We start from the raw sequence: 60948 nt of genomic DNA on the forward strand, positions 1-60948 counted from the left end.
CCCCCAAAGGGACGACAGGGCTACGGAGGTGGCTCAGTGGGTAAACCGTTTGGAATGCAAGCATGGGAACCTAAATTCAGACCATAAACCTGGGTGTGTAAACCTGGGTGTGGCAGTCACGACTGTAATCCCAGTTACAGACCACACAGCCGGTAGTGAACCCTGTCTCATAGGAGATGGAAAGTGAGAACTGACAGTAGCGGTTGCCCCCTGACCTTTACACACGTGTGCCATGGTGAGCATGGGTATGCACGTGTATGCACATGCTTTTTTGGAAGGGACGTTGGGGATTCCGTCAGGCTGAGCACCCTCTAGATAACAGGAATAAAATGGGGCTTCCAGATAGTGTCAGAACCAGCACCCTAGCTCCCAGACCTCTTGTCATTTTGTCTGGGGGATTTAGTCCTCTGTCACACTCATCCTCTTGAGCATTTCTTTTGGATGTGGTCAAGTGCTTCCCAGAGCTCTCAGTGCTTCCTCGGGAGAGCCTATTTCTGTTTCTCGTTCCCCACACTAATGTACTCGACTAGAAATAAAATATTAAAAGTTTAATTCTTTTTTAAAATTTGTTCTTCTCTCATACAGTTCATAATGACTAGAAGTCTCCCTCTCCCACCCTTCCCAGCCACCACCCCCCAACCTCCCCTCTCCCCCAGATCTTCATCAGAACCTTTGAGAGCTGAGACTACATGCGAAGGGTGGTGGGGTGGGTACAGGAAATAGGTGTTGAGGGCTTCCATTGGAGGTGGAGCGGGGGTCAGACTGGGCTTCCTGGATCCCCCATTGCATGAGGTCATGGCCGGGTCATTATCTACAGTGTTGGCCTGACTCTGTGCTTGTTTGCTATATGGGAAAGCTTGTTATATAAAAGGTCTTACTGGATGACTAACTTCATTTGATGCATGCCAGGTAGTTGTATAAGGCTATGATTCTCTGCCAGCACTTGCGTTGTGGCTTATGCTAGCAACGTTAAAACACTACCTTTATGGTTTTTCAAATGTGTGATTGCAAAGTCAGGTAAGTTAAGCTCTGAGCCCTCTGGCGCCGCACTGAGATTTTTTTCTTCTGTGTTGTGAGATATATAGTGTTGTTAGGCAGTTTTAGTTTGCACGTGTCCTTGTGTGTTTTTGCTACCAGAGGAACATGGGATTCCTCGGATGGGTTCGGAAGAATTCTCTCCCAGAAAGGAGCATGGTTTCCCTTTGGGTTCAAGTCACTCTTTATTGGGAAATATTCATTATGGATTTGACTCATAACTACCTAGATTTGGCTCATATATTCCAAACTATACTATGTTCTTATATGAAAATTCCAAATTTCTGCTGTTTCTGCTCAACTTCTTTTTCTTACACATCATTTTGTTTCCAGATACTTCAATACTCTACAATGATTAAAATCTCAACCATTAAATAAAACTGCACCTCGCAAACAAACGTCACCACAAACCATTTTGTGGATACCTCCTCTTTCTTCCTAGCCCACCCAGCTCCCATCCAGAACCCTCCCCACCTCGGCCCCACTGTCCTCTTTCTGCAAATAACATCACCCAGCCCAGCCAGTCTGGGCACTGGGTCCGAATCATCGGGGCACCCAAGCGGGCGGGAGTCTCTTTGTTTCTATGGCCTGCCTGCACCAAGCAGGGTAGGCGCTTTGTTTGCGACCTGCCCACCAGCATGGAGGCCTGATCTCTAGGCGCCAGGAGACCCAGCGTTGGGGTGAGTTTCTGACCCTGCGGCGCCAGCCCGGGAAAGGGAGTTCAGAGCTTTCTTGGCCCCCTATCCTTCTTGAGCTCTCGGCAGGGCCCCCACTCCCTGCATACCTCCTTTTTCTTCCTAGCCCACCCAGCTTCCATCCAGAACCCTCCCCAATTTGCCCCACCGCCCTCTTTCTGCACATAACATCACCCAGCCCAGCCTGTCTGGGCACTGGGTCCGAATCCTCGGGGCACCCAAGCAGGCGGGAGTTCCTTTGTTTCTTTGGCCTGCCTGCACCAAGCAGGGTAGGCGCTTTGTTTGCCACCTGCCCACCAGCACGGAGGCCTGATCTCTCGGCGCCAGGAGACCCAGCCTTGGGGAGACCCAGCATTGGGGAGAGACAACGTTGGGGAGATCCAGCATTGGGTAGGCAAGGAGACCTGATCCGGTAAAGAAGATCCATAAGGTAGCATTTGGAAGAAGAGATGGGTAGACGCCAAGGCAAGAATTCGCCCAACAAGCTGAAAAGCAACATGAAGCCACCAGAAACCAGCGACCTCACAACGGGAGGACATGAACACCTTAATCAAGAAGAAGTAGAAAAGGTTGACTTCATGAAAGTGATTGACGCCCTTAAACAGCATGTAAAAAATGCCCTTATAGAAATGGATGAGAAATATAACAGAAAGTTTGAAGAACTGAATAAATCAGTGAATGATACCCTAGAAAACCAAGGAAAAACAATCAAACAGATAATGGAAACGGTGCAAAACGTGAAAACTGAAATGGAGGCAAAGAAGAAAACACAAACAGAGGGCCGGCTGGACATGGAAAATTTAAGTAAACAAACAGAGTCTACAGAAACAAGCATAACCAACAGAATACAAGAGATAGAAGAAAGAATCTCAGATTCTGAAGATACCATAGAGAAAATAAACACTCTGATCAAAGAAAACAGCAAGTCCAACAAACTCTCATCACAAAATATTCAGGAAATATGGGACACAATAAAAAGACCAAACCTAAGAATAATAGGAGTAGAAGAAGGAGAAGAAGTGCAGCTCAATGGTCCAGAAAATATATTTAATAAAATTATAGAAGAAAACTTTCCCAACCTAAAGAAAGATATACCTATGAAGGTTCAAGAAGCATACAGAACACCGAATAGGCTGGATCAAAAAAGAACATCCCCTCGCCATATAATTATCAAAACACAAAGCTTACAGAATAAGGAAAGAATATTAAGAGCTGCAAAGGAAAAAGGCCAAATTACTTATAAAGGTAAACCTATCAGACTTACACCTGACTTCTCCATGGAAACCATGAAAGCCAGAAGGTCCTGGATAGATGTACTTCAGAAACTAAGAGACCATGGATGCAAGCCCAGATTACTATACCCAGCCAAGCTTTCGTTCACTATAAATGGAGAAAATAAAATTTTCCAGGATAAAAACAAATTCAAACAATACGCAGCCACAAATCCAGCCTTACAGAAAGTAATAGAAGGAAAATTACTAACCAAGAAGTCCAACAATGACCACAATAAATCAGACATCTAGAGACCCTTCACCAACACAAATCAAAGAAGGGAAACACACAAACTCTACGACTAAAAAAATGACCGGAGTTAACATCCACTGGTTATTAATATCACTTAATGTCAATGGACTCAACTCACCTATTAAAAGGCACAGGCTAAGAGATTGGATACGAAAACAGGATCCAACATTCTGCTGTTTACAAGAAACCCACCTCAACCACAAAGACAGGCACCTACTCAGAGTAAAGGGCTGGGAAAAGGCTTATCAAGCAAATGGACCTAAGAAACAAGCAGGTGTGGCCATACTAATCTCTAACAAAGTTGACTTCAAACTTAAATCAATCAGAAGAGATGGAGAGGGGCATTTTATACTCATAACAGGAACAGTTTAGCAGGATGAAGTCTCAATTCTGAACATCTATGCCCCTAATTTAAAAGCACCCACGTACATAAAAGAAACATTGCTAAAACTCAAGGCAGCCATCAAACCACACACACTAATAGTAGGAGACTTCAACACTCCTCTCTCACCAATGGACAGGTCAAACAGACAGAAACCTAACAGAGAAATAAGAGAATTAATGGAGGTAATGAATCAAATGGACTTAACAGACATCTATAGAACATTCCACCCAAATAGGAAAGAATATACCTTCTTCTCTGCAGCTCATGGAACCTTCTCAAAAATCGACCACATAGTCGGTAACAAAGCAAACATCCACAGTTACAAAAAAATATTAGTAACCACCTGTGTCTTATCAGATCACCATGGATTAAAGTTAGAATTCAACAACAATGCTACCCCCAAAAAGCCTACAAACTCATGGAAACTGAACAGTCAACTACTGAACCATACCTGGATTAAGGAAGAAATTAAGAAAGAAATTAAAGTCTTCCTGGAATTCAATGAAAATAAAGAAACAACATACTTAAACTTATGGGACACTAAGAAAGCAGTCCTAAGAGGAAAGTTCATAGCACTAAGTGCCCACTTAAAGAAAACAGAGAAAGCTCACATTGGAGACTTAACAGCCCAACTGAAAGCTCTAGAAAAAAAAGAAGCAGACTCACCTAGGAGGAGTAGAAGACTGGAAATAATCAAACTGAGGGCTGAAATCAACAAAATAGAAACACAGAAAACAATCCAAAGAATCAATGAAACAAAAAGCTGGTTTCTGGAGAAAATCAACAAGATTGACAAACCCCTATCCAAACTAATCAAACGGCAGAGAGAGAATTTGCAAATTAATAAGATCAGAAATGAAAAGGGGGACATAACCACAGACACAGAGGAAATTCAGAGAATCATTAGATCTTACTACAAAAGCCTATATGCCACAAAACTGGAAAATGTAAAGGAAATGGACACTTTTTTAGATAAATACCATATACCAAAGTTAAACCAGGACCAGGTGAACAATCTAAATAGACCTGTTAGTCGCGAAGAATTAGAAGAGGTTATCAAAAACCTCCCTACCAAAAAAAGCCCAGGCCCAGATGGTTTCAATGCGGAATTCTACCAGAACTTCCAAGAAGACCTAATACCTATACTCCTTAATGTATTTCACAATATAGAAACAGAAGAGTCATTGCCAAATTCCTTTTATGAAGCTACAGTTACTCTGATACCAAAACCGCACAAAGACTCAACCAAGAAAGAAAATTATAGACCAATCTCACTCATGAACATCGATGCAAAAATCCTCAACAAAATACTGGCAAACCGAATCCAAGAACACATTAGGAAAATTATCCATTATGACAAGTAGGCTTCATCCCAGGGATGCAGGGCTGGTTCAACATACGAAAATCTATCAATGTAATCCAGCATATAAATAAACTGAAAGAAAAAAACCATATGATCATTTCATTAGATGCTGAAAAAGCATTTGACAAAATTCAACACCCCTTTATGATAAAAGTATCGGAGAGATTAGGGATACAAGGGTCATACCTAAATATAATAAAAGCTATATACAGCAAGCCGACAGCTAACATTAAATTAAATGGAGAGAAACTTAAAGCCATCCCACTAAACTCAGGAACACGACAAGGCTGTCCACTCTCGCCATACCTCTTCAATATAGTACTTGAAGTTCTAGCAATAGCAATAAGACAACATAAGGGGATCAAAGGGATTCGAATTGAAAAGGAAGAAGTTAAACTTTCGTTATTTGCAGATGATATGATAGTGTACATAAGCGACCCCAAAAACTCCACCAAAGAACTTTTACAGCTGATAAACACCTTTAGTAATGTGGCAGGATACTAGATAAACTCCAAAAAATCAGTCGCCCTCTTATACACAAAGGATATGGAAGCAGAGAGGGAAATCAGAGAAGCTTCACCTTTCACAATAGCCACAAACAGCATAAAATATCTTGGGGTAACTCTAACCAAGGAAGTGAAAGATCTATTTGACAAGAACTTTAAGGCATTGAAGAAAGAAATTGAGGAGTATACCAGAAAATGGAAGGACCTTCCTTGCTCTTGGATTGGGAGGATCAACATAGTAAAAATGGCAATTCTACCAAAGGCAATTTATAGATTCAATGCAATCCCCATCAGGGTCCCATCAAAATTCTTCACAGATCTTGAGAGGACAATAATCAACTTTATATGGAAAAACAAAAAACCCAGGATAGCCAAAACAATCCTATACAATAAAGGATTGTCTGGAGGCATTACCATCCCTGACTTCAAACTCTATTACAGAGCTACAGTGATGAAAACAGTGTGGTACTGGCATAAAAACAGAGAAGTTGACCAATGGAATCGTATAGAAGACCCGAATTTTAACCCACAAACCTATGAACACCTCATTTTTGATAAAGGAGCCAAAAGTATACAATGGAAGAAAGAAAGCATTTTTAACAAATGGTGCTGGCATAACTGGATGTCAACCTGTAGACGAATGAAAATAGACCCATATCTATCACCATGCACAAAACTCAAGTCCAAATGGATTAAAGACCTCATTATCAGTCAGAACACAGTGAACCTGATAGAAGAGAAAGTGGGAAGTACCCTACAGGAGATGGGCACAGGAGATCGCTTCCTATGTGTAACCCCAACAGCACAGACTTTAAGGGCAACATTGAATAAATGGGACCTACTAAAACTGAGAAGCTTCTGTAAAGCAAAGGACACTGTCACCAAGACAAATAGGCAACCTACTGACTGGGAGAAGATCTTCACCAACCCCGCAACAGACAAAGGTCTGATCTCCAAAATATATAGAGAACTCAGGAAACTAGACTTTAAAATGCTAATTAACCCAATTAAAAAATGGGGCACTGAACTGAACAGAGAATTCTCAGCAGAGGAAGTTCAAATGGCCAAAAGACACTTAAGGTCATGCTCAACCTCCTTAGCAATCAGGGAAATGCAAATCAAAACAACTTTGAGATATCATCTTACACCTGTCAGAATGGCTAAAATAAAAAACTCCAATGATAGCCTTTGCTGGAGAGGCTGTGGAGGAAGGGGAACACTCATCCATTGCTGGTGGGAATGCAATCTTGTGCAACCACTTTGGAAATCGGTGTTTCGGTTTCTCAGGAAATTCGGGATCAACTTACCCCTGGACCCAGCAATACCACTCCTGGGAATATACCCAAGAGATGCCCTATCACATGACAAGAGCATTTGTTCAACTATGTTCATAGCAGTATAATTTGTAATAGCCAGAACCTGGAAACAACCTAGATGCCCTTCAATGGAAGAATGGATGAAGAAAGTATGGAATATCTACACATTAGAGTACTATGCTGCGGTAAAAAACAATGACTTCTCGAATTTTGCATGCAAATGGATGGAAATAGAAAACACTATCCTGAGTGAGGTATCCCAGAGCCAAAAAGATGAACATGGGATGTACTCACTCATAATTGGTTTCTAGCCATAAACAAGGGTCACGGAGTCTACACTTGGTGATCCCAAAGAAGCTAAGTAAGAAGGTGAACCAAAGGAAAAGCACATAGTTGTCCTCTTGGCTATGGGAAGTAGACAAAATTGCCAGGGAGAAGATTGAGATCTTGGGGGTGGGGTGGGATGGGGGTAAGGGGAGATGGGGAGAGAGGGGGGAGAGGGGGAGAATGGGGGGGGGCTTGGGAAAGGGGGAGGATTGGGATGAAGGAAGGTTGGATGGGGGAGCACGGAAGCACGGTTCTTAGTTAAGGGAGCCACCTTAGGGTTGGCAAGAGACTTGAACCTAGAGTGGCTCCCAGATACCCAAGCCAAGGTCCCCAGAGAAAAAATAAAATTAATTATAAGTAATAAAAAAAACGAGAAAAATAAAAAAAAAGAAACCATTTTGTGTAACTTTTGATTTTATTGAGAACTTTCAGTCAGGCGTACATGCTGGTAATCCTAGCTTGAAGCTGTCTCAGACCACATGCTAGGCCAGTCTGATACATACCACAATGAAGTTTCAACACATATTACATGTATGTACATTCCACAGACAGATGCAGATAAATACATGCTAGTGTCGTTACAGCAAAATAGAAACATCTTCATGTAGTTATTATCATGTAACTAGGGTCTTAAGGACTTGTAATTCTACTTTATTAAACTGAATATTGTGCTAAACACCACAAAGTGCTTATAGCCATATTTCATATTTAATTGCTATTCTAAATTTTTTGTCTTTTTTTTAATTTTTTGTCTTATAGGCTATTAATGTATACCAACAAATAGTCCCAGACACTGTTGAGCCTTTTGAATGTCACAAAGTTTTATAATGATAACTCTTAAGGTTAATTATTGAAAAATGTGCCCGTCCCTTAAGTTTCCCAATTTCTTTATCTAATCAAGTAGTGTGTGCAATTTCACAATCTAATTCAAGTTAATTTATAACACATTTTAAAAGCATTTCTGTCAAAAAAAAATCAGAATGAGGAGTTGTGTGTCTTTGATGGTTTTCTCCATGCTGCGTCTACCTTAAGTCCCAACAACCAGGCAAAATTCTGCAAACAATCCCTTTTCTAGCAAATAGAAATCCAAGTATATGTTTATAAAAATATAGAATTATAGCCTTAGAAAACACAAAACACTTAATGTTACTATTGAGTTCCCTGCTAATCCTTGGCACTTGGTAAACTAAAATGATAAAGGTTTGTCAAACTCTACAGAGCCTGTATATCTTCATTGAATCTACTTCTGCATGTGTTTCTGAGACAGACTCATGATCTCAGGGGGCACTGTTGGGAAGAAGGTTTCCGGTCACAGTCACTAGCACAGAGCACCCACCTCTCAGATCTTAGAAGGTCAGGACCGTGCGAATGCTGAAATGGATAATGAACAGCCTTTAGTCATTTGTGCATAAGATGTATGCATATGTGTGCATGTAGGAGTATGTGTATATGTATGTATGTATGCATGAGTGTACGTGTATGAGTATGTGTATATGTATATATATGCATGCATATATGTGCTCGTATGTATATGTGTGTATGTATATATGTATGCAAATATATGTATGAGTATGTGTGTATGTGTATATGTATATAGTTTTTAAAAAAGAAAAATGTTCCTTTCTATTATAAAAGTTATATAATTAATTCCGTTAAGGAAAAGTCATCTGGGTTTGAGGTCCACGCCTTCTGTGCCTTCTGCTGAGGGAAGCCCAGTGGATAAAGAATTGACTCTGGGAGTACCTACTTAAATTGCAATTGTCAACAAGAAAGAGTTTGTCCTGCAATAACAGGACTAAGGCCATGACGGGGAGAATGGGAAAGACAATCCAAGAGGGTGTAGACTCCTCAATGCCTACGAGATGGTAAAAGCAGGCAAGACCTACCTTCCCTGTACCCCAGATACAGGAACTGGGGGAGAGTGGGTGTTGTGTTCTTAGTTACTGAATATTAGATTACTTAATAAATGAAAGGGGGCTTTAGTTCAGTAATAAAGCCACTCTGGCACATTGACACTGGAGAAGGCTGACTGGGATTGGAAAACAGAAAGCAGAAGGCCCATTAAGTTAGTGTCAGCATGCCCAGAGGAGCCAGGATCAGACTGGGCCGAAACGATGATTATGGGCAGGGAAGAGGAGAGACACTGGAGGAGAGGGGATGGGCAGGGGTGAGTGTGTGAGGTCCTGTCTGCAGGTCTCAGCATCACTTTGGACACACTGGGCAGGAGTCAGAATGAAGATGCAGAGCTGTGGTTTCGGCTCTGTAAAAGCAGAACAAGTGTCATCGTCTGCTTAGATGTACAAAAGCAAGAGTTGTTTGGTGAACTAGACAGAAGTGAAACACTCCGGGGGTCCTGTGCAGGAGGTCATGGACATTGAAGGGCTCAGGTTTGCAAATGTCATTTGGGAAGTTTCTGCATAGGGAGATAGGAGAAGTAAGATTTCCAAAAGCAGTTTTGTTTATTTGGAAAACAACTAGCAACTATTTTTTTTTGAACCATACTAAAATATTAGTTCTGTGTATGTAAATAAATTTCGACTTTTCTCCAGGTAGAAGCCCATTCATTGTGGACTTGTTTAAAAATTAAAATTTGAACAGTGTACATAATATTATGACTCTGTCAACTGCATCAGGCAGGGAAAGAACACGGAAGAGAAACGTTAGTTCCTGTTATAGCAGAATCCAAACCCACTGCATGCTGTGGGCGCTCGATATTTACACAACCCATGAACATCGTCTATTCTGATCTCACAGGCGGGTCCCAGACTCCATAAGGAAAGGGGAGCTCAACTTTGACTCCTTCCCACTCCACCTTGCTCTTGCCTGGTGCTCAGGAGGGAGAAGAGGGCGAGAGGAACAGCCGCTGTTTGCCCGGCTTACAGCGCTTCGGGTGAGAAGTCTCGCCTGTGTGAACAGAGTGTACCCTGGCAATGCTCCCGTGAGACCAGATATTATTTATTTGCCTTTTGTAACCTTAGTTTCATCAGCTGGATATGGCAAGAATAATATCCGAGAAACAAAATCCAGAAAGCAAACAAGTTGCAAAAGAGTTTTGGGAACTATAAATATGTTCATTGCGGCACTGCTGGAGAATTCTAGCAGCTTTATGTTTAAAAAAAAATGGCCAATGAAATCCATCTTCTGTGAAAAACTAAAGCCTAGAGTATTTAAAAGAGCTCATATAGGGCTGACCTTCTAAGAGAGTAGTTATGTTTCCCTGGCTAGCTTAAATGATCCAAAAGAAGGGAAGAAGATGGGTATATTTATAAATACTAATTTTTAAAAGTGGGAAAGCATCAAAAGACACCATAAGAAACATACCTTTGCCCTGAATAAAGCAATTCAAATCCTTCATTGATGTTTTTGAAAGGCAAGGTGTGGGTTACCAACTGGTCCAGGTCAAACTTCTTCTCCAGGAGCTCAGTCACCAGTTTGGGGACATCATCTCTGCTCTTCCAACCTGTGCGTAAACTCGGGCTAGTTCTGCATGCGTCGCTATACAATCCTCACATTTTATGGCATTATATTTGTGTCATTTCTCTTATGCATTCTCGACATCCCCCAGTTGAGTCATTCCCAACATACAAGTGAGCTGTATTTCTCCCATTTAAGAAACTACGGCTCACAAACCCCTTCCTGATTCCTGTGTCTCCTTCCTGTTGTCCCACACCTCTGTGTCGCACAGAACCACAGAGAGAACCGTCTCCCCTGCACTCTTTCTGGTTCCAGTCCCTTTGATTCTCTCGCGAGTTCACCCTAGATGGATTTATACTGTAGCACACTGTCCTTCCAGCTCTAGCCTAGCTTTCTCCCATGGTCATTTTGGCACAGTGGTCGACTAGGATTCCTATGTTAATTTGTACTCTGGGGAGTCTTGGTGGTTGAAGTCCCCCTGCCCCTCACTCTGCTCACTTGCTTCCTGTCACGTTATCATCTTCATTCCTCATTCTCCTACCTCAGCTAGGAAAAGATCATTCTGTAAGATAGAAACCTCCACATCTCCCAGACTTCTACTGTGTCCCAGGGCTTAGTTCTCTACCTTTTCTCCTCTTTGTGTCTCTCAGGTGATCTCTTCTATTCTAAAGACTTCAAATAAGCTATATTTACAACATTTCTGTGTCTGTCTCTAGTGAGACCTTTCCTTGAGCGAGAGGCTCATAGCTAGCAGCCTATCTATAGCATGTGTTCCTCAAAGTATCTGAAAATCAGAAGGCTTAACAATATATCCAACATTGAATTTTGTACTATAAACATGCGACTAAGAGTGTTGTTGTCACCGTGGGATCAACACTAAATGATCCTAGAAAGGAGTAGAGTAACAGTGGTAAACGCTAGCCATATAAATGTCACGTGACCACTCTTGATCTCCATCCCCTTCCCACTAGTCCCCAACTTGCTCCTTCTGCAGTCTGGAAATCTGAACATGGATCATCATCAACTTAATTGCAACATTAATTTTTTTATTATTCCATTCATATTTTGTTTGTATTTTCCAACAAATTATATACTTCTCTAATTCAAGAACAATCATCTTTCTCCTTCTTACGTTCTCAACGGACACTCAAATGGTTATTATTCTCTCTGTATAAGACAGAATCTAATATGAGGAGTACCACCTATGTTCCTAGTGCTGCATGAAGGTACCAGAGAATGAGACATCATGGGCAGGGATCGAAAATGTCATTATACTGCCTACTGCAGGAGAGTGATTCTGGCCTCATCCTTACAGCTTCTTTGTTATTTGGGGTGGAAGTTGAACTGTCCCTATGGAATGTGGCATTCCAGCTGTTTATTTATTTGGGCTCCGGGCACAGAACTTTTGCCAAGGTCTTCATGAGTAGGGCAAGCTCTCTGTCATAAGTGAGTGTCGTGTGTGTGTGTGTGTGTGTGTGTATGGAAAACAATAGATGTCATCAGAATTTTCTGCCATGGAAGTCATCCCGGTGGAGACAATGTCTGATGCCTTTTATTCAGGCTTTTGGGTCACAGGAGTTGCAGATACTAAAGTGTGCCCCCTGGTGCTAGCCCTGAGTCACTAACGGAACAGATAGCTGTCTTTTGTGTGATTGCTATGGCAGCTCCACTTGGGGTCATTTAACCACTCATCCTTGGAAGAATGTACTTGGAAGGTGAGGAGATGAGAAGACAAACCTCTCTCGCTTGATAGGCAGGAGAAGGAAAGTTACTACTTGCTGTCCAGGGGCCCAGCTGCTCTCACCTCCAAAGACGCAACCCTTCCACGTCCGCCCAGTGAAGAGCAGCATTGGGTCATAACTGAGCATCTTGGCTGATGGAGGAGCGCCAACCACCACACTGGTTCCATAGTTCATATGGCAAGATGAGAGGGCATCAACCTGAGTTCAAAATGAAGGAGATTGTTTGCTTATGGAGGTCATGGGCTCAGGAATGACATCAGGTGGTCAGAGTTCCAGTAGTTAACATGGTTTCCAACTACCAAATCTTATGTTTCTATTTGATTTAAAACGTCTCAGTGCAACTTTAGTCCTTAATAATCCCTACCAGCATATACCTCTTAGGATATCAAGTAGACTTTACTGTGGTCATTGTAATTGTCATTGTTTTTTAGTATGTTTAATCAACCTTCAGTGACTAACATTCATACCAACATGAAGACTTCAGATAAGCCTTAGTTGTTATTTGAGCTAAATCAATTAGATAAATTAAATCAATTAGAATGAAATTTTCATTTGAAAATTAAGCACAAACCCTAAAATATGAGGCAACGGAGTTTCTTGGCAACATCTCTGGCTCTAGGTCCACGTTTTTGTTCATTCGTCCTTCCGGTTATTCATTAATAACACTTGAATACCCAGTAGATAGCAACACCTGACAGTGTGCTTCAGACGGCATGTCTCAAGCTTCCACCTCAGAATGAGCGGACCTCACAGTGGATCTGTCTGGCTCCCTGCTCTGTAATGGGCGCCCTAGAATGCTACAGTCACTCCAGAACACATTCCAGGTGACACCAAAGAGGGGCTGTGGCGGGGATGATGAGCTGGAGGTTTCTTCTCCATTTCCAAATAAATGCCTTAGAGCAAATTTCACCAGTTAAGAGAGCAAGACTGGCTTTGTCCAGTTTCCAGGACTCCTAATTCTACACAAGGCCATGGCTTTGTAATTCCAAGAACTCTGTGCTGTCAGCCGTGGGGTGCCTCAGAGGAGGTGTTGTTCAGAGTGCTGAAGTTCGTGTGTACTGGGGACTGAGGCAGGACAGCTGAGCTGGGTGAAGCCAGGGGAGGTTTGGAGGAAGGTAGCCATGTGTAGACAACCCCTTCCCTCCGCATCGTCTCCTTAGCTCTCCTCAGTTCTCATCACAAAACAAATTCAAGACAGGGAATCACTTTTGCCAAGACCCCCGGGCACACAAGGAAAATAATGGGCCACAGGATGGTTCTAATGACATGATACCTACATGATCAGGTAAAACCGATCTTAAGATTGCGACTTTTAGGCACAATCGTTATGGGGTTATCATTATATTTTTCATCGCATTTTTATGCATTTATTTGTTCATGGGTGTGGGCAAGGGCTTGCCATGGAGTGTGCGTGGAGATCAGAGGACACACTTGTAGGAGCTGGTTCTCTTTTCTACATGTAAGTACTGAAAATCAAATGCAGGTCGTCAGGCTTGGAGACAAGCACCTTCGCCCACTTCGCCGTCTCATCAGTCCTCTTTCCTGGCCTGAGTCACAGATATTCCATAGTTGATTATTAATAAGGCGATGTAAAATGAATTTTAGCCTGAATACATCTTGTAGCTTGGGTACTTTATGGCCCCCTGACTCTTGAGTCTTACCATGGTTTCAAGACGCCCAATAACTTCAAAAGTGTACTGCACGGTGTTCCCGGTCATGTCTGACAGCACCTCGCTGATAGGCTTGGTGGAGTCCTTGGGACTGATACACTCGGTGGCGCCTACAGCCAGGGCCTTTGGGAATTTGTCTTTGTTGATGTCAATTCCAATGATCCTGGAGGCACCAGCTGCCTTACAGCCCATGATGACGGACAGGCCAACTCCTCCCAGGCCGAACACAGCACAGGTGGAGCCAGGGCTGACCTGTGGAGAGGAAAGTTCCTCCAGGAGTTAACAGTGAAACCTGGCAAGGAGTCTCCGTGTCAGGAACACAAAATTCAGAGCATGGCCGTGACTTGGGCCAGGACTCCAGGTGACTTACTCAGATGGCATTGACACCAAAAGAATTAGGAGAAGAAGAATGTCTGAGAAAAGGATTTGCCAAAGTGAAGGCAACATCTGTAGCCCTTACTAAAGGTTTACCCAGAGGCCAGCAGCCTTTGTAGCCGGCGGAGCCCTACCCACAACCCCCTCGGCCCTCACAGGAGGATTAGACAAGCCCTGAGTTCTCTCTGTTGTCTTTCCACAAAGCCATGTGGATTTGTTTTAGGTTCGGTCTGACTGGCAGTGTCTGAATAGCCATGACTCTGAGTCATTTAGAGCTCTAGTGTCTTATTTTGCCCCAGCTAAGTCTAACCTCCATGTGATATGTAATTCAATGGTTGATGGGTAACTCAAGGAAGAAATTCTTCTTAAATCACCTTTGGGATTTTTACCTAGTACTCTGCTAGATTAGAGAAGGGTTCAGCCCCTAGCCATTTTCCTGCTAGAAGAAGAACGAAGATTGGATCCAAATGATCGCTTAGAAACTCACTAGGATTTGGGGTTACACGGAAGCTGTTCTGGTCTTCCCTGTGCCCTCCAACCCGTGTGTGGAAATGTTAGCTTTCTGTACCTCAGCAGCTGGTCCTATTTAGGGGTCATCAAGTTACAATGAGGTCATTAGGAATCGCCTTGCTGTGGCTTAGATGTAGTTAGAGCTATGGCTCATGGGCTGTGTGCTGGGGACTTGGTGTCCAGTGCCACCAAGCAAGTGGCTGTGAAACCCGTGTGGCCTCATGATGAATGAGTGGGTCCTTGAAGGGGTTGTCCTCCACAGGGATTAATTCGTGGGGGACCTTGGTTAGTTCCTTGGAGAGTGGGCTGTGTGGGGTCACATGGTACACTTGGTCTCTGCTCTACCCTGCTGTCTCCAGTTGTTTTTTAAGCTGGTAGAGGTCCCTAGCCAGAGGCTGAAGAGATGGAGCCATGTGAGCTAGAACTTTTGATCCTCAAATACCTGTTTTCTTTTTAACATACCTATATTCAGGCATATCGTTACAGCAACATAAAACCAACTAGCACATCCCCAATCCAATGTGACTAGTGGTCTTATTTTTCAAAAATTGAAATTTAGCTATAGGGGGCTGGAGAGATGGCTCAGTGGTTAAGAGCATTGCCTGCTCTTCCAAAGGTCCTGAGTTCAATTCCCGGCAACCACATGGTGGCTCACAACCATCTGTAATGAGATCAGGTGCCCTCTTCTGGCCTGCAGGCATACACACAGACAGAATATTGTGTACATAATAAATAATTAATTTAAAAAAAAAGAAATTTAGCTATAATGATGCAGTCGGGAAGATGATATGGAAAAACTGGGAGATTGACAGCCATGGCTATAGCAAGAAGAGCAGCCTGAAGCAGGTCCTCCCGCAGCAGGTCCTCCTGCAGCGGTCTGCAGGAGGAAGCAACCCTGCCAGCACTTTGACCGTGGACTTCAGATCTCCAGGACTCAGAAAATAAACCTTTGTTGTTTAAGCCATTGAGTCTGCAGCCCTTGTTACCTTCTCCCCGGTAAACTAACATACCAACATCAGTCAGCCTTCGGTGGGAAAAGAGGTTCGTTTCAGGACTGAATATTAACTTTAGTGATTTAACTTGCTGGAGATGTTGCAGAAACAGAAAGCAGATCCAGAAATTGTAGCTCCATAGATTTAGAAATAAAATTTCTATTTTGACACCCTCCCTTCGCCCCCACGTTTTCTTCCAGTATTTCTACATACAAACAACATGTATGTTTTCCCAGTGTTTCACTCAAATTGTTTAGAGTTGGAAGAAAACCACCCTCTGGAAGGCTGACAGGCAGGAAGGCAGAAGCTACGCTAGTCAGTTCCGATTCTTACCTTGGCGGTTTTAACGGCAGCCCCATAGCCTGTTGAAAACCCACAGCCAATGAGACAGGCTCTCTCGGGAGGAGCCCCGCCGTCAATCTTAGCTACCGAAGATTCATCCAGCACCGTGTACTCCGAGAAGGTGCTAGTGTTCATGAAGTGCTGAACTGGTTTGCCCTTGCATGTGAACCTGGTGGTGCCATCAGCCAGTACTCCACGGCCTGTCAGACTGTTCGATACAGCAAATGCACATATTATTTAAGTCAGTTCAGAAGCTAGCACAGGGAACTCGAGTAACAGTGAAAAATGGCACCTACTCGCTCCGAATGCAGAGATTGCCCTCGGGGTTACGGCAGGCATTACATTCTCTACACTGTGGTAGGAAGAGGGGGATGACTTGGTCACCTAGAAAGAAAGTAGCGCGATGGGAGATGTCATTCATTTGCATTAAGCTATGAAGTAAGGCAGTGTGGGGGCTCATGCCTGCAATCTTAGGACAGTGGCGGGTGGCCCGGGAAGATTGCCAGGCCAGCCTGAGCTCTGTGGTGAGTTTCAGGCTAGCCTTGGAAACATTAAGACTGCTCTCCTGTGTCTCTGTAAGCTGGGTTGCGTCTCTACTGACCCCCAGTGATGATGTACTGCTCCCTTCCATAGCATAACCCAGGCCTCCGTACCTGGTCTCACTGTAGTGACCCCTTCTCCAACACTCTCGACAACCCCAACTGCTTCATGGCCCACGATCACTGGAAACTTGGACACCATTGCTCCTTTTATCACATGGTCATCTGTGCGACAGATTCCTGTGGCCAAAATCTGTTCAAACAAAACAATAATAATAAGCATTGCCCAACCAGCAAGCGGATCATTTTACAATGGGATATTTAACTTGCGCTCTTTAACTCTGTATCATTTTCCCGCATTAGAGTGTTGATGCTAAGACAGTCTGAGCCTAAACCAAGCATCAGGCTAATTTCCCTTGCATCGGGGACATACAGCATTGCTGCTTTCCTTCCTGCTTGGATCTTGGTTCTTTCCTACAGGGAAGAGGTCAGATTAGCACCAAAGCCTACTCAACAAGGGCATCTGAACCAAAGGGTTGTCCAAAAGTGGGGGTTACTGAAGGAAGTCATTGCTTCTCAGGCATAAATGAGTCCCTAGTGAAAGTCCTCTGGGTAGCCCTGATGACACAAGCCTGCAGTTCCATCTACTTGGGAGACAGAGGCAAGAGGATCACAAAGTTCACATCCTGCCCAGGCTGCTACAAAGTGAGTTCAAGGTCAGCCCACTTGACTTAGACTTGGAGACTTGCTGTCTCCAAGCAAGAGGTAAAAACATGGCTAGAGATATAATTCCTTGTCAGAGTGCTTGTCTGGCATGCATGATGCCCAAGGTTCTGTTTCTTGTACCACGTTTACTAATATATACATACATGCATAAGTACACGTCCCAGCACACTGTGAATCCCAGAAGATTGTAAAACAATTCTTGGTCATGCTGTTGATTTTCTATCAAACACCACATTAGTAAAAATTCAACAAATTTTCTCTTTAATGAGCTAGATTAGCATTGTTGTTCTTAATGGACAATATTGGTGAATTTCACAGCCAGCTTAGCTGCTTCCCTAACTATATGCATGAATTGGTTGGAGGATTAGTTGGGAAACCTATTTTTAAGAAGCCAGACTCTGGGCTAGAGATATGGCCTCGGCAGTTAGTTAAGAGCACTGGCTGCTCTTCCAGAGGACCTGGGTTTGTTTCCCAGTACTTACATGGCATCTCACAATGGCATCTCTGTAACTTCAGTTCCAGGGAATCCAATGCCCTATTCTGGCCTTCTCCACGCTAAGAACACATGTGGTGTACAGCGATGCATGCAGATAAACACCCTCTGCTGTGGCCACAAGCATTATACAGTGAAGTGTAGCTGGCAGATCAGTAGAGTAACTCGCAGGAGTATAATCTAATGAGAAACCAAATTTGCAGGGCTTCAGGAACATCTGTCTTTTGAGAAGCCTCTGTCACGTCTGTAAACCCTTATGAAGCCATAGTGCCCCTCTGTTTCTGTGGTGGAATTCATGCCAAAATATCCCTGCAGTGTATAAATTATTCATTGAGCATAACATCTTTCTGTACCGGCAACCGGATGACTTTTCATTTGCCCTTATAATCTTGATATATAAAATAGATACTGGGTTCCTTGGATTCTGGGAAAGGCCTCGGAGAAAGCAAATACGTCTCATTCGGACATCAACAGAAACAAAGCCATGGCTTGGCCTGGAGGTTGAAAATGGCAGGCCCTGGATCTTACACCACCGCAGTTTCCCCTTCAATCTAGCCACCTTGGCTGTTTTCTCTGGGGCTAAGAGATTCTATTCCCCTTAATCAGCTAGCATTTGACCATCCATTTTCCTTCTGAAGCTTATACTGGTTGCCATGGCTACCGGAAATGCTGTGTTCCCAGCCATCACTGGAACGGAAGTACTTAGAGAGTGCACGACACTGTAGTATTTTTCTCCCCTTCTTCTCTGCATTTCTAATGACAAACTCATTGCATAATTATTCACACTTAAGAAATGTGGTTAGTGCATAAGCCCCTCTTTTTCCTCTTCTTAGAACTCTGTACTGATTTAAAGCCCCACCCTTAATTAGGAATTGTTGATTACGTCTGTGTGGATATATAAACTGGAAACCCTGTGGGGATTGGGGAAAAATCAAGAGAGACCACCAGGAGAAAGGAGAACATTGAAAAGGCATCGGGAAGAACATAGGTAGAAAAAACGGAACATGATGAAAAGACGTATGTGAGTTGATTTGTTTACCCTCAGACCCTCTTCTAGTCCGTTTTCGCTTGTTATAGCTTTCCTTCTGAATCCTGAGAGGTTTAAGGGGGGTGGCACCCCAATGTAACCCTCGATAGCCCTCCACATATAAAATAGTAAATACATAACCGTCTAACAGGCAGCTTTCTATATGTAAATGAGATCGTGTTTCAGGTTTATGTGTTCCACACTCCGCTCTTACCTTCACACGAACTTCCTTAGCCTTTGGTGGGGCCACTTCTACTTCCTCGATGGAGAAGGGCTGGTTCATTCCCCATAGTACAGCTGCTTTGCACTTAATAACCTAAGAAGTCAAGAGTCATAACAAGTGTTAAGCATACACACAGACTCCCTGAGTCAAACGTATCACGGAAGATCACATCTAACACTCTGATTTTCAAAGACAGAAACTGAAGTCTTCCAGATCATCTTGTGTCTGATGTAATGGCCTGAAAAATGCAGGCCGGAGACATGGAATGACAGACCCTTGACACACAGCACATAAGGTCAGGGCTGAGATTCACACACTATTCTAATAAAGTAGTCTATCAGTATGATTTCAGACGCGATAAATGAGTGCACCTGTCATCTGTGTATTGCTTATTAATGAAGGCAAGTCTGTAAAATTCTGTGAGGATTTAACCAGTCTTTAATTACAGCTAACTCACTCAGCAATGGTGAAGCAATGAGACAACTCACTTTGTAAGACACTGTGTAAGAAAATGGGCCTCCAAAAGGAGTGGCACTATTAGGAGGTGTGGCCTTGTTGGAGGAAGTGTGTCCCTGTGGGAGTGGGTTTGAGTTATCCTGTGCTCAAGCTACTCTCAGTGGGGTACATAAAGAATTCAAGAAGAATTCTCAGCTCCTTCTCCAGCAACATGTCTTCCCACACATTGTCACGTCCTGCCATGAAGATAATGGACTAAACCTTTGAAGTTATAAGCCTTCCTACTCCCAATTAAATGGTTTTTTTTTATAAAAATTGTTGTGGTCATGGTGTTTCTTCACAGCAATAGAAACCCTAATTAAGACAAAAATTGGTACCAAGGACTGGGGTATTGCTGTGAAAGGTCTGCCTGACCATGCTTTTGTTTGGAGGCATGTGGACTTTTGGGATTTGGGTTAAGCACTGACTAATGGGTCATGAAAGGAGGAGCATGGAAGACAGTGATGCCGAGGGTGATTTGAACTGTAGGGGCCTGGCTCAAGAGGATTCAAAGAATTTTAGTATCTCGCCTATTGGTCATTCTTCGGAGGTTTTGGTAAAGAATGTGGCTGCTTTTTGCTTTGTCTGAAAAGTCTACCTGAGGCTAAAGTGAAAAGTTTTGTATTAGTTGTATTGACCAAGAAAATCTCAAAACAGCTTAGTGTAGACCCTGTTGTATGGTTACTAGTGCTAACTCTAGTAAAAATTTAAAATGAAAAGGAGCAAGTTGAGCAAGGAAAAATACAAAATGTACAATTTGAGGACAAAAAGAGCCCCAGGAATTAGAATGGAGCAAAGACCTGTGTTCAAGGATATAAGCAGATTAAGAAATAGAATAAAGGGTGTGGCAACTTCATGGTAAGATCCCACACAACACAGCTAAGTGTCCAATTTGTGGAAAGGCATTAAAGGAAAGCTTCGAGCTGGTGTGATGGTACATGCCTTCAATCCCAGTGCTCTGGGAATTTAAGCAAGCAGGTCTCTTAAATTCAAGATCAGCGTAGTTGACAAATTGAGTCCCAGGACAGTCAAGATTAGGCAGCAAAGGAAACCATGGAAAGCAGAAGGCTGGTAAATACATAACTGAACAAGGAGGCCATGACCTAGCTCTACCAAACAGCAGAACTTGACAACTTCAGCCACATCTTTCTGGCTTTAGAGTCAGTGATAGGAGAAAGGGGTTATAGAATCTTCCTCCAAGACTAAGAAAAGCTGTTGAGAACAGGCGTAGCTACAAATATTCTCTATTACACTGGTCCTCCTAGATAGGTTTCTCTCCATCAACCTGATCTCACTCACTAGCTCGTGTAGCCACTTATAAAATAACCACTCTAAGGCTTAATATTAATTGCATATTCTTTGGCCTATTAGCTTAGGCTTCTTATTAACTAACTCTTACATCTTAAATTTTCATGAAAAGAAGACACGTTTGCTCCTAGCAGCACCAATTTACTTCGAGAAGATGATGGGAATTGAAGAAATTCCATATGGAGATTGCTTTCATGTGGCTAAGTTAGCCACTGGGCAAGAAACTGCCCTTGCCTTGACTTCTGACAGTATGCTGTACAAACTGGACATGCAGGACACACAGGAAAGTAACTGCTGAACTTTGCCAAAACAAAATGTGAAGTCCTTCAAAGTTCCTGCTTCAAAGAAGAATCTGTGAGATTCCACAGTGTTGCAGAGGAACCTTTAGTGACTATCCAGGGGGCCAGAGGTCTCTGTCATTTCTGTAGTTTTGAAAGCAGACACTATACCTCCTTTCTACTTAGGTAATATGATATCCTTCTGGGGTCTTTGATGAAGTTGAAGACTAGATAGTTAAAGTTACAGTTTTCCTAAGTTACAATAGAAGGTATATATTGAGTACAGAACTTTAGACTCATCAGGATAGAATAGATAATAGTGATTTCTCTGAATTTGCCAAATGCAAAGGGACTGGAGATTGTAAGTGTAATTCTTACTTGATAAATGTTCTTATTGTATATAGTTTTACTAAGTTTAAGTTAAGCCCTTTCTTTTTAGTAAGACAAAATGGGGAAATATTGTGGAATGTTATTTTAACTAGGCAAAGATGTATTACATTTATTTATGCTGCATTTTTTAATGTGTGTTTAATTATGTAAACACATAAAAGGATTTGTTTCACCTTGCTTGCCTGAGGCACCTGATTGGTCTAATAAGGAGTTTAATGGCCAATAACTAGGCAGGGGAAAGGCAAGGCAGGCCTGCCAGGCAGAGAGAATAAATAGGAGGAGAAATCTAGGCGCAGGAGGTAGTTGGTGGCCCAAAAGAAAAAGTTTGACATACGACACAAGCTACTCCTCGACTTATTGGCCAACTCATGCAAGCTCCTTTAGATGACTCAATACCGTTCAGAGATTAAATGTGGGGAGCATTACACTAGAAGCAGGTGAGTGGCAGAAAGCCACCAGTATCTCAGTTAACATGTACCCTTTGACTAGCTAGGGAAAGCATTTTCAGTTACAGCGTAATCTGGCCAACATGAGACTAGAACCCTCACACCACTTAAAGGCAGTGACAGAGAACATGGAGGAACTTTTATAGTCAACAATGGCAGTAAAAACTGTCACAAAGGAAACAATAGTTCAGCAGAGGCAATCCCCCACTGTCTCATCCTGCTGTGTAACTCAGGCTTCAGGCTGGTCCCTTACTTAACAACCACCTGAGTGCTGGGAGTATGGGAATCTATGATGCTCTGGAAGTGTTGTGTACTGAGGGACAACAGAATTCTCAAGTAGAACACAGATATGCCCTAGGAGAGGATACTGAAAGTAAAATGGGAAAGGTCACCTTGTTGGATGTACAGAAAGCTTCACCAAATCAACAAATAAAGTCCAGTATTTTTTTCCTAATGAAGTTAAGACATAGACATAAGGGAAAGTCATGTAGAGATGGCAAGAAGAATACCTCCTAAACAAGGCTCCAAAAGGAACCAATGTTCTCAACATCTGTTCTCAGGATCCCAGACCCCAGATGTACGAAGAAATGAATCGCTGCCTTTAAGTGACATAGTCCCTGTTATTTGTTGTGGTATCTTTAGCAAATTAATATGATCATCTTTTTAAAAAAAATGAAGTAGCAAAAAATTAGCAGAGGAGGACTGATAGAAGGGAACCTCTGGTGTGGGAAGTGTTGCTTTTATTGGTTAATGAATAAAAAAACTGTTTTGGCCTGTGGTAGGGTAGAGTAGAGCTAGGTGGGGAAAACTAAACTGAAGGCTGGGAGAAAGAAGGCAGAGTTAGGAGAAGCCATATAACCCTGCCAGAGACAAATACCGGACAGAACCCTGCCAGTAAGCCACAGCCACGTGGCAATACACAGATTAATAGAAATGGGTTAAATTAATATATAGGAGCTAGCCAATAAGAAGCTAGAGCTAATAGGCCAAGCAGTGATTTAATTAATACAGTTTCTGTGTGGTTATTTCAGGTCTGGGCAGCCGGGAACAAACAAGCAGCCTTCCTACTACAAACCTCTTTTTCTGAGATGCGTGGAAATACCAGAACAGTTTTGTGGAGCACATAATCCCCCTGTGAACTACCCTACTGTATAACATTGCCAAATGAAAATTCTAAATCCGTTGTGCTATTTATTTTATGTGCTGTATTCTTAATTATAGTTAGGAGATGCTACCCCGAGTCTCTGAACCCTTCGTGACTGTGAGTCACATGAAGAAGGTCACAGAACTGGTTGTATGGTGTTGCCACTAATTGAAGATTCCTTTCAACTCTAAGTCCTATTTATTTCTATGAGAAAAGGTACTGACTTCTGTAGCACAAAACTAATTCTCGTGATTATCAGTTTTTTACAGGATTCCCGACTCAACTTAAGAGGTTTTTGTTCTATCTCTCTTCAATTCTGGCGGGAAAGCTTTTTCATATTCTGACATCCTATTACTGCCTCAGAGACACTTGTGTTACCCGAATTTTAAACGTCATCTTCATCTTCCTAAAATTTTCAGTTGACTAACTGCGAAGTTCTTTAAAAGTAATACAAATATAGGTGTCCCACATCTTAAGCAGTTCTGTACCCATTTAAGACAAGGGCCTATCTATCCCAGTCTTCAAGTGGGAAGAAAAACGGTCTTATTTCTTCAAATTACAGTCACTGTTCAGGGGCTGTTACCTTCTGAAAGAATAAGCATGCTTTATCTCTCGCGTAGTCCTATTTTCTAAGAATGCCTACTCTTACACTTTTAGACAAAGGATGTCCTCAGAGACTTGAAAAGTATGGTTACTTCGTTGTTGACTTCGCATTCCATAATCAGCCTTTCCCATCCTCAACAGTGGCCACATTTTATCCTGCAGCTGCACAGGAGATCCTGGACCCATTAGACTCTGGAAATGAGTTGAGTACACACTGCTGACCCTATGGAAGTCTCCTTGTGGAAACCGTTTGCTCTCTAGAGCAAGTGAATGAATGGCATGAAATTAAATCATGAATAATGCCCATATAAACCACAGTTTTCTTTTTCCCTTTGCTGCCTTCTAGAAGAACTTTCCGCATGTGATTTTCAATCAAATCCTGCTGCTTGCTATTGGCATTCTGACACAATTTCCCCATGTTTCCCCCATATATGCCCACACAACAGCCTCGCTTTTCTCAAGAAACAGCCCTGAACATTTAGTTACTCTACTGGATTCAAAGGTCACAGAAGTAGCCCCCCGCCCTTATTAGCTCAAGAGAATAAGAAAGATGAGATGTTTCCCTTACTTTTCCAGCAGTACCCATCCCGGCTCTCTTGGGTTTGGGGTCTGCAAACAGGGTTGCTTTCTGAGTGATGCTCGGTTCACTGTGCCATGAATAACAGCATCTGCTGCCTTCAATAAATAGCGTGACTTGGAAGTTCTGCCTGCCTTCAGCAACATGATTCATAACCTTGAAACTTTTCCAACCCCAAGCTCCACCCTCCTGCAAATCAAGTGATGAAAACAAATAAAATGACTGTTGGGATTAGACAAAGAGTAAGCCCCTAACAGAAACTGGATAGACCAACTCCACTGTGACGGACGAGAAAGCTCTTCTTACCTACTTTATTTTGGAGCGTATAAAAAGAGGTCAGATTAGTTCGGCTCAGTGCGGTTGATAAAGAATGAACAGAGTGCTTCTAAGTGCAAGCGATTATGTAGGGCAGCGATTTTAGGGATGCGTTTAAGCATTTGGTTTTGCACTCCATCCTGCAGACTTGATATAGCTTGTGGATAGCATGGTTAAATATAAATGAGGGCTAGAGGTATGACTCTGAGATAGAGCCCATGTCCTTTCCTGGGTTCATTCCTTAGACACAAATACACACACATACCTCACACACCACCCACCCCACACACTTCCCCCCACACAATTATAATGATATGTATGTCTGTATGAAAATATGTATATAATCAACACAAGGAAATCTTGAGAATCTGTATCTTCCCAGAATTGCTCACACACATAGGTATCCAGACTACCGGGAAATTGGAATCCTACTATACACAAAGGCCTTGCATTCCCCTACCCCCTGCCCCCAAGTCATTTGGGCAAGCATTTAGCTGTTTCCCTTTTTTTAAGCCACTGTTTTCTAGTATACAGCCACCCCAGACCCTCTTGAACCTACTTTCCCCTTTGATAGGAGGGAGTCCAAGGTATTTCCCATCTTTGGCAATGGTTAGTTGTCACACTGACCCACCACAGTCTCCAATAAACTCTCCATTTGCCAGTAAGCTAGCACTACAGTGAAATGGCAGGCTTCCATCATTAGACAAAACTCTTCAGCCCTAAAATACAGAATACAGGCTCTTACCAACCCAGAAGACATTTGGCAGTGGTTGCTGTTCAGCTACTTTTGTGTCAACGAAACCCTTTCCTCTGACAAACGGAAAACATGGCCACAAAGCTCTCAGTGCAATGCCATACATGCGGTAAGTCCCAGCTAACGCATTTCTATAAACTCAGAGGTAGTGATCATGATCAGTAGTTCTGGTGCATTGGCCCAATTAAATCCAGCAGGTAAAGCATCGCCAATGGACCAGGCTTGTGTGTAAGTGCCATTGATTCAGCAGCAAGGGTGGAGAACCCAGCCTCTGTTGTAGGCACAGTAGAAGAAAGCTAGGCAGGTATGGACAGGGACAGACATTCTGAGTCTCAGTTGTCAAAGAAAACAAAGAGCAAGCCCCAGCTCAGCCACAAAAGCTTGTTTACTTCTGAACAAAAGCAGAAGAGTACTAACAGGGGCGGTGCCTACACAAAGGCAGCAGAAAAGAAACAAGGGTGGTACCCTGCATGAAGGCAAAGATGCTCAATTGATAACCCCCTTAAGGGTTTTGCCAAGCTACGTAACGTATTCATCTGAAAAGTAAAATATTCTCAAGTTAATATACCAGGCAATGTTTCAGAGTTAAATAAGGTTTTTATGTTCCCACTCCATTTCACCCGGAATTGATTGGCTAAAAACTATCAAAAGCAGAAAGTTGCAGAGTACCCAATAAAAATGATTGCACTGGGGTGGGGGCAGGGGTGGAATCCAGGAAGTGAAGGGAAGGAACAGGGGGATGAATAGAGTCAAAATACATTGCATGCATGTGTGAAATTCTCAAATAAATAAGAACATATTAAAAATTAGACTTGAAGTGCACGGCTTGCAGTTTCCAGGGTGAGACATCAGGTTAGACACTTCCTCCATGCAGTGCAATGAACGAGACGAGTCAAATAGCAAAGGATAGAATGCATTGCAAACATAGAGAGACAGGCGAGCTCTGGCTAGCCCAAAGACTGTACCAGGAACTCAGGAACTAGCAGAACACTGCAAAGGAATGTGCAGCACATGGCTAAAACATGGCTCTCTGATGGAACAGATTCCTCATCCAAAAGAAAAGCGAAAAAAGTGACTGTTGGTCCTACCCAGGGGACAGCCCAGCAGTTGCCACAGGCCTGAATCCCGTAGGAGATTCTGTCCAGGCAATGACTCCTGCTTGCTGGGCACCTGTGCAGAGGGATTCCACTTTGCCACACCCAGTATCTTAGAGAGCAGTGGCCAGGTGCCATCTTGAGGGTTAAGCTTAAGAAGTAAGCTTAAGATGGTATCTCAGAGTCTTTGATTTGCATTTCCCTGATGGCTAATAATGTTGAGCAATTCCTTAAAATGTCCTTCGGCCATTTCAGTTTCTTCTGTTGAGAATTTTCTGTTTAGATCTGTACCCTATTTCTTTTAATTGGATTATTTGGTATTTGATGCCTAGTTTGAGTTCTTTATATATTTTGGCGATCAGCCCTCAGTCAGATGTGGGGTTGGTGAAGATCTTTTCCCATTCTGTAAGCTGCTGTTTTGTCCACTGCCTTGCAGAAGCTTCTCAATTTCAGGAAGTTACACTTATTAATTGTCAATCTCGATGTCTGTGCTACTGGGGTTATATTCAGAAAATGGTTTCCTGTGCCAATGTGTTCAAGGCTACTTCCCACTTTCTCTTCTGTCAGGTTCAGTGTGACTGCATTTATGCTGAGGTTTTTGATCCACCTGGACTTGAGTTTTGTGTAGAGCAATAGGTATGGATCTATTTGCATTCTTCTATATATAAGAGCATACAGTTATGCCAGCACCATTTGCTGAAGATGTCAGAATGACTAAGGTCAAAAACACTAATCACAGCCTATGTTGGAAAGACCATAGTGTAAGGGGAACACTCCCCCACTGATGGGGGGAATGCAAACTGCTTCAGACACTTTGGGAATCAGTATGGCAGTTTCTCAGAAAACTGGGAATCAATTTACCTCAAAACCAACTATACCAATCTTGGGCATATAGCCAAACGATGATAAATCATACCAAAACGACACTTGCTCAGCTACGTTCATAGCAGCATAGTAGTCGGAACCTGGAAACAACCTAGATGCTCCTCAACGGAAGAATGGATAAAGAATATGTGGTAGCTTTTACAAAATGGAGTTTTACTCAGTGGTAATAATGATGATGATGATGATGATGATGATGACATCATGAAATTTGCAGGCAAATGGATGGAACTAGAAAAAAAAATCATACTGAGTGAGATAACCCAAAACCCAAAAAGACAAACACAGTATGTACCCACTCATAAGTGAATAATAGCTGCAAAGTAAAGGATATTCATACTACAATCCAGAGTCCCGGAGAAGCTAGATAACAATGATAACTCAAAGAGAGACACAAGAATTTTTCTTGGAGGGAGGAAATAGATGAGATCTCCCAGGTAAACAGGGGGTGGAGTGGGATGGGGACAGGGGAGGGGAATTAGGAACATGAGGGATCCAGGTGGTTGAATTGGGGGAGGGATGGAGAGGGAGAGCAATGAACAAGATATCTTGATAGAGGGGGCCATTATGGGGATTAGGGAGAAACCTGGTGCCTGGGAAACTCCAGGAATCCACAAGGATGACCCCAGCTAAGACTCCTAGCAATAGTGGAGAGGGAGCCTAAACTGACCTTCTCCTGTGGTCAGTTTGGTGACTACCCTAATTGTCATCAGAAAGCCTTTATTCAGTAACTGACGGAAGCAGATACAGAGATTCACAGCCAAGCACTGGGCCAAGATCCGAAAATTCTGTTGAAGAGAGGGTGGAAGGATTGTATGAGCCCTCGGCATGTGGGTGACAGTTGTGTAGCTTGGTCTTTTTGTGGGGCAAAAGATCCTAGCAGTGGGATCAGGACCTGTCCCGGTCCCTGGCACTTGAGTTGACTTGTGGGAACCTGTTCCCCATGCTTGGATGCCGTGCCTAATCTTGATACAGAGAGTGGAGCTTGTTCCTGCCTCAACTTGATATGCCATGTTTTGTTGACTCCCATGGGAGGCCTCACCCTTTCAGCATGGAGGAGCAGCAGATGGGGGGCATAGGTGGGAGGAGGAAGAAGAGAAGGTGAGAAGAGGAGGCAGGGGAAGCTGTGGTTGGTATGTAAAACAAATGAAAACAAATTAATTAAAAAACAAAAAAGTTTAGAGCTGAGAATGTGCACAAGAAAAAATCTTGAATAATTAAACTAATGATTCACCTCAAGCATTAGAGAGCAAGTACAAGTCAAACTCAGAGGAAGCAGACAAATCAATGAAATAGAAACTAAAGTGACAATAGAAACAATGGATTAAATAAAACTTTGAATCTTTAAAAAAAACAAATACCAAATAGCCCTTAGCCAAACTCGCTAAATAAAAGAGAAGACCAATTTAATGAAATGAAAAGAGAGATATCATGACAAGCATCAGAGGCTCTTGAAAAAAAACTTGGGAAGCCTAAATTCAAAGAGCTGGAAAGTCTAGAAGAAATGAATAAATTCAGAGACACATCTGACCTGTACAATTTACACTGAGTAGATATGAACAATTTAAACAGATCTGTAATGAGCAAAATATTGAAATAATAACCTTCCTCCAATAAGAAAACACTTAGGACAGGAGGATTCCATGTTGAATTCCACCACCCTTGGAAAAAAGAGCTGACAGAAGTCTTTCTCAAACAATTCCATAAAATCAAAAACCACACACCAAACTCATCCTATGAAGGCTGCTATCCTGATACCGATACCAGATAAGGGTGTAATAACAACAAAAACTATATGGATCAATTTCCCTGATGGAGGCAGATGCAAAGATCTTTAATAAAATGACTGCAGACTGAATTTACGAATACATTAAAAATATCATACAGCATGAACAAGCTGGTGTCACTGAGGGATGAAAGGAAGGCTCAGCATATGCAGTTCAGTAAAAAGAACACAGTGAATAAGTAGGTTCAGAGCAGATCATTTTCATAGATGGAGTTTGGTCCCATCCCAGAGTTAATGAGGGTCTGTCGTGAAAAGGGCTTATCTTGAAGGACCTGTGTAATCCAGGCTGCTATAAGAGTAAAGATTTGGGACTCAGGGTCCTTGGTTCAGGGCCTGGCTTCTCACTTCTGTGACCTCATGTAGCGCATGTGTGAGTGGGAGAGACAGCAGCTACGATGCCCCACACGTCCTGAGGATTCGGTGTGGGGACACCCAACTCCATAGCCAGGAGCAATGTCTGTGATTAACCTGATTCTAGTCACAGCGATTATTATTCTGATTTAGTGCTCAGATTTATAAATATTTGAGATATAATTACTTCAGAGAAAATGTGCTTACATTGCTTAGCTGCGAGATCCTAGAATCCTCCACGATTTTCCAGAAGTTTGGGCACTAAGACCCCTCTGAACAGAGAATTGCTATTGAGAATCAGAATGAAAGGAGAACACTGTGATCCTCACACCAATTGATTACCCATCAGATTGTCCAGCAGCAGGAAGGTTACAGAATGCAGAACTGTCCGTGCCCTGACCAGCAGAGCCCCAGGCACATGGAAACCAGTTGGTCACCACTGTTTCCAAGCAGCCTTGCCCGGAGGATGAGGCAAGTGTTAGCATGGGGTCACTGGCTCTTTTGTAGGACACTGTTCCTTTTCTTTCCATTAACTCATCCAAGACTCTGGTCTCCATGTCCCACAGGGACAGCAGGAATAGAGAAGGGCCTTTGAAGTCAGAAGAGCTAACTAACATCCACTCCAGTGGTGGCCAGGACACACTATGTACTTAGGAAACACAAAGAGAAGCAAATACTTCATCTGGGGCTTCTTGAGAGGTATCGGTGAGACAGACGTGGAGCGGCACATGAAATGAAAATAGTCTTATTTCTAGGGTTCTGAGACGGGGAAGCCATTGCAGGAACATGGAAATGGAAACCAATGTCCTGTTGAGTCTGTCTTCATAGCAGAAAGATCTGTGGCACTGTAGTTACTGAAGGGCACAGGACTGCCTAGTCACCCAGAATCACAGTGAACACTGCCGGATTCTAATCGACCTTATCAAACACCAAACCTTGAGGGTGGGGTTTTTTTCTACACTTTGTTTCTCACATTTTCTCAGTCCGATGATGAAAACACAAGCTGTAAGCAACCAGTTGCAAGCCGAAACTCATCCTCCCCTAGCCTCTTCATCTGTGGCAGGCCCAGGCCCTGTGGGAATGAGGCACTCCAGGGGCGGGGCAGTGGAAGCATTTCATCCCTGCTCTGATGTGGGAGGCTTATCCTCTGCTAGGTGCTGGATCCCAGCTCCCAGGGCTGCTGTGGAGATCATGCTCGGCAGGTCCAACATCTTCGCTTTTACATGCACGCCCCACTGAAGAAAAGAATTTCAATGAGGATTTTTCTTTCAAAGCAAGAAAGGGGTGTCTCATCTGCTTTGAGTAAATGCCCCATTTACCAACTGACTGTTGTTTGATGAGAACTGCAATCTGAGAAGATCAAGAATTGAGGATAAAAATAAATCAAAGTTGTTTTTTGTTCTTTAAATATACATGCACACATACATGGGGGTGGGCATAGGTGGTGGTAAATGTTTCTATGTGTTTTGCTAAAGCATGTTAAACAGCTTCTAGTTACCTAGATCTACCCGTTATTTCAGAGACTGAGCCTAGAAGCTCCTCCTTGCAGAGAAAAACGGGGGTCAATTAATACACCTGAAAAACAAAGAAAGCAGCCCACTAAGAACCCAATGGCAGGAGATACAGCCCAGGAAAAAGGACATTGGTAGTCCTGGGGAAGGCAAGTTCATGATGTGTTCTCTTTTTACACCTGTTTCTAATGCTCCCTTGGGGCTCATCTCAATAAAATTCTGAGTAGGAGCCCAGTGTGTTGACAGAGCATCTGTAGAAGTCTTCACTGTAGAGGTTCAGTTTCTATGCAGAGCCCCTTCCTGCAGTACCTAGGGCCACAATTATATGGCGGATGGTGAACAGGGGTGGCAGCAGTCTACACCCCTCATTAAAGCGCCCACTTCTGTTTTAACCTGTTTTACGTAGACGAGTCTTTGCTTTAGAAGAGGTTCCTTTGACTTCTAGAAGAAAAGGGAAGTACTTCATTTGCTTTCTGAATCATGGACACAGAAAGGTGTGTGAACCTTTGAGATGGGCTTTCTCTTGAAATAGAGAAGAAATTTTCAACCCTCAACTCAAGATAATTTTTAAGTAATTGTCATTCTTGCAAGTAACAGCTCAAAGCAAAGTCCTGCACTTTGGGGTGTCAGGGTGTTCTGTGTTACTGTGGGTTGGTTGAAGAAAGAGGTCACTCCAAGATGAAATTTTAAGGCTTGTGTGGTAGCAGAAAGGTCCAGCCTCTGACAAATTGAACCCCGAACAATTGTACAAAGGCAAATTTATTGATTGTTTTGCAAAGTTGTTTTGCGGGTAAAGTATTTCCTCACCAAGGTCCCAAATCTAATCTATGTGTCTCTCTACAGGAAAGCTTCATGTGCCAACATGACTTTAGCCCTTTATTGTGTATTGTTTGCTATACACAATAATCCAAGAGCCTTGTGTAAGTCCCCATCTCTGGCCTCCATCTTTGGAGGCCCCACCCCTGTGCCTGCCAAACCTTGACCACTCACCCAGTCTATTTAAACTGCTCCCCTGAGAGTGCCTTCGTGGGCACCCCCTCACGGTCGCATCTGCAGCTTCCCAGTTCCCTTCAGGGCCACCCAAGAGCACAGCAATCCCTTTAAACCTGGATATTCTTTAATTTGACCTGTTGTGCTTTGGCTTGATTAGGATTTTTGCGTCGGCAGAGGGCTCACGTTAGGAATATTCCTAACAACTTAGAGGCTTCTTGTGACCAAAGTCATGCGAAGGCTGCAACGCCCTTTCAGAAAAACAATTGTACAGTCATGGAAAACAATGACTGTTTCCCACAAGGATTCTTTACCGTTTTCCGCAATTCTTCACAATGTACTTACAGAAAACAACTTCTGCCCAACGTACAGCGACTCTGCTAAACTCCTTCAACACTGGGGGAGGGAGGATTGATGTCACTATTATCCACACATGAATTGATTACTGGAAATGATGAAGGGAGCAAGGACGGCTCTCATGTAGACTCACGCCTACAGAGGTCATTGTGACTTTCACCAGCGCTGCCATATCTGGCTGTTTGGGGATGCCCCTGAAGCCTGAAATATCCCAGAAGATAAAGCAGAAGGTCCCTGAGGGTCCAACTCCTTAAAAATAATCATATCTAATATATGCTGACATATGAGATCGTTTACAAGGACCGTGAATATGGAGACAGAGAGGAAGAGAAGCACAGATTTCCCCATACTTTATAAAATGCGCAAACCCCACAACACTATCGAACCGTTTGTTTTATCTCATCCAAGCTCCGTTGCTCTCTGGACCTTCTAAGAGCAGGAACTCTGCTGTCATCATGAGTCAGCTCTTTCTGCTCTTGCTGGTCTACCCAGCGGCTTCATGTGTTTTGCCCGGCTTCGTGATTTCTCATGGAATCAATTGGAAAATTTTCCCATAATTCGCCTTTAACTGAAAGAAGGTTATATGAGAGCTGGTTTTGTGTGTTCTAACTGCTGTCCTGGCCTTTCTAGCGTGCACCCCCAGAGCAACCACGGTGGCAAGCAATACTACTCCAGTCTGAGAGTGTTGTAACCACCGACTAAGGTTCATGCGAGCTCTCTGCCAAAAAGCTGGGAGATCGAAATGAAGAGAAGAGAAATGAATTTGCTGGAGACTGGCTCGGAGAAAAAATAGAAAAGACTTGTTTGTATTCCAACATCCCTCTTTGAAGGGGTTAGATGGGCTAAGGGCCTTTGTAGGACAGCTCAGGTTATGACGAAAGGGTGGGAAGAGAACTCCACTGTGGGGAGGGGGCTCTTTCTCTTCAGGGCACATGCATGTACACACACATGTGTCTTCCATGATCACTCTCCAGCTACGTGTTGAGATGAGGCCACTTGTCAAACCCCATGGAGCTCATGTTTGGGCTACCTGTGAGCTGGCTCCAGGGCTCTCCCGTCTCTACCTTCCGCACTCTGGGCGCCACCCTGCCCTCTAAGTGTTGATGCGGGTGCTGATAATACAAACTCCCGTATTCAGGTCAAGTTTGCAAGGCAAATGATTTACTGCCTAAACTATCTCCTCCAGGCCCTGATGGGTGGAGATGGCCTGATCCACCTTAACCTTCAATAAAATCCTAAGTAAAGACTCAGCGTAACCACATCTTTCCAGTCTATCTTCAATTCGCTCAGCAAGCTATACTATCCATTTGCTGAAATTTTATTTTACCAAAGAGCTCGTACCCCTTTTACTGATGTCAACTTTGTGTTTAGGAAAGTCCTCTGACTTAAGTAGTCACCTTACCAAAGGATGGAGGTGACCTCCAAGCTTGCTGTGAATGGCACACCGTTTTCACTGAGAGCGGGACCTGCTGTTACCTAACGAGAGAGAGCTGGAGGCAAGTTGGGACCTGAAGTCCTAGTTGAGGACAAGTTCGCGGTCTGTTCTGGATTATTTCAAAATAGAAAACCTTCAAGTTCAGGCATAAACACGGTTTAACTATGCCCAAGTGGTGTTAAATCTGTTCTTATCATTAGAAGTGTGCCTGGTATGGTGCTGCTCACCTACCTCCTAGAGAGGCAAAGGCAGAAGGGCCTGAAGTTTGAGGCTAGCCTGTTTTATCATGATTCTGGGCTAGCAAGGGCTACACACAGAATGAATGGAAGAATGCATGAGCGAGACAAAAGCAAGCCACTGTACAATCTGATGAGGTTAGGTTTGGTGGTGGTGGCTTCATTTTCACAGTTGAGACCTAGTCTTGGAAATACTAATTTTGGCATTCATCTGTGGTGATTTTGGAGACATTTCAATACTTTCTGGGAAAATGGCATAGGAGATTTTATATCAGGGAAATTCTTGAAAGCCAGAGTTAGGCCCAAATTTCTGCAGTGTGTGAAGAGGAGAGATGACTTTCTTACATCTGAAGTGATGTGTTTGGAAATAACCTCAGTCAAGCGGAAAATTTTTCCTTATGACTTTGTGAATTTTTCTTCGACCAATTGTATGTAACACTTCCTGGCTCATTAAACCTTTATCTAATTTAATCTGAAACCCCGACAAGTCAAGTAATATTATCTATTTTGAAGATGGAGACTGAAACCCAACTTCATACATAATCTTGAAAAGCAATGATGAGCTACCTCAAGGACCTGGGACATGAGTGGATTGTTGAAATGTTTAAAAAAATATCTAAGCAAAATGGGGGGATAAAAAAAATAAAATAAAATGGAAAGACCAGGGGAAGGAGCTGTGGACAGAGAAGTGTTCTGAACCCTAAGAGGAATTCCATCTATCAGTGAACAAAGCCCCTGGTGAAAAGCCTGGAGACCCCACATACAAGGATCATAAGTGTAAAGCCGGTGTCATCCTGCTCACCCGTGTGCATTCTCTCACAGTTGCTCAGTGAAGACTCCTGCACAACTAGGCACAGAGAGGCTGACGGGTTACAAGGCATGTCTTTCTCCACAGTTGTTCCTCCTCCTCCTCCTGTGAGCTGCTGTGCCTTCAAAGGGCCAACCATCCTCTTGCCCTCATTTCCGCCATCATCTGGGACCCTGCTGAGTCAAACCAAAAGGTGCTGCAAAAGGAATCTAGGTTCACATGAAATCAAACCAGGGTTTGCATTTCGGATTCACCGGATGTGAGACCAGGAAAATGATTTCTTGCTCTCTACATTGATTTTTTTCATCTGCAAATGGAGAAGATTCCTCTTATACCAGAGAATACTCAGTAGCGCTACAGAGTGCAGTCTCGGGACTGTCCCACTTTTAAACATACTATAATTTTTGATGTAGTACCCAATTTCTGCGAGCCTCGTTTTCTTCATCTATGAAAAGAAAGTAATAGCACATCATTCATAGCATTGTGAGAAGAACTGAAGAGACAGAACCTAGGGGCCACTTGGCAGAGGTGGCGACTGATCAACAGGTGTTAGCTTTATTACGGCTGGTGACTCAGGAAACTTCTCAGCAGGTGGCGGCTACCGTTACTGAGCATCACCTGGTGCCCTGAATGATTTCCATTCACGTGACTGTTTTGAACTGTTCACTTTAAATGTGTTTACAAGTGACGCAAAGTTAACTTGTCCTTCTCTTCTCTCTAGAGAGACAAAGCTGCAGCATTCAGAAGTAAAGGCTGAGAGTATGGGCTAAATTAAACAAACAAACAAAATCCAAAACAAAACAAAGAAAAACCAAAGGTTGAATGCTATCTCATAGCTGTCTCCTGGTTTAGTTTGGTTTGGTTTTGAGAACTTGCTAGAAAGAAAGGGGGGTGTACTGAGTAGAATAAAGTCAACCTTCAAGTTCATATCCAGCTGATTGCCAGACTGTGATACTGCTAGAAAATATTTTGTATGTACAATTTAAGACATTATGTAAGACATTAAGGTAGAGTCGCGTTTGATCAAGGTTGGACCTAAATTCAACAATCGGTGTCTTTGTAAGCATGCTGCATGAGAACATGCAGGTGCAGCGGCAGACTAGGTGCTGAACCCACGTGACTCAGTGAAGGAGAAAGTCAGAACAGGACAAAGGAGAATCTGCCCTGAAGAGAGAAAGAGGGAGAACCTCAAAAATCCACAAGGGTATTTCTGGGGTACTTCACGAAGGCAGAGGTGAGAGGGCAATGCTTGAACAAGAACTAAGCCAAGCATCGTGGACCCTTAGTGCAGAAGACACACTAATGTGTCCATGTGAGGGTACCAAAGAGTCCAAATAAAACCCTCAGGATTTACTTTCCAGGAGACAGCATGCGAGCAGGTGTCTGGCATCCTATAATGTCAGGAGTGGGTGGCCAAGGCCATACATAGGTGCTGTGAAGTACAGTCACGCTGAATCATTAGAGACTTGTCTGTCCGAGTTCTTCAAGAGGTATCCATGACAGATTTAGGGACTGGACACCCCAGGCAACACTCACAAAGCCTTTTAAACATGTGGCCAAACGCTGTTTATCACATTATATATAGTCTAAAGACAACCGGTTTAAGTGGCCGTCTTAAGTGAGAGTGTATCAGCCCGTGTTAAGTCTAACGCCTTGTTTGTTTGAAGACAGGATCTCTAACCTTGTATTTTCAATCTTCCAGCCTCTCCATCCCAAGCCTTGGCACTAAAGATGCTCTCTGCTGCACCAGCCTTGAATTCTTATGGTTTAACCGGGGAATAGCCTACAGTGCAAACTATTCCTTTGTTCATTTTTTATGACATCTTTCGTTTGTTTAAATTTGCCTAGGATGCCCTATCAAGACCTCAAGTTAGCATTTCCTGAGAAAATTTTCTTACCAAATTCAAACAGCTGTATTCAACAGACAGCAAATCAAACATGCAGTGGGAAGTGGGAAGCCACTCTGGCAGGGGTTTACCTTCCTCAGCAGCTGGCGGGAAAGTGGGAAGCAACTCTAGTGTGGGTTTACCTCCCCCGGAAGCTGGCAGAAAAGTGTGAAGCCTCTCTGGCAGGGGTTTACTTCCTTGGGCAGCTAGTGGGAAAGTGTGAAACCACTCTGGCGTGGGTTTACCTCCCCCTGCAGCTGGCAGGAGGCAAAGGACAGAGAAGCCACTCACTGGCTCATTGTAGGAATCGCCTCATTAACATTTTCAGACCGTGGTTAGGCATGGGGAAATGGAAACCCAGAGATAAAGGCAGGGGTGAGAGGGAGCTGCTAACTCCATACGCTTATATGAACCATGTGATGCTTTCAGTCAGGTTAAGCCTGAGAAGTTAGTCCTGGATTAGTTCTGGAAAGTTAGTCCTAGGTTAGGCCTGGGAAGTTAGTATTGGGTTAGTCCTAGAAAGTTAGTCCTAGGTTAGGCCTGGGAAGTTAGTATTGGGTTAGTCCTGGAAAGTTAGTCCTAGGTTAGGCCTGGGAAGTTAGTATTGGGTTAGTCCTGGGAAGTTAGTACTGGGTTAGTCCTGGGTGAGTCCTGGGAAGTTAGTCCTAGGTTAGGCCTGGGAAGTTATTCTGGCTGAGTACCAGGTTAGTCCTGGGAAGTTAGCACTGGGTTAGGCCAGAGATGAGCGTCCTGGGAAGTTAATCCTAGGTTAGGCCTGGGAAGTTAGTACTGGGAAGTTAGCACTGGGTTAGGCCAGAAATGAGCGTCCTGGGAAGTTAGTCCTAGGTTAGGCCTGGGAAGTTATTCTGGCTGAGTACCAGGTTAGTTCTGGGAAGTTAGCACTGGGTTAGGTCAGAGATGAGCGTCCTGGGAAGTTAGTCCTAGGTTAGGCCTGGGAAGTTAGTACTGGGTTAGTCCTGGGAAGTTAGTCCTAGGTTAGGCCTGGGAAGTTAGTCCTAGGTTAGGCCTGGGAAGTTATTCTGGCTGAGTACCAGGTTAGTCCTGGGAAGTTAGTACTGGGTTAGGCCAGGGATGAGCGTCCTGGGAAGTTAGTCTTAAGAAGTCTGGCACACGGTTTAACAGGTGTGAGTTGGATTCTGGCTGACCATAGCAAGTGAGTGATTTCTCTCTAAGCTTCTGTGAAAGAGATTCCCTGAGGGACCCAGTGAGGAAAAGATGAAGTTGCGAAAGGTGCTCAGGAGGACACTATGCTGGCACAGAGTGACATCTGGTACATCAGCCTATAATCCCTAAGTACACAGTTCAGACCGGCTTCAGTAAGTCCTTTACAACAGGCAGAAAGCTGTTTTCCTGCCAGGAACAGGATATTTGAAATGAGAATGGCTATTTTAATCCCATGAGGCAGAGCTTGCAGAGGCTGGTGACTTGAGCCTCGGCCTAACCTAGGATGAACTTTCCAGTACTAACTTCCCAGGCCTAACCTATCCAACGGTCCATCTATCTATCTATCTATCTATCTATCTATCTATCTATCCATCCACTCATTCAGTAAACATGGAACTATCACAGAGAGGGAATTCCACCCATATATCTGTAGAATATCCTATTTAAAAAAAAAAAAAAGTCCCTAAGTGACCCCTTGTTATACCCAGGTCTGAGTCTGAGAATCACCCTTCCCAGCGTTCTCATTCAGGAGTAATCACGTGATTCAGTGGTCCGCTCAGATTTCTCTAGCACTTCTGGGTCTGTAAGGCGTTTTCGTGGGACTAATTGTTCACTCTGCTGATCCTGAACCGCTGCAAGTGAAGATTTGCAGCTCAATCTCAATGAAGAGGGAGCCAGAGAGCGCGGAGGAACATTCCAAGAAAAGGCCATCCATACTAAAACGTCTGCGCACGAGTGTCCACCATCAACTCTGGTGACCCAGCGGCTTAATGCAAGGCCTGTACATAACCCCTCGTTGACACCTTCGTCTCTGAGAGGTGCGTTATTTATGGAACTGAATGGCCACAGCAAGATCCGCCTCGAAAAGTACCCTTTTCTCTGCCCTAGTTTTAGACAGTGGTGTCTGTCATACTACAGCCCTTGGCGCCATCTAGCGGTACATTTGACAGTTACAGCCACGAAGCTAAGATGGGCAACAGCTTTGAAAGCCGCTCTTGTTTTTAATAAGCAGGGAATGGCAGGGCCCCTTTCCTTCCTTTTCTCTGGTCACACATCTCCTCCCTGCGCGCGTGTGCACTTCTGTGTGTGCACAGGTGGAGGGAGGGGGAGCACGTGCACACGGAGGGGTGCTCACATGCCCTGAGGCCAGAGGTCAGTGTTGGCTATCTTCCTCAGTCGCTCTCCACTTTTTAAGTCAATTATAAAGGTTGCTAGACACAGAAAAGAAATGAAATGAAAAGATCCTTCTAAGTCAGTCCTTCCTAAATTCCCTGCAAAACTGGGGACAGGGAAGAATCACTCTACTTTTGATCTACGCCATTTTCGTCCATAAATGACTACGCATGAGTGGAGATGTTGGAGCTGAGGTGGCGTTTGCGGGCTTTCAACTATATCCGGAGTGTCATGTTGGATTTAGAAGTGACCGCACCAATTTACAGTTCTAGTAATAGTAGATGAGAGTCCCGGGGTCTACATACACTCCTGAATTCTGGGTGTTCTCAGCCGGTTTCAGGCTGCCCGTTGCTAGTCACCGATGAAGACCTGTGTGTTACGCGTCTCCGTGACTTTGCTTCTGTAAGACCCTTATTCACAACTTTTATCTGTTTTCCTGTTGTAATGGGGTGCCAGACCTTAGTGGGCCCCAGACCTTAGCACAGCTGACTCCATGATGAAAGCGGGGCTCAGGCTGGAAAACTCAGCCCATAGGAGGCACCATTTGCCAGAACTAAAACAAAGACCTAACCCATCAAAGCCCACAGTTCCGGGGAAAGTCTCTAAACGTACTAACCTTGCTTTCTGGCTTCTGTAGTGCCGCTTCTGGCTAACTGTTCTTGTTAACTAAAGCATGTCAACTCAGTTTGTTTTTGTTTTGTTGTGATGGTTTGGTTTGGGTTTTGTCCTTAAAAGCTCACCCCGAGAAAGGCTCTGGGCAACACTGGACTCCCAGCACCCAGTGGAACTGCCGGCTTACTAGCAAAGAGCTTCTCTTGGCTTAAACCTGTGCTCAATCAGTCTTCTCTGGAGAATGGCCCACGACTGAGTTGTTTATGTGGCATGCATAAACGTACTTCTGCATCATTTTTCTGTTGCTGTAAAAAAATATATAAGAGACCAACTAACTGGAAAAGAGGTGTATTCCGCTCACAGTTCTGGAGGCTGACTTGTAACAGTCTGTTGCCAACTCTATGAAGACCTCCTCATGGCGGATGTCATAAAAAGGATGGTGGGCAGGTGGGAGGGTGAAGCTGGTGGGAGGGGTGAGAGGGAGCAAGCAAACTGCCAGTTAGTAAACGGCAAAGGGAGGGAAGCCCAGCTCCTGAAGAACACAGGACATCAGACAGAGCTGTGCTTCTTGCCTTTAATTGCTCACCACTGATAAACCTATTAGCATTCTGGGAATTCTACCTGTTTGCGCTGTCTGGTTTTTGAGATAGGTAATCCAGGCAGGCTTTGAACTCACAGCAATCCCTGTGAGACTCCCAAATTCTGGGACTAGAGGCATGGGTTACCATGCCCAGTTTCTCCATCTGATTTTCTCTCCTTAATTATTTTAAATTATGCACTCAAAGCAATAAATTTCACTATAGGGTTTTTATACAAACCTCGTTTTTGTGTGTGTTTTCCACTGTCCCCTTCCCACCATCTCCTCCTCCCATTTCTGATCCCTTTCCTTCCTCAGCTAGTTCTCCTCCTCCTCATTTCCTCTTCTTTTCCTCCCCATCCCTTAAGACATCCTCTTCCCTCGGAATATCACCAGGATTCTTTCCCAGCCTCCCTGCTGCTGTGTCATAGAGCGTATGTCCGCTAAACAGAACCGTGAGAAGCTCTGAGCAGTGTTGCTGCCATTCCTTTCCCCCTTCTCTTGCTCTTTTCTTAGGTCCACAGCACCTCTACCAGACGTCTAAATCCGGAAGAGACGTTCTGGGCTATGCTAATGAAGCTGTGGTAACTAGAGGCCCAAGAGCAAGGGTGCAAGGTTCTGGAACTCCAATTTTCTCAGAATGTTATTCGGTTGCTAAGCTGTGTGTTATCACATAACAACCAGGCAGGTTGCCTGGCGCTTTGGAGTGAGAGTAGGAGAAACTTGGGGGGCACAGCTGGGCTTTTTTGAAGGTATTAGTTCGCTGTTTCCACCAGCAAAATCTCCTTAGCTTAAGTCCTGAGATTTAAGTAAGTAACAAATATTCAGTCTAGTCCTGATATGAGGTTGGAGGGGCATCAACAGACCTGATTTACCTGCTTTGAAAACTGTCCTCAGGTATAATTTTTTATTCATCATTAGAATAATTTGCTAACATTTTAAGTACGCTTTACTTAAAACCTTCAAATATAGTTTTTAAGGCATATAAAAACTAAGTAAGTCATTTTGAGGAAAAGGATGTCATCTTTTAAAGTTAGTCACTTATCTTTAAGGAGCTTGTACTAATAGCACTGCCCTGGTCATAGACTAGAGACATTTATTCTGTGGGAAAATGAACGGCAGTTACTGAGTTCATACCATGTAGCAAGTGTGTGCACACAGTGGGAAAACAAAGATGAGAAATCAGGTTCGATCAAGGCATGTCTGATGACATGCCTTATGTTCTTATGTTTACAAATTATCTCATTTCAGTAGAAATTATTTAAAAGGAGGTTAAGTTCCAGAACATTCTCTGTGGCTGATGCTAACTTGATTGAACTTAGGACCCACAGGTGCCACTTTAACAAGCCTCACTGAGGTTCAGTTGGCAGCTTTATACTTATTTTGCTTTCCCATGATTTGAGATGTGTGCTCCTGTGGTGGGACCACATCTTCCATGTGACCATCTGGCATTTAAATCATGGTGGGGGTGCTGGAGAGATGGCTCAGTGGTTAAGAGCACTGGCTGCTCTTCCAGAGGTCCTGAGTTCAATTCCCAGCAACCACATGGTGGCTCACAACCATCTATAATGGGGTCTGGTGCCCTCTTCTGGCATTTGGGCATACATGGAGGCAGAATGTTGTATAATAAATAAATAAATAAACAAACAATCAAATAAATAAATCTTTAAAAAATAAAAATAAATCATAGTGGGGAAAACAGACATTCTATTTAAAGGAGCAGGGAGGAGGGGATATTACAACAAAAAATAGGGAGGGGGAGGGGCTCTGAAAATTATTTCAAGAGCAAAAGAGAAAGTGACAGAAGGTGGGGTGACCATGAAAACCACTAAAAGAGAGGAGTTAGGACACCTTTAGGAGAAAGTGCGTACCCAGAGAAATTAATCCAGCAAGGAAAGGCGCCATGGGGCAGCCATGGTGTGTGTTCTGGGATAGGGGAGTGGGAGTGTGGTGTTCCTGCCCGAGTAACAGCTGCACAAGGTGGCTTGATTCTGGCCAGAAAAAAAATGGGAATAGAAATGTTTCTTTGCCATGCCTGTTCTGAGGTTTACTCAGAGCACAGAAAATATACTATAGCTATGAAAAATGTTTTTATTATATTTCAAGAGCAGCATGTCATTTAAAGTTGCATTGGTGTGTTGATTTATTTATTTATTTTATGGGTGTGGGTGTTTTCCTTGGGTTTATTTCTGTGTGCCATGTGCATGCAGTGCCTGAAGGGTCCAGAAGGGGGCATCAGAACTCCAGGGACTGGAGTTATAGGTGCTTTTGAGCCACCATGTAAGTGCTGGGAATCAAATCCTGGTCCTCTGAAAAAGGTGCTGGTGCTTTTAACCTCTGAGCCCTCTCTCCAGCTCCAAGAACAGTATGTCATTTTCAGAAGGTTTAAATAATTCTTTAATATATTCTGGATCCAGATTTTCCCCCTTATCTGGTTGTGAGTTAATCAAGAACCATAACATTTTAAAGCGCTAGACCTGTGGTATGGAATTGGTGTTAATTAATGATCAAAAGAACATTTAATATAGTGGGTGTTGCAAACAATTTAGTAAATGTCATATAACTTGCTAGCTGGATATATAGTGTCATTCCTTCATCTTTACTTTCTTAGGTGGCATTATCTGTTTGGAGGATGGTATAAATTTGAAAATTTAGGTTTTTTAAAAGTACAATATGAAAGTTCCTTATATAAAGCTAACTTAATGTAAAGCACTTTTGTAGATATAGTATTTTAAAAGCCTAATTTAAATTTCCTTCATTAAAAGAAACAACAACCATGTAAATATTTGCTCATAAAACAACAATGATCTTAAATACAATTAAAAAGTAAAATATAGGTCATTTTCACAAGTACTTTGATTTTTTTTTCCTTATGTTCTATTCAGGCCTGGAAAGTTTATAAAAGTTTGATTTTGTCAGCAGAACAGACCCCCCCCCATTGTTCCTCTTCATTTGTTTGTTGTTTTAATACAAAAATGGGAACATATTTGATAGACAAGTGAATGTCTAGGATGTCTTCTCGGGGTGATTATCGGTCTGTGATTTCAAGGTTTTGGCCCATCCATGAGTGAAGTCAATCAAGAACGCTGCTGCACCTGTGGAGAGGGAAACCAACAGGTCATGAACCCGGTCCTCAAATCCCCAGCGTCTTCTCAGCACTCGGAGGGCAAGGGCAGCCACGTGACGGCGAGAAATGAAAAATGCTTCCTAGTCAGGCACACGCCTCATCCCAGACGAGTTTGCCACATCAAAGGTGATGGGACTTCAGCTACTCAAATATTTTTAGCCCCTATACACAACCTGTAATATTTACTCAAAGTATTTGGTCACTGGTAAGAGCAAGGGCTAAGATACAAGAAGTCAGGTCCTAGTGCCTATAGACATTTGTGGGTACCTTCTCTGCCAGACATTAGCCCATAGATTGCTTGTGTTGGGACGGGGGTACTGAGAGCCTAGGAAGTCATTTGGGGAGCTTAAGGTGTGTTGTAAGGTGGGCCGCTTGGTCCTTCCAGCCACTCGGCAGCTCAGACCCAAAATAACCACACAGAAACTATATTAATTAAATCACTGCTTGGCCCATTATCTCTAGCTTCTTATTGGCTAACTCTTACCTAACTCTTGGATGGTTGGAATCTGAATTCTTTCCTTTTATTTCTGTCTGGTACAAGATTACCAGGTGTGCACATTTGTGTGTGAATATGGAAAAGTGCAAAGCAATAATAAGAAGGAAACAGGGTAGGAAGGAGATGTCTGCTCCCCTGTGTGACGGAGGAAGGTCATTGGTTAATTAAATAAAGAAACTGCTTGCCCTGATAGGTTAGAACATAGGTGGGTGGAGTAAACAGAAGAGAATGCTGGGAGGAAGAGGAAGTGAGCTCAGAGACGCCATGCTCCCCTCTCCGGGTCAGACTCGATTGCTCTGCTCTCTGAGGCACACGCGATGAACCTCCGACCCAGGATGGACATAGGCTAGAATCTTCCTGGTAAGCGCACCTTGGGGTGCTACACACTTTATTAGAAATGGGCTAGTCCAGGTGCGAGAGTTAGCCGAGAAGAGGCTAGATATAATGGGCCAAGCAGTGTTAAAAAAAAAATACAATGTCCGTGTAATTATTTTGAGGCATAAGCTAGCAGGCAGCCGGGGTGCTGGGGACGCAGCCCCACCGCTCCTTATTACAACACCTGTGAAGTCCTCCGACATACACAACACATGAACCATGCTTTCTTTTGAAAATCCTAATTAAAAGAGAAACTAGGAGTTTCAATACATATATTTGTGTGAGTTTGCCTATATTTAATTTGCTGTGTAATTCCTTACTGTGTACCTGAGCCAATCACCATTCTAGTATTTAAGACACAATGATAACATCTGATAGTGTCTTAAAGAATTCTCACTTCTATCTAGGAAGTTATTGTTAGTAAAGTGTGAAGTGTTTAAACAAATAAAAGCCTTATGTTTGGTTGTGTTATCCAGCCATTCGTTCAACCAGCAAAGCTCACCAGCTTTCCGCCAGGCACTGGAGTAGGTACTAGCAAGAGGCAGTAAACAAAGGGGCAAGACGCCCATCTACGAGGCTCACATTCTAGTGCAGCTCTGCCAAGTAGCTGCACACAGATTTAATAAGGCTAGTTCTAAGTGCTTTAGGAGTGAACCATGGGGTGTGGTCCAGACAGGCTTGTCGGCAAACGAATAAATGGTTATCCTTATTCCTCCAGGTTTGAACAACATCCCAATCTGCACTGTGAATGATGATGAAATCCCACTTAGAATGCTGTGGAACCCTGGCCAGGTTAGCCACTTAGAGAGGAACGAGATGCCTTTAGCCAAATCTGGTAACCCTCCCAGCACTGCAATCCTGGAGAGTCCCACAGGAGGACTGGCACCAGTCCGAAACAAAGGTCTTATAAGACCTCAGTCTGGTGAGTCCCTATAAAGAAATGGAATATGTTCTTAGGCTTCTTGCAAATAATTGGGAAAAAAAAAACTCCAATTGCTTAGATAGCTGCAGTGACTGATAAGATAGGTTATTTACTATAGACAATTTACGTTCCGTTAACCACAATTCAGTAAGGACATGACTAGCAAGTACTATTATTATTAGAAAGGTATGTGTGATAACTGATTTCAAATGTCAACTCCTGACTGGATTTAAAACAGCATGGAGACACCTGGAGGTCTGTTGAGGAGAATGTGGGTGGGCAGGGAGTGTGGGTGGTGTCACCTCTCATGCTAGAGGTCCCAGACTGAACAAAAAGAGGGAAAGAAGAAGGAAGCCAGCTGAGCACAGGCAGCCATCCTCTCTGCCTCCTGATTTCCACTCGCCCTCCAGTGCCAAGCCTTCCCTACAAAGAAGGACTGTAGACCCTCAAACCATGAGCCAAAATGAGTCTGTCCCCCTCTAATACACTTCTGTTGGATTTGTGGTGATAAAAATTACTAACAAACTTGCTAAGAGATATCAGCCGTGAGTGGCTAGCCAACACTGGTAGGAAACAGACCAAAGGGGGGTCCAGGAAACACAATGGGGATGGGAATGTGTGTTCATTTTCCCACAGGACTGTCAACCTCCATAAGTTTATGCCCTGATGGCATTGGCTTCTGTGCTCATGACCCTCTCATTTTTCCCTCCAGTCCACACTGCATGCAATGTCTAGTCTTTAGTAGTTGATTAAATAAATAGGTGCTTACTGTCTTCCAAGATCCCACTGGATTGGCCCATCAAACTGTCTCCAGCATGCAATGGCTTTTCTAGATCAATACATCAAAAGCTTCCACATTCTTCCAACAAAACTCTGTTTAAGCTTTTGTTTTCATATTTGTTTTATATGTATGAATGTTTGGCCTGTATGCATGTTGTGGGTACCATATGTGTGCCTGGTGCCACAAGGGGTTAAAAGAGGACATCGAATCCTCTGGAACTGGAATTACAGATGGTTGTAAACCACCAAGTGCCCTCTGGAACTGAGCCCAGGTCCTCTGCAGGGACATCTAGGTCTCTTACTCTAGCTGTCATCTCTCCAGACCCCAGGGCTTTATGAAAGTAATGACCTCACTCCCTTGGTCCCAATTCCTGTCCTGGTTTCATTTTATTGCTATGATGAAATACTCTGATCAAAAGCAGCTTAGGGAAGAAAGGGTTTGTTTTAGGTCACAATTCTTGGTTACAGTCCATCACTGCGGGGAAATCAAGGCAGCAAGGGCTTGAGACAGCTGGTCACATGATATCCACAGTCAAGAGCAAACAGAATGCATAGCTAGTACTCAGCTAGCCGGTTTTTTTTACTGTGAGAGAGTTCAGTGACCCAGCCAGGGAGGGGTTCTTCCCACTTTCAGGCTGGGTCTTCCCACACCAACCAAGTTAGTCTCCTTCACAGACCCGTCCACAGGTCAACGTGATTTAGACAATTTGTCATTAAAGAGCCTCTTTCTGGGGGACCCTTGGCTAAGTCAGGCTGTCACTGATTTCCAGATCACAAGACTAATGTTTGCACCCCAGTTCCCCCCTTGCTCAGTTCCCTATACCACTCTTTATTCTTTCTTAGTTTCTCTTCCCAGCAAGGGAACACTAACTGGATGTGGTCACCAGTCATGACACTGGGTTCATTACCTGAACATGGTCACCAGCCATAATGCTGTGTTCATTATCCGAAGGTAACAATCCTTCAGACGGAACTGGTGAATTTAGCTACTACAGGGATTGTGTGCTGAAGAAACGGTGCACAGCCACGGCTTTGGTAGAGGAGCAAGGCTTCAAGAGGACACACACACTAAGTAGAGAGGACGCCGAGAGAAGCTGTGGTTGATGTCAAGCTGAAGCATGATTAATAAAAACTCAGAGACAGATCCTGGGGTTCAGCCTGAAGACCAGGAAAGCCAAGCAGCCTGCCACTGACTCTTACCTCGACTTCAGTCTGAAAATGGTGATCCTGCCTCCAGGAATCTCAAAATGAGACTGAGACTGAGAGCTGTCTCCTCCTGTTTTATAATCCTCTCTAGGGCTGAGATTAAAGGCATGCACCATTAGGATTAAAGGCATGCACAGCCCAGTTTCCATGGCAACGAGTGTGGCTACTGGGATTAAAGGTGTGTGTTACCACTGCCTGGTCTGTAAGGCTGACCAGTGAGGCTGTTTTACTCTCTGATTTTCGGGCGAGCTTTACTTATTAAAACACAAATGAAATGCCACTTTAGGGCTGAGAAACAAATAAAATAAAAAATACAATTCCAACCCAGTGCATATCTTCTGTGTTTAGGGTAAACAAAACACACAAACTGTCTATTAAACAGAAGTGACAGACACATGGATAAGAAACATACCGTAAGAGTCTACTTTTATAATATAATCAATTGCATTAATTAAACTGGTTATCCAGGGCACTGAAAGAGACCCGCAGTCTTACTCACTTGAGAAGCTGAGTCAGGGGTATCACAGGTCAGCCTGGGTAGTGGTGTGAGCCTGAGGTGGGAGATGGGAAAGAAATGGAGGGAGGAAGGCAGGCAGGCTAGATTGCAATATGTCTTCATCTTATCATTCTGGGAATAGAGCCAGAGTTTTCTCAAAACATAAATGCACTTGTATAATGTTATTATAGTACAGTTTTCCATCACAAGTTTCCTTTTATATACACATAGGCCTGAGATGATCTTAATTTAGCTTCGGATAGACTAGTTTATTTCAGCAACTAATACTTAAAGCATGTATTGAAATTCCTTTGATATTTAAATATTTCCCTAATTTCTTTCAGAGCCATGTAAAATTACCAATGAATGCTTCAAAACCTCCATCGACAATCCCTTAGTGATTAAGAAGGTAAAGAAATGGTGTCTGCAGCTAGCTGACCGACTTCTAATCAACGCTGCCTACAGCTGACGAACTGACTTGTAATCAATGGTGTCTGCAGCTGACTGACTTCTAATCAACGCTGCCTACAGCTGACGAACTGACTTGTAATCAATTGGTGTCTGCAGCTAGCTGACCGACTTCTAATCAACGCTGCCTACAGCTGACTAACTGACTTGTAATCAATGGTGTCTGCAGCTGACTGACTTCTAATAGACCTCTGCTTTACAATCCTTCTGAGAAGTCTCTTTCACAATATTTCTACAGCTTTATTAACGTATAGCTTTATGATATAGGATGTTTATATCCCAAAGGCACAATTAGATGGATTTTGACAAGGACATCTACACCCACTGGCAAAGTAGAACCGAGTCAGGAGTAAGCAGCTCCAAGGGTTTCCCTGGGAGCCCCACCCTACCAAAAACAAATGACGATGGTGGCACAGACTTTTAAATTTTATGTCAATGAGGCCACATACAAGTTTCTTTCAAAATCTGGTTTCACTCAGCAAGATTATTCTCAGATCCACTCCTTTGCTATGTTGATTCTTCTGAATGCCAAGTGACTCAGGGCTTGCTTGTCTCACTGCCATGAACCCAGGCTCATGTTGAAGGGCATCTAGGCCATGTCCACATTTTCACAAAGCTAAGATGAACACACAAGTCTTGGTGTACTTCCTGGTCAGTCCCCACAAATACAATAGCTGACTCTTAACATTGGTTTAGTGTCAACATTTTAAAGGAAGTTGCTTTCTTTTTTTCCATTTCCTTAGTACCTGGCAGAGTTCCCTTTCTCCACTTCCTCCTGGAAAGTAAATGATTGGTTTTCATTCTTAGCTAATAGAAATGAAGTGTACTCGTGTTTTGTCATGCTAGCATGAAGGAGGCTGAATCCTGACTGCTGCCTTCAAACACACACACGCACACAAATTGAAAATTAGGAGAAAAGAGAAAAAACAAACAAACACAGACACACAAGGTTGATCCGGGTGTAGTAGTGTGTTCCTTGCATGGTTTTAGTTTTGACTTTTTCTCATAACTGATGAAGATGACCAGTCCCATCTTCTTCCCGGTCATTTAGGTAACCTTTTATGGGATGTGGATGTACAGATCTCTTGCCTGTCTTTGAAGTTGAGTTGTTGACCTCTTTGCGATTGTGATATGAAAGCTTCCTACAGTCTATGTGAATCCTTTACTACAAGTGTTTTACAGATGTTTTCTTTAAATCTGAACCCTGCCTTTTTGTTTCAAAATCTCTTTTAAAAATGTTATTTTGGGCAAGGCTTAAATTCTAATTTTTTGTTATGTTTTCAAATTTGTATGCTGCCCATCTCTGCTGTGTTTTACTATGGTGGCCAAACCGCTGGTGCAGTGTTAACTAGAAACAGTGGGAGCCGACTGCCTTGCCTTACATTTGATGCTCATGAGAGAGAGTATCCAGGCTGCCCGTCTGAAGTACATGTTGGTTCTCTCTGTTAGGATGCCCATACATGACTGAGGGGGCTTCCTTCTATTTCCATTAGGTAGAGGGCGAATTTCGCCAAGCAATTTTTCAGCATTTGAGATGATACTATGATTTTTTTAGGTTATTAACATAGTGTGCTCTGAGCTTTGAGATCTGTCTTTCAGACAGTTTCAGGTAGTCAAAAAGAAAAGTTTTTATTTTTCATTATCATACAGTGATCTCAAGGCAAAAATGTCTACTATATTTCATGAGCTTATGTTTCTTACTTCCTGCTTACTTTTGACCTGTTAATTCCTTGTTGTGTATACCTTCTGAGTTTTTCATTCTTTAAAATTCCCACCAGATATTTCAGTTATGTTCAGTGAGAGAATTGGAGGGCAGCAGTAGTGTACGCAGGAGAAGCTTTCATAAACAATGGGTCTGAATCTGACACAGCCTCGCTTTTGCGACTGCCAACAGCTAAGAGCTCTTCTGTCACTCTGGCCAAGTCCAGCCAACTCGTTTCCTCACTAGCCTGGTGTGTTGGTCAATACTGGGCACAGCTGAGGGAGGTTGGAAAGTCTTTCCTGGAGCAAGCACTGAGACCCAAGGCTGCTGGTAGCACTTTGGACTCAAAGTTCCCATGCTTTTTTGTTGTTGCCATTGCTTACACTGCGGACTGTGTTTCCAGCCCACCCCACAACCGGCTTTTTTATTTCCTATTCAGCTAATAAAGAGGATAACATTGTACAGCTCACAGAACTAAGCCTCTTTAAGAAAAAGCATGAATCTTCTCCCTGCCCTCTGGTGGTAAAATGACTCTTCCCAGTGCAGCACAAATTTCATGTGGTCAGAGCTGACTGCTGCCTGGAACGACCATAAGCAAAAGCATTTCATGTTCACTGTTTAAATTATTATCTTGAGTTTCATCAAGGGATTTAATGATTTCAACCAAAGTCAATAATATGTCACTATCAGCTTTGTCTCTGGACACAAATGTTTGGTAGAGTTTAAAGGACACTCAAAATTATTAACATTGTTTTTGCTTTTATACACACACACACACACACACACACACACACACTCACAAAGAGAGAGCCAAATAAATGTAATTTTAAAATGTAAGCAAAGTTAAGTGCTTCTCGTTAATTTATATAGAAATTACAAGTGCAAAAATGCATGCCAATCATACTGTCTCTTCGATATAGGATGAATTTAAAGCCAAAAAGCCACTACTGGCTCCACGGATGTGCTCTGCTGCTGGCTCACTGTCCTCAGCAGTGAACACCAAGATGGATGGGAATGAAAACACTGTGAGCATACCAAACTATCTGGACCAGGAGATAAAAGTAAGAGAATGGTTTATTAAAAACCATGGCTTGACAAACAGCAAACACCACTTGGACTGGCAATGTTTTCACAGACTCCCCTTGGTGCTGTTGGAAATGGAGTTCTCAAACTAGAGCCCAACAGACCCAAGTATCATGTACCTAGAGTGACATTTGGGAAGATGAAATTCTACAGAAAGAGAAGGAAATCTTACGAGCCTGGTGCCATTTATTTCCTAATTTTGTGTTCCCTGGCAGATCCTGTCAAAGCTCTGTGACATTTTACATACTGATTCTCTGGCAGAAGTTCTGCAGTGGTTGCTTCATGCAAGTTCCAAAGGTAAGGTTAAAATGAGCATTTGCAGGCTCTGACCTGATGAATGTGACAAACTGAAGACTCATGCTTGAGGTTTGCAAATGAATATGGCAAAATTATTTCCCCAGAGTCCCTGTAAGCCTGTATACCTACCTGCATTTATGTTGGGCAATTGGATAATCAAACAATTAGTGTATCTCAAACTAAACTTAGTACAAAAATAGGAAACATGTATGCAGATGGAAGTTTCTGTCCCAAGTGGTACCACAGCCATTCAGTCCCAAAGAAACACACTGAGGCTTGTATTAATTATATACTGTTTGACCTGTTAGCTCAGGCTTATTACTATTTCTTACAAGTTAAATTAATCCATAATTCTTGCCTGTGTTTAGCCATGTGACTTGGTACCTTTTCTCAGTAAGACATTCTCAAATTGTTTCCTCTGTGTCTGACTGGTGACTGACTCTCTGTGTTCCCTCTTCCCAGAATTGTCCTAGTCTGGTCGTCCCACCTATACTGTCTGGCTACTGGCCAGTCAGTGTTTTATTAAACTAATATGAGTGACGAATCTTTACAGTGTACGAGAACATTATCTCAAAAAAAAGAACATTATCTCACAGCATTTCCCCACTTTTTTTTTCAAAATAAGAACTCTGATTCTAATCTCCTTGTTTAGTCTTTTTTCTTCCTGACCATTATCCATAACAACGTGTACTGTGGGACAATAGTCTTATACCCTGTAAAGATTTGTCACTTTTACTGGTTTAATAAAACACTGGTTGGCCAGTAGCCAGGTAAGAAGTATAGGCAGGGCGACTAGAATAGGAAAATTCTGGGACAAGGAAAGGCTCATTCTGCAGCCACCACCCAGATGTAGAGGAAGCAAGATGAGAATGCCTCACTGAGAAAAGGCATCAAGCCACGTGGTTAGCATAGACAAGAATTATGGGGTAATTTAAGATGTAAGAGTTAGCTAAAAAATATGCTTAAGCTATTGGCCAAACTGTAATTGATACAGTTTTTGTGTTATTATTTGGATCTGGGCAACTGGAAAACAAACAAACAGTCTCCACTCACAAGCTTTAACCAACACTCTAAGCAAAGACAAACATCCATAATCAATTTTTGGGGAATGTGGGTGCATTTTTCTAGGTTACTTCCTGCTGATTGGGGGCACTGATAATCTTATGGGGACCCAAAGAAAATCTGGGATACGGTAAAGTCCTGTCTGGAGTATTCTGTGAGGATTGTTCATCTCAGTCAGCAGTCTTGAGACTGTTCTGGATGTAGAACTCAGAGGAAACTGCAACAAAGGTGCTCTAAAATGTTGGGTCATCTGGGCTATCCATTCCTATTAGAGATATTTCAGGGGAGTCTTCCTTGATCAAACCTTATTTTTCTTAAGCAAGAATGAATCGATAGCCTCTCATTTCCTATGAAAACAAAAGCAAAACCTCTTCTCCAAAGTAACATATCTTTTGACTTAAATTTTAAAGTCAAGGCATTTTTAAAGTATATAGATTAGATTAATCTAGCAGCATTTATAATTAAATGTCTTTTAGCAGCTGTTACTCTTTCCTCAGTAGTCAAACAATTCAAAGACAACACACGAACATACAGTATCCAGACTCTGTGTATTTTCAATCTTTACATAGCTTTTTTTTCTTACTCTATTTCTTTTTTAAGGACTTTATCCTTTTTCTTTTCTCTCCAAAGCCTACATATTTTTAAACACACTGTAAACCATTTAGAGGAGGGTTTTTGTCGTTGTTCAAATCTATCTTTACTGTATAACTGTATCTTTTCTGACCACATGAAACTAAACAGAATGGCTAGGATTAAAACTGCAGCTTTGGTAACTGACTCTGCCCATTCTTTGGCTTCCTGAGAGTCTAGCTTCATGACAGAAGTATTGGCAGGAACTTGTTTATTGCCACAACTCTGCTGAGTTTCTAGGTCCATGCCACCACCAAGAAGCATGCTGCTGGCTGCTCATAAACACCATTTAAGTGTTTGGTGGCAGCGCCTCTTTAAAGAGCTATGAGTTCTTGCTGCTAACACTGAGTCAGGAAGCTTCTCTTAAAGGAGCCACACCTCTGCTTGCTGCCAGCAAACAGAGCCCATGGGAGTAAAGACAGTTACCAAGAAGCTGCACTTGACTCTGTTCTTGTCTGCCCAGAATCTTTCTATTTTTTAAGCTTTCTCAGGCTTTATGTGGAAATTCTTGCCAAATGTTTGGGCACCATTTCTGTCCCACCTGTGATGTGGGAGTAATTTCTTATTAATAAAGAAACTGCCTAGACCCATTTGATAGGCCAACCCTTAGGTAGGCGGAGTAAACAGAACGGAATGCTGGGAGAAAGAAGCTGAGTCAGGGAGTCGCCATGATTCTCCCACTCCAGACAGACGCAGGTTAAGATCATTCCTGGTAAGCCAGCTCGTGGGCTACACAGATTAATAGAAATGGGTTAGATCAATATGTAAAAGCTAGCCAATAAGAAATTGAAACTAATGGGTCAGGCAGTGTTTAAAAGAATACAGTTTCCGTGTAATTATTTCGGGTAAAGCTAGCTGGATGGCGGGACACAGCCCGCCACTCCATATTTCAACAGAGTGGCACCCAACGTGCTAATAAACTCCACGTAAAACCTGAGAGGGCTTAAAAAGGAGAGAGAGAGAATTTAAGACAGCTTTTTGCTGTTTGTGGGTTGCGTGCCGCAAAGAAATTGTCCTGACTCAGCAGCAGGAAAAAACTGGCTGTTTTAAAATGCCGGCTTTCTGGGCTGTGCCGCCATTACGATCTCTGTCTGGCTCCTGTGGGAGACAGAGCTTTTGAATGGAGCATTTGGAATAAAGCTCTACGGCTTGCTTGATGGCAATGTGGACTGCTGTGTGCCTGGAACTGTGTGTGGCTCAGGGGCACCAAATGGCTCTGAGGCAGGAGCGACTTGGCTCAGCTCTGCCATGCTGAACTGTGCTGGTCTCAGGCAGGAACTACCGTAATTACCATAAAAACAGCACATTTAAGGTTTCAACTGGGCAGGACACAGGCGGTACCGTATTACCTGTACATGGCGCAACTTAAGTTTTTAAGAACTGCTTAACATTTTAAGAAATGTTCCTGTATAGTAAAAAAATGTTATAGATTCACAATAAAACAGATTCAGACATAAAAGACCACACTGTTGGATGAATGCACATAGACTTGAGAGAGAGAAGAAAAAGAATATAAAAAATAAAGTTAATGGTTTAAAAAAAAAAGGTAAAGTCTTTAAAGAGACAGAGTACAGATAGTTAAGAGATTAAAAGAAATAAAGAAAAATAAGCCACGTAAAAATGGAAAATTCACAGAGAGTCTGGATTATGTACATTGTGTTTTCTTTAAAATTTTTGACTGTGAAGGAGCTAAGTACAGAGAGACATTTCATTCTATGGGCTGCCAAGTGGAACCAAAACGGATATCATGAGGGTATGACTTCAGAATTTGGGTCTAAGGATATGATGCTTTGGAAAGGGTCTTCTTTTGTTTTCACAGAGGACCAGACCCTGTGGATTGCATCTATCCCGATATGGTATGATAGACCACGACCTCCCGAAAAGTTCCTGTGAACACCCTCAAAAAATTACTTCACTCAACTGGCAACTGAGATAAACCTGGCACACAGGTTACACCCTAAATGATCTGATTAACAGCGCCCCCATTCAGCAGGAAGCAGTTTGGAGAGAAAAAACTGCGCCCATGTTCCCAAAATATTGTTTGTAAATGTTCTTTTACATTTAAAGGGGGAAATGATATAGGTATGAGTAATTTGCATTGGTGTGGATTTTACAGTCAATTTTGTTATATGTATATGTATTTCTGATCTTGATTAAGGTATTGTGATTGTGTAGTTCATTTAAAAATGTAATGTATAATTAAGAAATATAGGTTAATGGTTAATCATCAATAATAGTCAATCTTGTAGTCATGTTAGTTAGATTTTCTAGATATATAGAGATACGTTTCAGTTAGATAGACATTCTTCATATCTTTCAAAGACTGCAGAATATGGCATTTAATGTTTTAATAACTTAGGACTTTTCATGACAATGAGACATATCTGCTCCTGGTGGCACCAATCTACTTCGAGAGGAAGATGGGCATCGAAGAGGATCCTTATGGAGTTGGATAACCATTTGGGCAAGAAACTGCTCTTGCCTGGACTGTTGCATAAAATGGACACAGAGAACCCGCAGAGAGAGGACTGCTGAACTTGCCTAAAGGTGAGACGGTCTTTTGGGGTTCATGACTCATGAAAGAGTCTGCGAGATATTCTGCAGGACACAGCAGATAGTGACTGAACTGTCTTTAAAATTTCCTGCTTCATGGAAATGTCTGCTGGATACTATGGGCCTGAAGACTGAAGATGGATGCCCCAACCATACAAAAGAACTTTGGGTGACTGTCCAGGCAGCAAGATGTCTCTGTCATTTCTAGAGTTTTCTTATTTCTTGTTTACTTAGGTAGTATTATATCCTTCTGGAGTCTTTGATGGAATTGAAGAATGAATAGATAGTTATAGTTTTCCTTAGTTATGATAAAAGATAAAATAGATATAAATATTGTAACTGTAATTCTTGCTTGATAACTGTTTTGCTATATGTAATTTTACTATGTTAAAGTTAAAGCCTTTCTTTTTTGTTTAAACAAAAAAAGGGGAAATGATGTGGGAGTAATTTCTTATTAATAAAGAAACTGCCTAGACCCATTTGATAGGCCAACCCTTAGGTAGGCGGAGTAAACAGAACGGAATGCTGGGAGAAAGAAGCTGAGTCAGGGAGTCGCTGTGATTCTCCCACTCCAGACAGACGCAGGTTAAGATCATTCCTGGTAAGCCAGCTCGTGGGCTACACAGATTAATAGAAATGGGTTAGATCAATATGTAAAAGCTAGCCAATAAGAAATTGAAACTAATGGGTCAGGCAGTGTTTAAAAGAATACAGTTTCCGTGTAATTATTTCGGGTAAAGCTAGCTGGATGGCGGGACACAGCCCGCCGCTCCGTATTTCAACACACCTGGTCACAGAGGCTTGTATTAATTATAAACTGTTTGGCTTATTAGCTTAGGATTATTATTAACTATCTTTTACAACCTAAATTAACCCATAATTCTTGTCTGTGTTTAACCACATGGCTTGGTACCTTTTCTCAGAGTCATCTCACTTCCTCTGTGTCTGGCTGGTGACTGACTCTCTGCCTTTCCTCTTCCCAGAATTCTTTGTCCTGTTGCCCCACCTATACTTCCTGCCTGGTTACTGGTCAATCAGCATTTTATTAAACCAACACGAGTGACAAATCTTTACTATGTAGAAGAGCGTATCCCACAGCATATGACTTCTCAGCTAAGGCTGGTTTCTGCATCTCCTCCATGATTCATATCCCAGGACTCTCCATGAACATTTCTGGACTACTGTGAAATCTGAACATAGGCTTGCTTTTTGCCTTTGGTGTGAATGACGGCAGCATGGCCTTCCATGTTTCAAATCCTAATAATTATAATGATTTAATCTTAGCTAATGCCTGTTATCTCTTGGGATGTCCCTGGTATGTGTCATTAAAATACCGATACCAGGGCAATCCATACAGCACACATCAGCTCTTCTTAAACTAGCTGATCATCAGACTGAGCCAAAACCTCCTACCCAGGCCTCAAGAATCTGCCTTTTGAACATGTTCCCAGGGGATGCTGACAGGTGATGTCGTTGTGTGGAGCACTCTCTGAGAATGGGAGGCATTTTGGAAAAATAGTAGCTTGCCATAGAGTTCAAAAGTACTTTTTAATTACAAAATGCTTAGGGGCAATTTTCTATGGAGGGGGCTTTTAAGAGAATGCGACATTTAATAAATTACACACATTTACAAAAGATGTTATTACTCAGGTAAGTGTGTATATTTGTGTTTGGGGGGGGGTGGAAGCAAGAGCATCCATGCATAGTACACAGTGGACCAGCAAGAAGTAGGCAGGAGGGATGGGAGGGGAGAGGGGAGTGAAAAAGAATGAACTGAAGTTACATAAATGTACAACGGTGCAATAATGAACCCATTACTGACCTAAGAGGGGACAAACCCTGCACGTCTGGTCAATCCAACAATAGCAGCTTTCATGCTCTCCAACCTCTTTTCCCCCAATCAGAAAAGGAGTGGGTATCAGCTTTGGTTCATTCTGAACTATCTGAGATTAACTTGTTGAGTCAGCATGGAAGAAATACCCCAGCAGAACCAATGGCAGAGCTCAGGAAGCAATCCATAACTGTAAAACCCACCACAGCCAAATCGATGCAAAATATGCCTGCAAAATCCAAAGTGCTGACCAGACTTAGAGATGGACACCAGCCATTCAGGTGATTAAACGTGGAGGTCACCCCGAGTACCTCTGTACAGAAAGATGTCACACTTTCTTGTTTTAGCTTTCAACTGCTAATCATGCTGAGGTTTTAAGTCTCAACTCTACCTACTAAGAGACCACACATATGTAATTGTTTTCTTTCATTTTCACACATAATAACAAAGTTGTTCTCAGTTTCGTTTTGGCAGAGGGTATGTTCTATAGCTAATAACCTTTCTCTTCTGAAAAAATTCCCTTTCCTCTAATGGTAAAGTATATCTAGAGATCTAAGAAAATATAAAGCTTTAAAGGGGTTTCTAAAGGTTATTTTAAAATTGTGTGTGTGTGTGTGTGTGTGTACAAGTGCAGTACCCAGAGAGGCCAGAAGAGGGCATCAGATGGCCCTATAGCCAAGTCAAGCGAAGTTGTGAGCCTCTTGGTGTTGAAAGCCAAACTTGGGTCCTCTATAAAACTATAAGCTTTCTTAACCACTGAGCCATCTTTCTAGCTCCAAGAGCTTTAAAAACCTTTAAGCATGTAAACCATAAAAGTCTGAAACTATTATTAGCATTACACATACTTTGTATATTTTATTAAATGCTAGTATTATATAGGCATGGATTTAAATGTAAAGCAATGAAGATAAAAATAAAATCACTTCAACTGATTTTCATTGCTATATTCCTGGAAAGTTTCAGAGAGAAAATAATCACTAAGCCATTTGGGAATTGTTTTAAGAGCAGCATTTCTTAACCTGTCTGGTTTTCCCGCCTATATTTCCTGCCTGGCCAATCAGCGTTTATTTATAACATGATTGACAGAATACAGACAATTTTCCGGCACCAAGTAAACACCTGTAATCTCAGTGCCGAGGAGACTAGAGCAAGAGTTTGAAAGTTTAAAATATAAAGCTAGCCTGAACAAGATAGCAAGAACCTGTATCCAAAGAAAAACAAACAAACAAACAAAAGAAACACACATATATTTATTTATGTATAACATGTTGAAGAAATGTGTGTTAGGCTGGGGGAGAAAATTCTGTTGGTTTAAAATAAAAGGTTGGATTAAATGTCAAGTCACAGAAATAATATGATAAAAAAAAAAAACAATGCCACTTTTAAAAGTATACATTTTAACTGTCTACCCCGTTAAGTTTCTGTGAAGTCAGAAAGTAAGGCCTGGTAAGAGCTGACAACTTCCTCTTAGTTAGTGGCTTATTATAGGCCCGCAAAAGTAGTCATTGGTACATAACTCAAACCAGGGTTGGAACAGCGTGTTTTAGACACCAATAGCTTGCTGACACTATAGTCTGTTGCTATCTCTCAAATTCTTTTTCTTTCTCCAATTGATTTAGAACGTCAAGTCAAGGATCTGAAGGCAATAGGGCGGTCTCACAAGGTAAGTACAGTTTGTGGTGACTGCAGACGGTATAAGGAAATCAGTAGGTACTAACTACTTAGGGACACGGGTGCTAAGGATCTTAGCTTTCAAAGGACAATCTGTGAGGCTTAGGAGCGGCTTTCAGCCCCCGACTTCACACTTTCTTGTTTTCTCTTGCAACTGCTAGGCCAGAAGAGGGCATCAGATGCCCCTAGAGCCAAGTCAAGGGAAGCTGTGAAGGTGTGTTCAATCCCACTCTTCTAAAGCCCTTCTGCTCAATTTTGCATATGATAAATCTGACAAAAAAAAAAAAAAGCATTGTCTTTGGGACCAAGCACTGAAAAGCAACACAGCTGGACATTAGGGGCTGCAGGTAGTCACACCCATTCTCTGAAAAGGGTCGCTGACCCACACAGAGACAGCAACTTCCCTGGCTTAGCCTGCTCAGCTTAACTGTCATGGACCTAAATGATTTTACCATAAAGAATACCAATCAGAAAAAAAAATATGATTGCAGCAGTCACAAACAGGTATCCTGTGAGGCGGCTGAAAACCAGCGTGGCCCCGTTAGAAGCTCAGTACCAGCCTGCAGTTTAGACCAGAGAGATTCAATCATCATTAGAAAGCCTACATCGGTCCTGAATAGTCCAACAGTGGCCTCCCTGGAGGATTGTAGCTCCCAGCATTAAAACAAGAACGCATTAATGATTACAGAGCAATTGTTATGTATATCTACAGATCTCAAATACAAAATCTGTCTTGTTTCTCCAGGTTCCCCTCTTCTTCCCAGATGTCTCCTATTTATTCTCTCTGCCTGCCAGCCCCACCTATTCTTTGTCCTGCCTTGCTATTGGCTGTTCAGATCTTGATTAGACCAATTAGGTGTTTTAGGCAGGCAAAGCAACACAGCTTCACATTTAAACAAATGCAACATAAAAGAATACAACACATCTCTGTATCATTAAACAAATGTTCCCCAGCATAAATAGAACACATCTTTAACTAATAGTCTACAACACTCACCATAACCTCTAAGAGTGAGAAAACAGATCATGTATGTTAGCACAATTCTCTCATTGAAGGTGAAGGTGGTACAAATGATAGATTGTTATGACTTTGGAGTGATTTTGAATCTCTAACCTTCATGTTCGTTCTATTGTTGACCCCACACCACTCACTAATAAAACAAGGCAAGAGCTATATTCAGTCTCTTAATTATAGTCTTAATTCATTTTTTTTCCTATTTCAGGGGCTGAGACCCAGTTGTTTCTAAGAAGAAACAAGCCAAAAATACCTGTTACAGAGTATTTCAGCAACCCAAAGTCTCCTCTCAGGCCCACTACCCAGGACAGTGGATCAGCAAAACCAGTGTCAGTGAGGAGTGTGCGAGGATACAGCACTCAAACAGTAATCTACCCCTTAACCACACCAAAAGCAGATGAGCACTGGCCAGTTCGTTCACAAAGACGAGCTTCACACTGACAGAACTTCCAAAATAGTTTTAAAAATAACTAAACGGTCCTCCATATGGAGGCACATGTAAGTCTCAAAAACGCGTGTACATAATGCTAGAAATAAATATAAATGAAGACATTATTTCTATTTGTAGTTTTAATACACATCAAAGAAATATTCTTATTTAAATGCCATTTCCTGCCCTGTACTAATAGTAGTATCTAAGCATAGAGGTAATACCAGAAAGCCATCCATAATCATAATCAGAATTGAGTGCTGAATCTCAATCCAGAGTAGGGGAAAATTGCTCAAGAATTTTAACATTTGAGTCAGTTTTGGCAACCTATAACTTTTCTATGTTTGGAATCTATTATGGAAAAATTCTCATCTTCTCTCCAAAAAGAAAAAAAGTATAAAAATTAT

General features: G+C 42.7%; 2 protein-coding genes across 2 annotated transcripts; one reads left to right on the forward strand and one right to left on the reverse strand.

Moving 5' to 3' along the window:
• Positions 1 to 7615: 7615 nt before the first annotated feature.
• LOC121450079 (all-trans-retinol dehydrogenase [NAD(+)] ADH7-like) lies at positions 7616 to 19303 on the reverse strand (the record flags this gene model as incomplete). Its single annotated transcript, XM_041654782.1, is given in 8 exon segments — positions 7616 to 8522; positions 10473 to 10611; positions 12370 to 12505; positions 13969 to 14229; positions 16188 to 16404; positions 16493 to 16580; positions 16850 to 16988; positions 19196 to 19303. Coding segments are annotated over 8 exon segments (1113 nt in total), but the record flags the coding sequence as incomplete, so codon positions are not given.
• A 6283-nt stretch (positions 19304 to 25586) lies between these two features.
• CUNH4orf17 (chromosome unknown C4orf17 homolog) lies at positions 25587 to 60552 on the forward strand. The gene is made up of 12 exons (XM_041679318.1): positions 25587 to 25623; positions 32289 to 32465; positions 38680 to 38853; positions 40914 to 41012; positions 43447 to 43650; positions 45114 to 45317; positions 48144 to 48208; positions 50890 to 51030; positions 51268 to 51349; positions 57499 to 57706; positions 59045 to 59088; positions 60320 to 60552. The coding sequence occupies exons 1-12, from the start codon at positions 25587 to 25589 to the stop codon at positions 60550 to 60552; spliced, it is 1668 nt and encodes a 555-aa protein (XP_041535252.1).
• Positions 60553 to 60948: the final 396 nt, after the last annotated feature.

Source organism: Microtus oregoni, unplaced genomic scaffold (assembly GCF_018167655.1).
Source record: "Microtus oregoni isolate MIOR12 unplaced genomic scaffold, Mior012 000000F_ref0000247, whole genome shotgun sequence".
Classification (NCBI taxonomy): domain Eukaryota; kingdom Metazoa; phylum Chordata; class Mammalia; order Rodentia; family Cricetidae; genus Microtus; species Microtus oregoni.

What these genes read in the sequence shown, in the direction of transcription:
- CUNH4orf17 (XM_041679318.1), top strand. Translation starts at nt 25,587, where the DNA reads ATGGCCACAAAGCTCTCAGTGCAATGCCATACATGCG. An exon ending in TTTCCGCAATTCTTCACAAT is followed by an intron (nt 32,466 to 38,679) that starts GTACTTACAGAA and finishes CTGCAAGTGAAG; the next exon opens with ATTTGCAGCTCAATCTCAAT. An exon ending in GACACCTTCGTCTCTGAGAG is followed by an intron (nt 38,854 to 40,913) that starts GTGCGTTATTTA and finishes CTCTTTTCTTAG; the next exon opens with GTCCACAGCACCTCTACCAG.